At 47.9% G+C, this 69,723-nt stretch overlaps 4 protein-coding genes and 3 long non-coding RNA genes across 10 annotated transcripts in view; 4 read left to right on the top strand and 3 right to left on the bottom strand.

Annotated features, from left to right (window-relative positions):
• Nucleotides 1-175, bottom strand: part of EVX1 (even-skipped homeobox 1) — a 9,687-nt gene extending 9,512 nt beyond the window's left edge. Inside the window, exon 1 of the mRNA XM_065051397.1 lies at nt 1-175. This exon is cut by the window's left edge and continues 2,117 nt beyond it. The gene's annotated coding sequence lies outside the window, so the exon portion shown is untranslated.
• A 17,701-nt stretch (nt 176-17,876) lies between these two features.
• Nucleotides 17,877-22,634, bottom strand: LOC135578461 (uncharacterized). Of its 4 annotated transcripts, none has more exons than XR_010470097.1 (3): nt 22,494-22,634; nt 20,868-20,924; nt 17,877-19,629 (listed from the first exon to the last, which is right to left on the bottom strand). It is a non-coding gene; the product is annotated as an uncharacterized LOC135578461 (long non-coding RNA). The 4 variants fall into 4 exon arrangements; XR_010470098.1 differs by having other exon boundaries at nt 17,877-19,546; XR_010470095.1 differs by lacking the exon at nt 22,494-22,634 and adding an exon at nt 22,116-22,466.
• A 45-nt stretch (nt 22,635-22,679) lies between these two features.
• On the top strand, nt 22,680-23,498 carry LOC135578462 (uncharacterized). Its single transcript, XR_010470099.1, has 2 exons — nt 22,680-22,801; nt 23,214-23,498. It is a non-coding gene; the product is annotated as an uncharacterized LOC135578462 (long non-coding RNA).
• An 8,057-nt stretch (nt 23,499-31,555) lies between these two features.
• Nucleotides 31,556-36,512, top strand: HOXA13 (homeobox A13). The gene is made up of 2 exons (XM_065051395.1): nt 31,556-34,045; nt 34,628-36,512. The coding sequence occupies exons 1-2, from the start codon at nt 33,373-33,375 to the stop codon at nt 34,870-34,872; spliced, it is 918 nt and encodes a 305-aa protein (XP_064907467.1). The 5' UTR covers nt 31,556-33,372; the 3' UTR covers nt 34,873-36,512.
• LOC110355396 (uncharacterized) lies at nt 35,376-41,196 on the bottom strand. Its single transcript, XR_002408042.2, has 3 exons — nt 37,348-41,196; nt 36,521-36,648; nt 35,376-35,511 (listed from the first exon to the last, which is right to left on the bottom strand). It is a non-coding gene; the product is annotated as an uncharacterized LOC110355396 (long non-coding RNA).
• An 8,164-nt stretch (nt 41,197-49,360) lies between these two features.
• HOXA11 (homeobox A11) lies at nt 49,361-54,352 on the top strand. Its single transcript, XM_005513491.4, has 2 exons — nt 49,361-50,409; nt 51,880-54,352. Exons 1-2 carry the CDS (start codon nt 49,746-49,748, stop codon nt 52,110-52,112), a joined length of 897 nt encoding a protein of 298 aa, XP_005513548.3. The 5' UTR covers nt 49,361-49,745; the 3' UTR covers nt 52,113-54,352.
• A 4,169-nt stretch (nt 54,353-58,521) lies between these two features.
• Nucleotides 58,522-65,239, top strand: HOXA10 (homeobox A10). Its single transcript, XM_005513490.3, has 2 exons — nt 58,522-62,372; nt 63,751-65,239. The coding sequence occupies exons 1-2, from the start codon at nt 61,559-61,561 to the stop codon at nt 64,023-64,025; spliced, it is 1,089 nt and encodes a 362-aa protein (XP_005513547.2). The 5' UTR covers nt 58,522-61,558; the 3' UTR covers nt 64,026-65,239.
• The last annotated feature ends 4,484 nt before the right edge of the window (nt 65,240-69,723 follow it).

The raw sequence follows: 69,723 nt of genomic DNA, 5'->3' as shown, positions 1-69,723 counted from the left end.
ACACACATCATGCGCATACCACGCTCCGGACCGCACTGCTTTTCATCACAAGTGTGATGCGTGCGCTGCTCCGAAGCTTGCCTATTTGTTGAAAACTCGTTGCTAAAACCCCTTTCCCTTCTCTCCCTTGCCAGCCTTTAGACCGGTGCGTGCCCTTCCAGCTCAGGATGAGGATCCACCGCCCATCCCTGCCGCAGCCAGGCACTGCTCCGCAGCCTGTGAGAGCGCGGAGCCGGGGCAGCAGAATGAGCTCTGAGTGCTGGAAGAGAAGGAGGTGGGCGGGTGGGTGGGTGGCTGGATGGAAGGATGGATGGATAGATGGATAGATACACAGAAAGATAAAGCAGTCCGTCTCTGACGCCTGCTCCCACTGGGTAGAGGCGGAAGGTCAGCGCTGCGCGGAGAGGTGCGGAGCTCTGCGGTGGAGCGAGGCGAAGTGAGGCGGGGGGGTCTCGGGCAGTGCTGTGCCCGTGTCTCGCTGGTGGCGCTTCCCACGGTTGGCGGCACCGTGCCTGCGCTTTGCTGAGGCGGCTGGTTTCTTGCACCTCCGGGGGGTGTGAAGGCTCGAACTCCCCCGAGGCCCAGGACAACCTCAGCCTTGCGAGGACTCTCACCTCAGCCTCCTTCCTAGCTCAGCCAGGTAGCCGTGTCGGAGAGGGCTGGTTATTGTCTGCGGCGGACAGAGAGGATTTTCCCATTGCTACAAGTTTGAGGGCAACAAGAAGAGGTGTATTCATGTCTCTTTCTAAATAAAGCAGTAACCGAAAGCTGGATTCAGAATACGAAGCAGCGCCCCGAGAGCAGACGATGGAGAGGACTGTGGGGAGATTAACGGGAAATCTTGTGTCTGGCAGACTGGAGTCCTGGGGATGCTTCCCGTGGCTTATGCTGGCCGGTCCCCACATTTTTTACCATTTTCGTTTACGAGACACTACTGCCTCCTTCCTCATCCCATTCTTAATCCGTTCCCACCAGGATGCCACCCATCATGTACCTCGGGTCGGAAGTTTTGTTGAGCCTGAGATGCTGATCATTACCACAGACGCAGCTACACAGGCTGCGGAACACCCACGCACGGACCGACACACAGCCCCGCACACATACACACGCAGTTATTTGCTCAAGGTAAACACAGCGAGTTAAAGGCCCGAGTGGAATCTAAGGAAAAAAAGGAAAAAAAAAAAAAAAAAAAAGATGGACTCGAAGCGTTGGGTCGATTTAGATTGGACTAGTAAAGACTTCTTAAAATGTCTGTTTTTACATCCCCCAGGAAGAATACAGCCGCGCCAGCCCCTCGCACGCCGACAAGCCGGTGTCGCGGCGTGGCAGAGCGAGGAGCCCCTTCCCACTCCCCGCCGCGGCGGCAGAGCTTTGCCTCGCCGGGAATGCGGGGTCCGGCGCTTTGCCTTCTGTCCAGTGTTTCCCACAGATCTGTCAAGCCCGATTTGGAAGGAGACTCCTTCCTGTGGCATTGATTTCCAGGCAGATTGGAAAGTGTATCTCTATAGGGGTTTTCTTTTTTTATTTTTTTTTTCTCATTTTCCCCTAACTGTTCCAGACCGAGTTTTAAAACCTATGAAGTCTCTCTCTCTTGTTTGGTCACAGCCAGGGTGTCATAACTATCTTCAAAACTTTTAAAACTGATTTATTTCTCCGAGTTTACAGTTTTCCTTGCTGATACACGGTCGAAGTGAGATCAGGGCGACCCCGTTCAAAAGGGTAATACACCGATTTCAGCGTTACCTTCGATGAAAGGTGCCCCGTATATAAAAAGCAAACGAAATAACCCCCCTTCCCAGAACAAGGAAATAATACGGGGACTTCAAAACATTGCTAGAGTGATATGCTCAAAAATCAGGTATTTATTTTCCTTTGCCGGTCAACAGTACGTCAATAACTTTTGACCGATACTGTCCAGTTACGACTGGGAACCTATAATGCACCTTCAGTTTCTCTAACAAACCAAATCTTGCCGTCTGTAAAAAAGGAAGAAAGTTTTTAAATGCTGTGGAACAATTTAGTGTCGCAAAAACTTATATACAGTACAAATGTGTGACCAAACCAGAAAGCCTATGGGTAGTGTTAACAATAATGGCGTAATTATCACTGTTTTATTAAGGTTATTTTTTTACGACATGGTAAGAGGTGGGAGCTTTGGAGAGAAGAGAATAATAGGCGCATTATTCTGTGGTGTAAAGACAAGCCGGAACAATGACAGCACATACCACGTAAGTGGCGTTGAGGGGAGAGAACAGAGCCACGAGTGGGATGCGCCTAGGAGAGCATGTAATGGTATTTACAGGAACCGATCCAAGACATGATTCTGCCTCTGTGTAGCTCTGAATGTCGGATCCCGTCATTCCCACGCAAGACATCTGCCTGTTCTTGACTTTTTTTTTTATGTGATGACTGCCGGAAGCAGCGCGTCCCTGCCACCGCAGGAGGCTCGGGAGACTTTTGCCTTGTTATATCAAAACCGGGGGGCAGGGGGGAAGAAGGGCCCGACTCCCGCTCCTAGGACCTTCAGGACAAGTTTGTCCGTGGAAACTAGATCTGCTACTTTACTGGTTGCGCTGAGTAAACCGTGCAGGAATTTGGGCTTTCGATTTCAATTGGTATCGCTTCCAGACTCGTCGAGAGCCATAAAAGTGCGGCAATCTTTTAAAGTTAAAATAAGTAGTAGAAACACGATCTGCGTGGCAAACTCCCTGATTTGAAAGCAGAAGAGTATTTATGGAGTGAATGTAATCCGGTAGAAAGCACAGATAAGTTAAAATCGTCAGCATTTCAGTGGCTGCCGTCACAAGTCTTTTTTAATAATTGTTTTCTATATTTAATTTAACACGAATTGAGCTCTCAGCCTTCCCCGCTATGCATCTTGGCGAAACCTATTCGCGGGTCCCAGCATCCCCTGAGACTTGGTCTGCCCCAGCATCTCTTCCAGAAGTACTGAGGGGTCTGAGGGGGTCTTTGAGTGCCCAAAAGAGAAGCCTTAAGGGAGAATATACCATCACCAAGAGAAAACCGCAGGAATGTCAGAGGCGAACACATAGCCTTTCACCGAATTTAATATTTTGCTCCAGACGTGCAACGGCATTCGGTGTTTTGCTAGTGTTTTCCTCCTGTACCCAAACTCGCCTCTTTTATTCCCATTGTATTCCTACCCTTCGCCTCCAGCAGTCTCAAGACCTGGAGCTAACCTAGAGGGGGAAAAACTCACCCTCCCGAGCTCGTGTTAAGGCTCGGTTTGCTGAAACTCCGTGTCATGCTTTATTAAAACAAACCGGCGGCCCAGGCGGGACTGAGAGAAGCGGTGCTGCCGGCCGGGACCCCCACCCCGCCGGGAGCCCGCACCCATCGCCGGGCCGCCGCACCCCGCCATTCCCCGCGCCGTCGCCCCCGGGCAGGCGGCAGAGCCCCCGCAGAGACCGTCTCTCCCGTCCTTCCTTCCCGGAAGGAAATGGCTGAAACGGGGGGTGTTTGCAACGCACGGTGTCATCTGTGCCTGCTGTAAACAAGCGGCGCATGGTCAGAAGCAGCGGCTGTCTGCGCCCTCTTGCAGCCCTTCACTTTCCAGCCCCGCTGGCAGCTTTAGGCCTGTTTCTGCCCCAGGTAGGCCAAATCCCGGTATTTTCACAGAGCTGAAGATTTTTTTTTTTTTTTACACGGAGCCTTATCCGCAAGTGTGGAGAGGGGTGTAGCTATGGTTGAGAGTATTGGAGACTGACCCTAAGAGATGGAAATTTAATCCCTCTGCCTAGAGAAAATTGGTGTAAAACTCACAGCTCACACATCTTCTGGGTCCTGGGGACTCTTCGGCTCTAGAGAGGAGGTGAGAAATCCCTATGGATTCCTTTGGAGACACAGCTATCCAAGGAGTACAGGATCTGCCAAGAGATCTCTCATAGTCAGAGAAATGCCAGAAGTGGGTATCTCACTCCAGATACCCAACTATGTGCCTCTTGTAATGAAAGCATGATTTCCTCTTTGATCAGAAAAGGACCAGGGTTGACCCTGTGAGAACAAGCTACAGATGCATTTAAAGAGACTCTGTCTAGGACGGCAAGGAATGGAAAGTTATATACAAAACAAACAGATGAAAATAAGGGGAAAAACAAAACAAAACAAAACAAAACAAAACCAGAACAGGCATCTCAATGGAAAATCCCTCACTCTTCTCTGAGGCTGAGTGTCCCAAGACCAATGCAGAAAGCTTGTTCAGTTTTTGTCCATCTCTGCCTCCTTCAAATTATTCCCAAAACAAACACAGTAAAAGCTCAAATATGGACCTGGAAGGCATGTTGAAATAAAACCTTATCTAGTTTTTACTATCAAGAGTCAAATGTTAGCCACATAACCTCCAGCCTCACCTTCTTGAAACTTCATCAGCTAACCAAGCCGAGATGGCATCAGCATTTATCATGGTGCATCCTACCAGTAGGTTTGGCTGCCTGGTTTATTTTTGGCTTGACATCTCTTTGCACAGCCATCAGAGATGAAGATGTATATCCATATGATAGGTCTGTCCCAGAAAAACAAAATGTGGTTCCTGACTCCCTGAACAGTGGCCAAATGCTTCAGCACTACTGTCTGACTCAGAAAAGCTTGGATTTGCATCATGGGTGCTGGCTCCCCAATGCCTGACCACTACCTTTCAATCCCCTGTCTGTGAAACCTGTGGTCCACAGGACAAGGATAGAGGTCACTGATAGCCAAGGTGAGCATGGAGCAGCAGGGAATGTGCAAGGAGCAAAGCTGGTGAATCAGACTAACTGTTCTGATGTGGATCCTTTTCCCATGGTCTGTTCTTGCTCTTTGCACACTCAGAGCTCAGCTCTGAGCACACCATGTACGTCATGTCTCAGATGACCATTTGGCTGATGAGATAGTAATAAGGGCGAAAGTAGAGATGTAGGGAACTTTCATGGCAGGTCATGGGATTCTGACAGAGAGCACTGGGTTCAGCCCAGGAATAAGTAGGAAATTCTGAGAGTTTGTCTACATATATATATGTATATATATAAAATCTATAAAAAAGGGCAAATAAAATACCTGGAAGCAGATAAATTTATGTTTTTTCTCTCTCTTTTTTTTTTTTCTCCTCCTTGTTTGATGCATTTTTATAAAGAACTTAGAGATTTTGCTGGAACTACTGACTGACTTCTAGTCCTATCTACCATTATGTAGTATGAATAGTTTCTGACAGATGCAGTAGCTGAGTTTTTCAGTCACTGAGGGCCAGAAACAGTGAAAGGATGAAGTGGCCAAGGAGCAGAACTTGAGTTACCTACCACTGTAACAGAACTGCATCAACCCCTTGAGGCTCATCTTTCAGGCCTCCTGCTTCCCAGGCTGACCTGAATAAGGAGAGATCTGTCTCCTTACAGATCCCAAGGTGGGTCCAACCTTGATCATACTGCTCCCAGACTCAGAGAGAAAGTTGCAGCCCACATGGGCAACTAGCAATACGGAGTGTCTCACCGGAGCATGGGACATCCAGGTGTTCCCATGGGATGCCTGGGATACAGGGGGCATGATGGCACACGGGGAGAGCCCCTGCAACTGCTGGGAGGCTGATATAGAGATTCTAATGTTCCTGCTGGAAATTGGGAATGTATCGGTATTATGTGGAGAGAAAAATCGGGACATATTTGTTCAATTGCCTGCTGTATTGCCTGAGAATGGGCGTGAGAAAGCATAGCCCAACGAAGCCCACCTGCCTGGCTATTCGCTGTTTCCGAAAGACAAAATGAGCACGTACTGGGAAAGCGCGGCAGAGAAAGGCAAGGACTTATTTCTTAGGCAGGGCAGCAGGGCACAGGGCACGGCTAATTACACGAAAGCTGCAGCCGGTAGCCATGGCACACAGACGGGGTCACCTACTCACATCACGGCTTCCATGACTAGTGTGTCCCATGCCGGACGGCTCTTATTTCTCAGCCGGCTTGGAGCACACGCGTTTAGAGACTCATATCCCAGGAGTTAATCCCGAAGTCCCAGGCAAGTCGCATTGACAAAGGAGACGAGGAGGGAACACGACCCAGCCCCCGGGCGTGTGGGGGTCCGGGAGAGGATGGGGTCCCTGCCTTTCCCGGTTAGTTCAGGCCTGCGCACAGCCTCCCGCCCCGCCCCTCCCCGGCCGCGTCCATCCTCCCCGCAGCGCCAAGCGCGGCATCCCCCCCCGCCTCCCTCCCACCGGCGGTCCCCGGCTGTGATCACCGCCGCCCTACACTAACTGCTGTCTTCTTGCGCCCCCCACTGCTGATGGGCCGCAGAGATGAAAGCCAGACCGCTCGCCCTCGCCGCTCCTTTTTCCTTTTTTTTTTTTTTTTTTTTTTTTTCTGCCAGGAAAGCGTGTGGGTGAAGGAACAAGACGGGCAGGCAGCACCTCCGACGGCTCCTGGGAGCGTCCCCCCGCCTTTCTTCCGCGGGCAGGGAAGAAGCCACCGAGGCAGCGGCCTCCCGAGCGGCCGGGAGGCACCAGCACCGCCCGGCGCCTCCCCCACCCGGGGCCACAGCTCCGGAGCCCTCGGCTAATTCACTGGTGCATTCACAGATGACATCATCCTCACCATCGTCATCCCTCGAGGTCAAGAACATTTTGCCCCGTCCAACTTAAAACTGTTGGAAAACACGCCCAGGGAGATAAATGGCTCTTGCAAGTAAAACCTGTAGGCGATGAACTCAGACAGGTCCGTCTGGGGAGGTATCCGCGGAAAGTCGTGACACATGGCAGCAGGTTGACGGGAACAGCCTGGTCCTCTCTGCCGCCCTGGGAGGGTCAAAAATCAATGTTTTCCACAGGCGGACAAGGGTTTAGATGTGCCGAGCCAGGGTACAATCGAAATAAATATGCTTCTATGCTTTAATCGCCTTCGTCGATTTCTTCTAAGACATAATATGCGGTCCCTGTTTAGATCCGTGGTGTGTGCCATATACCACATCTTATCCCATAGGTATATATGTATATACATACAGGAATACACACGTATTTATGACTGCCTGTATACAGACACGTTCTTCCCGTTCTTGTTCTCCCACTAAAATACAGTTTCAAAAAATTGCTCAAACCCGGAAATACTACATCGATGCGCCAGTACATGCCTCCTACGACGGGTACACGGCAACCTGTAGGAGTTTTTCATTTCCAGTCTATAAAACTCGTTTTGAATGCTTTTACTCTTTCTGCCAACCAGCGGGGGGGGAAGTAAAAAAAAAAAAAAAAATCAAAGCATGTGGAACACATCCCATGCGCTATACTTTTCTTTCAATTCTTCTAGCTAGCCCCGTAGAAAACACGACTGACTTTACAGGGCATCGCTGTAGCAAGACTTCCTTGGGCATCACTGTAGCAAGATGGTTCAGTGGGGAAAATTTTGAAACACCTTCATTTGAGGGTTTCTGCCCCTATAGCTCTTCCACCTAGGAGAGGACCATGTGATCTAGAAAAGGATCGAGAAATTCAGTCCCTGTCAGTGGTTTAGGGAGAGTGGACACCAAGCCGGGAGCCCTAGTGAAGAGGGGTGCTCCAGCGGGAACGGGGGGCGATCCGAGGCCTGGAGGGCGATGGAACCCGCCGCCGCACACTCCACACCCTGTGCGGGAGGCGCAGGCCGGTCCCTTTGCCAGAGCCGGGGTCCAGCAAACGCGAGAGGAGACACTCACGCTTTAAACACGTTTCTACTTTTCTTTTGTGTGGCAGCAGGTTGATGGGCCCTTGAAACGCATGAAGTCCGCCCGCCTGCGCCGGTTTACGGAGAGTCACACTTCTCTAGGGTATCCCGGTCCCTTTCCTAGCTCACAGCTCCCCAATCGCAAATAAGCACCCTGTGATGAAAATAAATAAATAAAAAAAAAAAAGTCTGATCGCATTACTCCTGCTTCGTTTCGTTTTTGTCACTGCAGTTCTTCGACAAAAGCCCAACCTATCTTTTGGAAGCAGTGTGTTTCTCGCGAAAAAGAAAGGGGGCGGGCATTTGGGGTGGGGGGCAAAACCCCTCACAACTCGGAAAGAAGTGCGATAAAACGTTGTGAAGAGGGAGACACTTCCTGGCATCCAGGCTGGGTGCAGGAGAGGCACACTGCAAGTGGCATGAAGCTGAGTGTCCTCCCAAACACTTCCCCAGTGCGGGAAAGGAAAATGCCTGGGAGCTGCAGAGGGGAGATCCTGTCGGTCTCGCGGTTTGTCCCTCACGGGCGGCTGGACACGCGTGGCTTTTGCACTGGAGAAATCAAACCACAAACCCACTCCGACCGAGCAGCAAAGAGCTCCAGGCAGAGTGGTGTGCGCTTGCTGCCCGCCGTGTCCCGCAGAGCACCCTCTCCCGGGGCAGCGGGAGGGAAGCCCCCCGCCTTTGCGGGAGATGGGGTATTTTCAATTGCCTGAAGGTCATTATTTCACGCATTCCTCCAAGCAGAGACAGCGAGGCGGGGGCTCGAAATTGGCGGGCCTGTAGGCAAGAAAGTGCGATTAAGCCCCTGCCGTGCATTTTTTTTCCCACCGGGCGCTGGCACGGAGCGCCCTGGGAAAGGCGCCGTCCCCGGACCCGCCGCGCCGCTGTCCCAGGCCGGGAGGGATCGATCGATCTTGGGACTCCGCAGCAGCTCCTGTGTCCTGTCTCCCCCGGACTCGGGCACAGTGCTGCGGGATGAGCATCCCCCTTCGGAATCGGGGCACTATCGTCTGTAAGAGACCTTCTTGCAAGAGAAGGAAGCAGACCAGCTCTGCAGCAGCCTTAGAATGGAGAAGGGTAGGGAGAAATCTCTGTTCTCAACTCTTGTCATCCTCCACTGGGCTGTTCCTGGAGCTATTCCCCAGACCCCCCCACGCTAGCAGCCACGGGAGGATGTGGCTGGCCCCCCAAGGCCGTATTTTCCCCACTGGGACTCAGAGCACTCCCAATGTAGAAAAGATCATCACTGATGCTGTTAATATAAAGAATCATATGAACATCCCACTCCTCTGAAGCTGCAGAAGTATCCCTGGGTTCAACATCCTTGATATCCCATCAATAGCTCCATGGTCTCCTTGGCCAGTCAGCAGCATCCTCTTGCCCCAGGAGCACTAAGGGTAATGAGCCAGGGCCCAGACTGTGCAGCTGGCCCCAGTGCCAGTCAGCCCAGGGCCTGGCTTCTGTGACAGCCAGCTTTGGGTGAGACAGCAGGAATGACCTGCCTCCCCTGCAAGCCCTCCCTCAAATGCCAAAGACTCCAAACCAGAACTGGTTTGCTTTACACTGCCTAAGAAAAGACTGATTTCCATACCGCTGGTGGGGTTAGAAAACTTTCTGTCCTGTGGCTGGCATCCCCCAGCAGAGCACGGAAGGGAAGTACCAAAACCATGTGTCTGAGGTGGCTGCCACACGCAGCACGGAGCAATAGCCATTCTGACTTTTCCTTTTTTTTTTTCCATTTTAATGACAACATCGCTGTGTGTGCTTGTATAAATCCTTGGTGATTTCACAGCTCCCCATGGTAATATCACCAGGCTGACTCTTATGATTTCCTCCACGCCTGCACAGTTTTAGATTTATAGGTCTCTTACATACTCATTCACAGAAATAAAAAGGGCGGGAGGGGAGAGGACTTGATTTCTGGCTGCTTTCTGAGATTTCCATGCCAGATCCATGCAAGATCGAGGGCTTTGGAAATGTGGGATTGTAAACCAACCCCTTAGCTGATTGCACCCACATTAGGGAGTTAGGCACACACACATGCACACACAGTCATGCCTAAAGAAGGGTTAAAAGTTCTTAAAGTGTGTGCTGTGAAGGGGAAAAACAAAGAAAAAAAGCCCCTCAACCACAGAAAACCCCAAACAGTCTTGAAAGAATCTTTGCATGGCAGATACATTAATCCCGTGTAATAACCACTCTGGTGCCTGCTAGGTCAAAACTCTCCCAGAGCTAAGAAATCTGAACTTTGTGTGGATTAGGATGAAATCAAATGAGTATATCAGCATGAAAATTGGACAGTGGAAGAGCAGCTGCTGGAGAGAGGCAAATAGTCTGTGTTATCCAAAGTTTAGGGCTCAATCCAGCCATCACCTGCTGAAGGGAAACAGATGCAAATGGTGAAGATGACAGAGAGTCAGGAAAGAAGTGTCCTAAACCTGATAGCTCTTTGAGTAGCGGGGAATTCTCTAACTCATCTCTCTCTATAGGGATGTAATTCTGCTCTCTTTACTCCTCCATAGCTGTGTGTTTACTGAGTATTTTCTGGCTGATAGCACATTTTGAGAGAGTCTGTTTCTACATCCCCCACAAGAAATTACTCTGCAGCAGAGCTCCATGGGGTAAATGCTCAAGAAGACAGCAAGTGGATCTTCCTCAGACCTCTGACAAATAAAAGGAGATCTGCATGTTTCCCAGCAAAAGCGGTCTGAAACAGAAGCCAGTTCCTCATTTTCGAGACAGGAGCACATGTATGAGTTAAGGATGTTCCAAATGAAAATATTGTATCTTCCAAGGTGAAAAGCACCAGTGCTACATGAAGGGCAGATGGGCTGCCCACAGGCTGTATTTTCTATGGCAACAAGCCTTCACGCTAGTAAGAGATCCTTCCTGAAGAGCAGAAATGTCCTATCACACCCCAGAACTGGAGTTTCCGATATGCAAGTACTTGCCTTTAGATGCACTTTGCATGCACTAATTAAAGGATTAGGCCTTCCTTCTCTCTTTGCCACCTGTCTGGAAGGCTTTGCACACCTTTTGTACTGTAGAGTTTAATCAAAGAAATTCTCATGGTAAGTATAACTCACAGTCAACATAGCGATGGGCATTTGTATTGAGCTGACACCTTTCAGAGGGTTTGCATACAAAATGACACCAGAATGCTGACCTACCACACAACAGAGAAGGTGGATCTGACCTACACCCAGGCAAGTTCACAGAGTAATTTGTACTTTGTAATCTGTAGATCTTGGGTGATACATCTCAACATACAGACCTATTCTTGATGAAGTCTGTGACTGGAGGGTAAAGACTTGTTCACACATGGAGATGCTTAAGAACATCCACACAAAGGACTTGCTGCTCCACTTCAGATCCACACCCCAGCTCAGCCCAGAATTTCCTGGTTAGACAAACCGAAGTTCCCAACAGAGATGAGGAAGAGCACAGGAACTTGTTCAGAACAAGAATGTTCATGTTTGAAGGTGCTCAGGGAGTGCCATTGTATTTTAAACTCAGATCCTATCTTAATTTGCATCAGCTTTCTAGAGTAGATGCTCATTAACAACAACTTCCTATTTTTCTGAGAGTGACTTCTGTTGGTTAATCTAATATAAATGTAATTAAATGAAACAGCTGAGCTCTTTATAGCTCCCCTAAGTCTCCATGCAGATTTCTAGCTCAAACCACAAGCCAGACCACTTCTACATAGAGGTTATATATAAAGTCTTGAAACTAATTTCTTCTGACATCAAGGAGCTGTCACCTGAGCAGGGAAGACCCAGCCACCTCCAGTGTGCCTAGCAGGCAACTTATCAGTGATGATGTACTCGGCTGCAAGTTACCACCTCACAGCTATGACAGCACAATGGATGGATGTGGCACCGCTTAGTCCATTGCAATGAAATGGAAAACAAGTTTACAGAAACCACTGCTGGAACACATTAATTAGTCTTTCTGATTCCTGACCTCTGACAGTTTTGCTGACAAGGCAGAAGAGATGTCTACCTTCAGCTGCTTCATTCACAGCTACTGTTATTAATTAACCTAACAGGATTTTGGTTTAAATTAACACACCAGACACCATGGTTGAGGAACTGGCACCCCTCATTTTACGGCTGGTGTGAAAACAGCAGTAACCTCTTCATCTACATCAGCTAAATCCAAGACCAATCATCAATCATATCCCTCAGTGAAATGCTGCATTATGTGGATGCTGCTGCTTATGTACTTGTTATGTACATATATATATGCTCCTGCTTATTTACTTTTTCCTGCTTAAGTGGCTCATTTCTATATGAACAGGATTTTAATTATCTGGAGGGGAATCGGTTTGCTGGGTTTGCAATGGCTCAGGAATGGGTATGTCACCTATCGCACAGTTTAACCAACCATTACTTGTGTACTTAGCCTATGCAACTGGATGGTCAATATCTGAGCTGAAGTGGCAGGGTTTTTTGCTATAGTCGAGGCCTGAATCCTCCACAGCAAATCCACTCTGATGTTATACATACTTTTGCAGCTTTGTTCTCTCACTATTTCTGACTTGCATTGGCTCACATTGCAGCTCTCCCTCACAGCCCATTCTGGTTAGTTCAGAAAGCAGGGGCATGTATTTACATGGCATTCATACATTGTGTCTGGTTGTGCAAGGTATTGCAGAGCTGCTTCAAAACACGCTAAATCACATTCCAGCAGTGTCTGATTCCACAACACAGATTTTGGGTAGAACTTCGTTACATATTTTAAACATTTCAAAAAAGGATATTTTTTTTAATCTCAGAAAAAAACCCCACCGTTTAGATGTCACTGGAGTGTGGATGATGAATTTAGAAGGAGAGTGGGAGCCAGGAAATCTGGAGTTTTCTTCCTGCCTGACTGCTGGCTCTGTGGCCTTGGGCAAGCCCTAATCTTTCCGACTCCACTCCCCAGCCTGTAAAATAGGGGTAATATTAGTTACTTCATGGTGATGACTGCAGTAATGATCAGTTAACAGTTTTTCTACAGTAAAAATAAAAATTTTAATAATGTTGCCTGTAGTATTTTAAAGAGGAATAAAGTGGTTGTTATTAATTTTGTCATTTGAGGGTAATAAGATAAGAACAACCCTCCCCCTTACCCTGTTCATCAGGATCATTTTACAGTACTCCTCCAAGAGTCTCTCTTTGGAAATAGGACAATTCCAGTTTGTAATCCAATTCGTCTGCTTAGGGGGTATCCCAAGCATTATACAGCTGCTTTGCACCATCTGAAGGGGAATCAACCCAGTTTTCATTAGAGCAGATTTTGACTGGAAGAAAAACTATTTTTTTTACTGGCAAGCTTCATGTTTTTCTCTCACACTTCTGTTTTGTACTGGTTTATCTTCTTCCCCATGTTAATAATGAGGAAACTTCTTTTTCTGACTCAGGAAGTCAAAATGAAGCTCCCAAAACATTACAGATTTAATGTCTTTGCTTGAGATTTTTCTCATGAAAAAGGCTGTTTGCTGTCAGCTGTTTTCCAAGACACCTGGCTCGTGGCTCCTTGAGCAGATGCTGGTCAGGTAAGCTGCTGTTTCCCAGTTCTCTCCAGTGTTCAGCCACCATCTCTTTTCCTACATGTAGATGGAAAATTCTACAGGGCAGGGAACATCTCAGTGCTTTCCCCACGCTCCACAAACTTAAGTCCTGCTTACAGTGTTAAGAAGCAACGGTAATAATAACAATGGAAAGGCATGATCAAGGGATCATTAGCTCTAATAGTTCCTCGCCACTGGAGCAGTGCCTGGAGGCCTTCTGCTATCAGCCTGTACAAAGCCAGCCTGGGTCTGCCTGACCCATGTGGATCACCAGGCCCATTCCAGAGAAGGGGCAGTGCAGGAATTCCTGGCCACCCTTGTTCCAGTATTTTGTACAGTGGAATAGGAAGCTGAATCAAAGAACCCAGCCATAGTTCCCACTCTTTAGAGGTGGCAAATATTTTCTGTCTGCAATACAACTGCTTGGCTCTGTAAGCACTAAGTAAATCTAAAATATAGCCCAAGCCCTCTATAAAAGTAATGTAAACCTCCGAGATCTATAACCAATGCTTTGCACTCTCTTATGTTCTGTTGTAGATTTTACTGCAAGCCTTCACAGAAAGCCATTTATCTACACCCACATCCTGGGTAGGACAGTGTTGTCTGACAAGTGTCAGTCTGGAGGAAACCACACCAAAGACATCGTAGCCAGTGTTTTGTGGAAAACAGCTTTCTTATTAATTCTGTAGTCTCTGGTTACATCCATTCAATTTCTCTGATTCCAGACCTTCCTTGTCGTTGCTTCTATTGTGCCCGTATGCACTGGTCAGGAGGCTGTAACAGAGCTTGCATCTCTTGTGTAACAAGGAATTGCATGACAAGCAATGATACAGCCAAATTCTTTGTCCAGCTTTCCCACAGAAATCCTAACACCAATTTCACAGTGCCACACACACGAAAGGTCTAACACCGCAACACCCAGACAAAAAAAAATCCCATTTCATGTGAGTGGGTAAGCTGACCATTGCACAGAGACTGGCTTGGAAGACACCAGATAACTTGTTTGGAAAAGCATTGCAATGTTGGGACATGTGCCCACCAGCTGGGATGAGGATGGGTGCAGAAAGGTGTTTAAGCCTTTGACTGTGACCCAATTGGTTTTACAGGGCTGTGGGCAAATGAGTGATTCATCACCTGTGTGGTTGTAGCTGAACAGGTTTGCTGGGTTTGCATTTTTAACGAGACACACTCATGAGTTGAGTAAAAAATTGAGACAGGAGGAGGGAGAAGCAGCTGCTGGGGCAGACGGCCACTGATCCTTTCCATGTGAGGGGGTAACCCTTGGTAACCCTGCCCCCCTGTCATGTCAGGAAATAAACCCTGGGCTCATACCAGCACTCCTGTGTGTTACACCTTTATTGCAGTGATGACAGGTTGATGTCCACACTGAAAGGTTCTTTTCCTTCGGGGAGTCCTGTCCAATGTTCAGTTTTATCCATCCATAAATGCCGTCTAAGTGGTGTAGGGTCGCTGGGAAAGGTTTCCACTCTCCCTCCAACCCCCCCACCTAAAGTCTGTGGCTGGGAAAGGGGCCCCTCACCTGCCTGTCAAAAGCTACTAACTCACTGTCACCAAGCCCAGCTTTCTCCTCCCTGGAAGTCGAGAGAACATACCTCCATGGAAGACTTTCAACAGGATCCCATCCCATCCCACTCCATCTCATTGCAACCTGGAGTGTCAAAATACCAGTCAATCCGTGTGTGCTTTTCTTGGATCTCAGGAGATCACATGGCAAAGATGCTCTCATGTTAGACAACTCCTCTGGCAGGCTGGAGAATACCATAGCAGTTTCTCCAATTTACAGTTCACTTCTCTATTTTCCTTTCTGACAATGACATCATTAAAGGCTCTTAATATGCTGCAGGGTTACTATAAACACAGAGCTGCTGCAGGGGTATAGGAAAAAAAAAATAAATCAGGAGTTAACTGAAGAAATTAACTAGGAAGGATGCTAATCACAATGTGTGAGTTTACTTCTTTTTTTTTTTTTAATGTTATTATTCTTTCTTTTATTCCCCGCCCCCCTCCTCTTGCTCACTTTTAATTACCATTCGTGGGAAAGGTAAGCTGACCGGTTTGATAATTCTCAGCACCACAACAATCAGTAGGAACGAGTTTAAACTGGAGATCCTGAAAGCTTTCCCTTTGCATAAGAGAATTTATAGCTTGGAAACTAAATATTTGTTCAAAGAACTTTTGGAGGTGTTTGAGCACACAGGAGAGATGAAACAGCAGATTAAATATTTCATTTACATGCAATAAGCATGGCATTAAGTTCTATCTTAATTCTTCACCTGTTTTCTGAAATCCTTTGACAAACACAGGATATTTCACCCCGCCATTGTTATTTCGAGTGGCTTTCAGGCTCGTTTAATTATTTTGTGTTCCTTTGTGGAAGTATCCCGGGAAGAAGAACAGACTCCAGTCCCTAAGGGGAGCACAGCGGGCTGCAGGCGGGTTGATTCCTTCTTTAGCAGACATTTCAAACGCTCTGCTGCTGAATAAGGATGGACCTTCGCCCAGGAAATCAGATCTGGCTCCAGCGGGCATGTAGATGTTCCGGGGATGAACTCCACAGGAATGGCTATAAATAGAACAAACAAGCAAACAAACAAGCAAATGGCGCTTCCCATCATAGGAAATGGGTGAAGTTTCTCTGGTAGGAACAGGGTCCGGCGATTTTGGGAGTTCCTGGGTGTTCAAGGCAAGGTTTACTTCTACACGACGAGCCATATGACACGGACTTTGTCAAAGCCATTTCCACGTCTGGGGCTTTTTTCTGGTAACTCGCTGAGCTATCATGAAACCGTGATCTACAGCTTACTCGACCAGACATTTTCGTGCTCTAATTCCTACAAACCCACCCATCTCTCTATGCATAAATCTGAAAGTCTGCACAACTGCATGGCAGAGCTCCCTCCTGTACACACACACACACTTGCACACACACACGCATGAACATGCTCTTCCCTTTCTACTTACTAGCAGAAATATAGAAGAGGAGAGAGCACTTCTGTGCTGACGCTGATTTGATGATTTTTTGCAGGCTGCTTTCGAAAGGAATACACGTATTTATCCATAGGTTCAGAGGACGATTCCAGGCTAGAAAATAGATGTAAACATGCAAATTTGTACTCCATCCATGGTTGATTAGAACAAAAGTTATTCCTTCCTTGTATTTCTAATAGAGAACATTAAAACAATACCAAATGTGAGCATTAATGACTTTGGAAAGATATTTTATTCTTTATGCCCTAAATGCCTAAACTTAGTATTTTGAGGTGGCACACAAGCTGTGATCATAAAACGAGTTTTACTGGGAAGCCATGTTTACTTCTTGTTTATCAGACTTATTTTAATTCATTCTGGGTAGGTTCCAATCGCTGTGCTAGAGATTAAAGGCAACTGCACACTCCAATTAGCAGCCAACCCTTTCTGAGTAAAAATATTTCTGAGGAGTGAGATGAAAGTGGAATAATTTATGTTCATTAACAGTAGAGATCTGAGGCAGGTTATTTTTCACTAAACGGCTATACCTTGATTTTGAGTGTCTCAAGCTTTAAAACAACTGAACATGTAAAAGTGAAACCCAGTGCAAAAATACCCCTCCAGGAATCGCTTTCGATAGAGCACATGAGCTCTGCAGTAAAAAGCATACTGTCTAGTAAAACGTCGGGACTGTGCAGACTCCAGGCTCTCCAGCAGAAAACCTAGCTCTGGGGCATTAATCTCCCCATCTTTCATGCAAAACTTTTCAACTGAAGCCGCGGTGGAGGCCATAAAAATTTTGCTTCCCTTTAAGCAAGGCAACAGAAAATTCACGCTGTTCTAGGGGGACAGTCAGCTGCGGGTCTGAAATGATCGCGTTGAAAAAGGACTTTACCGTCTCTTTCCGTATATGACTGCTCTGTGCGAGTGTAAATCTTGCCTTGTGCACACAGTAAGTGAAACAAGTTTTTCCCTTCGGAGCAATACGGAGTTTATCAACTAAAAATTGAGCAAATAAATCTCGAAACTTTGTTTCAGGAGTGCATTTTATACCTGAAAGCCTTGTTTTAATTTTCACATTTTCACAGAGGCCTATAAATCTTAGTTTGCACCAGTTTAACGTTCGGGGTGTGTGTGGGGGGAAGAAAGCATCGTCGGCTACAGCAAAACAGCCGGGCTAGCAGGGCCCGCCCAGCCTCGGCACAGCGGCGATGGGCCCGGCAGAGCCCCGCGCTGCCGCCGGTGCTCCGAGCCGGAGGGGGCGGCGTGGGCGCTGCCCGGGCGCAGCGCCTTGTCTACGGGCTTCCCCGCCACCCGTAGTCCCGCTTGCCAGACGGCTGTTAGCAAAGGTCTCACAGGTGCTTCGGCCTTGGCAGTCCTGTCCTGTCCTGTCGCTACTCCACCACTCCGGGGTAAATCTCCGGCGCTTCCTATTAACTTTCTAATGAGCAGAGAATCGGGGAAGACCAGTTACCCACCCGGGTGAAATCCCCCCGGAAATCACATCGGGGACTCCGATGGCTGATTTATTTGCTGTCATTGTTTCACTGGACAATGCGCGCTTCCCGAGAAACTTCGGGCGTTTCGGCTGCATATTGTTTGGAAGTATCTTTGAAAAAACCCCATCTGCCCCTCGTTTCGGCCAATCGTAACACATCTTTGATTTGAAGGGGAGAAAGCTTAGATCCTGCCTTTTATTGAAAGCAGCGAAGAACGTTGGGAGGATGGGGCGGGAGGGGAGGAGAAAAGGGGAGGGGGAGTAGGACTTGGGGGGGCGTGGGTCGGCATTAATCAGATATCCACTTTATCAAAAAGAGATAGTGCCGATGTGTGCAGGGTACACATTTTGGTGGCCGCGGTCCCCACGGCTGCGGGGCTGGGAACCCGCCGGGAGCGCGCCGCGTTCCCCGCATCACCTGCCCTGAGCGGGGAGTCGCGGAGAGCGGGGCATGGCAGCCGAGCCTTGCGCGGGGAGCCGCGGAGAGCAGGGCGGCCGGGCCCTGCGCAGCAGCGGAACTGCCGGCAACTGCGCGGTCCCGCGTCCCGCCCGCCGCCGCGTAACACGCAAGATTACAGACTAAGACGAGCCTATAGATGCAGGTTTTTCTCCGTCTCGCCGGGGCGGTTCTTTGCTCTGACAGCCGAGGGAAAGGAAAGGGATGCGGAGTGACTTCTGGGCGGAAAGTCTTGCTTGTAGAGTTGAAACTGGAGCACTGCCCTGGAAACGCTTCTTCATTAAAAATCTTTTCAAACACGCACACTCCCCGTCATCTACAAACACAGCTGTGAGTGTATAAGCATATTGGCTAGTACACCTGAGTGCGAGAATATGCATGTATCTCACTCCTATAAGTGACCCTTCCTGCTACTACGATTTCCCTTCTTCAGTTTGCCCTTCTAGATGTGTCAGTCTCTGCCTTTAAACATGAGTTGGGAAAGAGAGTTTTTTTTGGGCGATCTCTGCAGAAGACGAATTTAGTCATCTGAAGTAGCCCCTGCGCTCTGCTCTGAAAATAACATAACATAATATAATAATTGCAGAACTGTGTCTTCAGCACAAATTCGAGAGTAGAGCACAGCCCACATCCTGGTCCTTATTCCAGCTGCCCCGTGAATCGGGCGTTTGTATTACCCTATGTGAGTGCTAGTTATTCCGGGTTGAACAAAAGTCTCCATCAGCTCGTGAAGGTGTGACACTGGTGGGAGTAATGAAAACGGCTCCTTGTGGGTTCACTGACTACTCACATGAAGGGCAAACTGTCTGCAGGAGCAAGTCGCCTTCGCCGGGAAAGGGACATTAGAGAGCGGCGGGGAGGATGGACAGGGAACACGGAGGGTAAGGATCGTGCGTGGGACGCCGCAGAGCCGCGGTCCCGCTGGTACTCGTGGGTACGCAGCCACGCAGACACACACAAACACACACACGCACGCAGATGCTCCGCGCTGCCCTGCCCACTCCAAGGACCCACAACGGGGTTATTCCCGTGATCGACCGGCGGGACTGCTCATTGCCACCGGTGCTCGGAGAGATGGGTGCATTTCGCTCCTCCCTCCAGCTTTGCCCTGCCCGGCTGCCCCAGCTCAAGGATGCAGCTGAAGAAGCTCCACAAGTCACTTTCATTCTTATTCTTCTTTGGAAGGGGCGGAGGGGTGCAAGAGGTCCCACCACCCGAGACATTTAGCATCAAAACTAGCCGGTACACATACATACATTTCTGCTTGGGATGTTGGGACGGAGGAGAAATATTTTTGCTCTGTTAAAGGTGATTTTCCCAGCTATGTTCTTTTCCAATACTCTGTCCGTGGTGATATGATCCGTCTCACCCTGCTGTAGAGAAAATAATACTAAATATATTCTCTTTTCGTAGCTTTTCGAGTATCTGTCCTTCTTGTAGATTAAACGACCAGCTTCTGAAAAAAAAAAAAATCAGAAGACTGTGAAAGAAATAAAACTGTAAGTCTATAAAGATGAAATGTAACGAGTATGTTGAATACATAACGCTGCTATATAACAGTTTCAATTAGTTGAGTAAGTCCTCTGTAACGTCTTGTAAAGGTGTAAGGACACGTTTACAGTATAAGTAACATAATGTTCTCAACTGTACGAGTTAATTATTTCCAGATTTTTTTTTTTTAGAAGTGAGTTTCACAAGTAAAGGCTCTGTCCGGGTATAAAACAACTGACGTATTTTTCCAACTTTAAATATATTGAGTTCATAATTAGAAGCGTAGGAGAGAGTGGACAGTTAAATAATTAGACTCGGGGATTTTAGAGGAAAAAAAAAAAGAACAGCCTTTGTCTTTCGGGAAGGCGCGATTATGTCGACCGTGTCTCCTTCGCTAGGCTTTATCTCCACTCAATAGCAACAGTACACAAGGCAATAACGCCGCCTGGCACAGCCCAGCCATGTAAGGCCGTTGCGTGTAACCAGCGGCCGGGAGGAAGAGGCGAGCAGAGCTTTCCTCCCCTACAATTTATTAAATCCCTAGAAATTTTGCGAAGATGCCTATTTCTCATTCTATGCCTCCAAACTTCCGGAAACAAGCAGAGTAAAGTCTCATGCGTGTCTCAAGGTCCGTGCACGACCCCAGCTCTCTGTTCCACATCGCTACTCCTCTCCTCTCCCCACGGTGATCTCCGCTCTGCCCGTCCTCCCACACAGAACCGTGGGGAGCGCGGCACTTTCCACTGTCGGTGGCTTTGGGGCAGAGCTGAAGAGGAAGCTGTCGATGTTTTTTTCGGTTCCCTCCTGCCGTGCCTCCAAGGCTGACTGTCCGTTCGCTCTCCGGTTTTGTGCTGTAAAAGTCGCCAGTATTTTGTTCCCGAGGATTTGAACTTGCAACCGCTCCCGACTGAAGCCGAAATTTCATCCCTTCTCCTGTGAGACTGCTACTCACCTGGACCCGTCTGTTTTTAACCAGACTCCCAAAATGAGCTGCCCGAGCCGGTCTCCCTCCTGCTCGTTTCCCTTACGATTTCGCTAACACTCAATCATATATTAATTTTCTTTGGAGAGCTGTAAAGCTTCAGTGGGTCAAAGAATATATTTAAATGAATAAAAAAAAAGAAGAATGGTATTTTCTATGCTTAGGCCTTTCCTATAACCGAATCTGGGACCTAAAACTCTATACAAAAGGTTTGGCTTTACCTCCCTGCGCTCCACAGCTTCCAAGACAAGCATGAGCCGAGGCCGAGTAGGGATCCACTGGCAAAAAACAACGCAAATATTAGTTGTCACTAATTTTGATTGGCAATAAAAAGATCCACAAATCCCCCTCTCTCATACGTGTTAACCCAAAGTTGTCTGATTTAAAACCAGATGCTAGCAGCTGAGCAAATAAAGACTTCCAGCGTTCCTTAAACATAGTTATATTATTTGTTAGGCTTTTTGGTTTGTGAGGAACCAAGCTCACTTTGGGTTCGCAGTGGGTCTTCACATCGGGACCCGAGAGAAAGTCTGCAGAGGATTTTTTTATTCTTAAAGCAATCAACTGCAGCATAACTTTCCGCAGGAAAGGAGTCCTCGTGAAGAAAGATTCAAACGTCCAGAAGCGTTAGCCGAGCTCAAAGGAGAACCTTGGAAATTTTAATTTTCTTTAAATTTTGTACGCCCGTATAGATATATGCACACAGACATATAAGAAAACTTGTCCAGATTCCTGAATGAATCATTATACACTAATGTATCCCAAGAGAGTCAGAACGGTGCTTAACAGCGAGGAACGTTTTCCTAGTCCTGTGGGAAGTCTGTAGGTATCTGATAGAATTAGAATCCCGGAAGCTTTGATTTTTGGGTTTGTTTTTCTCTTTTTTGATTTTTTTTTTTTTTAATAAGGTAACAGGAGCGACGAGTTTCTAATCTCTGTAGGTAAAAGCATATTTGCGCTTCTAAAGGTGAGAACACTGGGAACGTCCCTCTGACCTGCGACTGGGATCATATATTGTTCTAAAGTAGAAATGTCAGAGTAAAGTCATTCACCACCTGGACGTCCTTGACTTGGGATGATTAAAGTTTAATCCGAGGTGTGTGCTCAGCTTTACCGTGTTATTTAAACACATCAAAGGTCATAAAAGGATTCCAGTTGCGTGAGTCGTACACCGGAGAGCTTTCTCTGTAGAGAAATCCGTATTTTATCCTAGCCTAAACTCCAGAACGTTTTTAAAGGGGAAAAAAAAAAATAAATATATATATATATATGACTGGGATGATAGGGGTGGGGAAGGGATTTAATTTAATTTCTAAAAGGGGTAGAAGATTTCAAAGAGACTGGAGGGTCGGGTTCTAGGGGATACACCCGGGGAAGGACAGAGCCTCAATTATCACTAGCTGTGCAGACATCTAGTGGGAAACCCTCGCAATTGCACCTCGGCCTCCGCCCCGCAGGAAAGCTCTTACCCTGTTTTTTCGGACGCGTCGCTCCCCTCCTCTCTTCTGCTGGGGCCGCCGCGAAGCGCTTGTCGCCGCCGCCCCCGCTGAGCCGCCCGCCGAGGAGAGCGGAGCGGGGATGGCGGCCCCCTCTGCGGCGCGGCCCCCGCTGGCCCCCACTGGAGGCACCCGGTGCCCGTCCGGCCCGGCCCAACCCGGCCCCGCCCGGGCCCTGGCACGGCGAGACCGGCCCCCGGCCACCGTCAGCCCCACAACGGCGACCCCGCAACCCGCCGTGCTGCTCCGCCCGGTGCCTCACTCCGTTTGCCACGGGCGGTGCTCGAAATCCAGGCAAGGATATCCCCCTCCCCCCGCAGCCTCCCGGGTTCTGTTTACCGTCGCAAATACCTGATGGTTATCGCTGGCAGGGGATGGGAGCCGGCCCCGGCGCCCGTCGGAGACACCCGAGCAAGCCGGGACACGCGGGGCGCTGCGACCCGCCGCTCCCGGCGGGATGGCGGGCATCCGAGCTTTCCCGAAACGCTTTCTGCTCCTCGCTGTGTTACAGATCTCGGCGGGGCAGTAAGAAAAAGAGGCGGGGGAGGCTCGCTAACCCACACGGGAGAGCTCGGCTCCAGGCTTCCCCAGTGCCACGACAGATATGCGTCTTTATTTACCCCATGAGTTTTGGAGAGCGGACGGAGTATCCAGAGGAGGTGGGACAGGAGAGTGGGAGGTGTTGACCTTGGGTTTTGAAACATGTGTTGGCACCTGAGCGATCTACCATCCCGTAACGGGGGGGTCCCAGGCTGTCCCCGTATAACAGGTGGCTTCTCCTTGGGCACAAAAGGCGTTTCCAAGCTGCAGTGGGACCCATTCCCAGGGTTGCTCCTGTTTTGTGGAGAGTTGGGGGAGATGAGTAGATATTTTCTAAATTGGGTAGTCCCCTCCCGTCCCACCTTTCTTCGTTTTCCAAGGAGTCCAAATTGCTTCCAGCTTCGTATCTGGTACCTACTGCTCTTCCAAACCACACGTTTTTCTCCGGGTTTCTTTTTACCAGTCAGGTTTTCCTTGTCGTTTTGTTCCTTCAGTGATTTCTACAGAGGCCACATTTGATTTCCACCCTAGGTATCAGAAATCTCATTGGATCCTAAAGACCCATCATCCAGGTTTCTTTCCTTTTCCTCTCCATTTTCCCTCAAGTCGCCGGTCACCTGCCGTTCCCAGAGACTTCCCTGGCTTGCAGGGATGCTCTTCACCTCGGAAAGCAAAACCACGGCTTTGGGTACTCAAAAAGAGGAAGAGACATCTTGCCATGAGCACACAAGTTTGAATTATTAGGCTGTAAATTTCGTACCGTGATAAAAGCTTCAGCTGTGTTGTTCAATATTAAAGTTTTTGGCAAAAGCTTTATTTTTTTTTTTTACTTCCTTTAACCCCCCACCTCAGACCTACATTCCCCTCTCCCAGATTTCTGAGAAAATCTTTCATGTTTTGTTTTAATATCACATATATACGTTTCAGGTTTCTTAGCTGGTATACAAATAAGAACCGACATATGGCAGGAACATTTGATGTTTGCAAACGGGCAGAAGATACTTGCTAACTGATTTCCGCTGCGGAGTTATATGGGATTCTCTCTTTATACATAGGAAACGTTTATGTCAGCTGGGATATTCTTGCTCACAGATTTTAAGTTATTTCAAAAGTAGTACAATCCATCACACACACAAACCCCCGATAAATGCAATTCGATCTTAGTTCTCTGACTGTGATAGTTGTATACATGATGTCGTCTTCCCTGCTAAAGTGTTTTTTTTTCTTTCACCATGGTCTTGTCATCCTACCGAAGATGAGAACTTGATCGAAAGCTAATTATGAAATGACGATTACTTGATTAGCTAGGTAGTGTCCAAACTTCCTAGGAACCTCAGCACAAACTTCTGACCTCTCATTTAGTGACCCCCAGGGTAGTCACAGACCCGGAACCCCCCTCCCTCCAGCCTCCCGCTAAGCTTAATAGGTCAGACAAGCTCCCTCTCCTTTATTTGCCAAATATTTACATCACCCAAAGTGGTGATGACGTGTCTGTTCGTGCCTTCATCGCCTCATGGTGGAATTATTCCTTGTGGGTAAAACTTCCTGAGGGGTTATGGGAGCGGGAGCGGAGCGTTGCCTCAGCAGCAGGTGGGCTCCCGGGCCGAGGCTGCAGGACGTGCCGCAGCTCCCCCGGGGGGTCTCCCCAGCCCCTCTGAGGCAGCCGCCTTGTCCCGACACCTCTGGCCTGACCCGATCAACCTGGCCGGCTCCTCAGGGATGTGCACACAGGTTTCAGACTGGATCCGTGTTCACACGGCGTACTGGTCTTCTCCAGGTAGAGTCCCTGGGCTGAGAACTTGTTGACCTGAAAACAGCGAGAGCTGGCGTCCGGTGGATATGGACACTTCTGCTGAGCGAAGGCACACCAGCCTTTATGTTTCCTTTGCAACACGACTTACGAGATGTAGCTTTATGCTACATCCAGTTGTTTTTTTTTTTTTTCCTTCTTCTTTTCTTTGTTTCTTTTTAGGGAGGCGGGGTGGCAGCAGGCTACGCCGGGAGATGACAGATGATTTGACATAGTCCCCACACTCGGCAAGAGAAATTGCAAAGAAATATGGTCTTGTGAAAGTGGATGACAATTGGTAATTACTGGCAGGCAGCGAGTATCTTCCCCACAATGGGAAGGAAGCGGCTCCGAGTGAAGATACTCGCTCGCTGGCACCAGGGCAGCTGCATCTGCAGGAAAGCGGCCTCGGGTTGCGTGCAAGGGGACGGGGGAATTTCTTCCTTTAGGTATCTTAGCTAGAAGACCAGGGGGCATGCTTGACTAGAGACTAACCTTTATTGTTTAGCCACTCATTATTTTGCATGTCACAGGGGTTGCTATGAAACCACTCCCTTTTCTCTGTGCCATTACTGGGACTAAATATACTTTGTCTCCCGGGACTTCGCGAATTGTCTTCCGAGCGTGGGAACCTTGGCATGTGCCCTCAGCTCCGCTTCAGCCCCTTGGCACCAGCCTGGCTCCTTCTCCCCGGGTATCTTTCAGAAGACTCGCAGGGCTGTTTTTGCTGGTCTGAGGACTTCCCTGCTTGTCCCTCGTCCCTCTGGCCCTGGAGAGGATGGAAGAATCTGTGCTCCCACATCCACCCCCCGAGTGTGGCAGCGCAGGGTGGCAATGCCATGTGGTGCCCGTGATCTGAACGAGCACCATCCTCAAGTACCCCAATCCGATGCACTCAGGCAGATGAAGTCCATATTCCAGAGGACAAGATCCAAGTCCAGGCATGGGCAGATGGGAACTACTGGAGGGCTCTGTGTCGGGGTTAATCAGGCACCCGCTCTGCTCCCGCCTTTCCTGATGAATCACGGGTCTCAAAGGCAGCGCTTCAAGTTGATCTCAGAGTAAAAAACATCTTGGAAGTGCAGTCAGCTGTCGCATATGTAAGAATGGGATTTAGCCTTCAACAGGGCCACATATGTAACTGCTTATCTAAAGAAGACATAAAATACAATAAGCTTTGGAAATATTCATGATTCAGCAAAAATAAAGTTATCAGCTAGCCTGCATTTGGCTGGTGTTATGTTTAAAGGAAAATACTGTATAATTCCTATTTAGAGAATGTGTTCACGGTATGGATAGAAAGACATTAGTTCCATCTAACATGAAGAGCAGCAAATGCCTCTTGTTATTAAAGACAGCACGTATTATATGTACCTGAGAAATGTACTCTAGGCGCAAGAAAACATTTTCTAGACTCCGGCTCTACTTTTAATTTTTTTGTTTAACCAAATAAACTTTTAACAGAAATGCGTGTGTTTGGTGAAATGTAAAGCTAATTGGAGAACACGGGATCACATCACGGTATCACTATCTGCTGGGAGGTGGCTGGTGCTGAAAGCACCCACGACGTGTTCGAGGGGGCGTTTAAGCAGTGCTGAGGACTCAGCCGAAGCCAGCTGGCTCTTTCTGCCCGAAACTGATCACGGATCCGTGCAGATGGTGGGTTTCTTCTCGTGAAGCGTGTCCCTAGGGCTGTCCCTGTGGGGTTCCACCCACGCGAGAAGAAGGCTCTCGCCAAGCCAGAGGTGGGATGCGCTTGGGGGTGGAGAAGGACTCATGAGAATCCCATTCTGTGGCCAAGGAGGGGCGGCACACCTCTCCTCGCTCCAGCAGGACCCTCAGCGGAGGAATGAACATAGCATGTCGCAAGGCGGGAGGCACGTGTGTGGTCACACACACACCAGGTGGGGCGAGGGGACACAGAACTCATTTCAGGTGTGCGCTCCTGCTGCCTGCGTGGGTGCGCGCTTCCCCACGACGCCCGCGGCCACGAGTCTCCTTTCTCACCTGCTCCTGGCAAAAAACCCTCTCCGCGCCAGCGGAGCAGAGCGCTCCAGCAAGGCAGATGAAATGGGCCAAGGAAGGGAAAAACAAAAACAAACAAACCCACCCAAAAGCGAGCTCGGGGGCTGGAAGGAGCCGTGGGAAGGTCCCTGCAGCGGGACCCGCGGGCACCGAGCCGGCAGCCCGGCCTGGTGGCCCAGCACAGGTGTGCCCCGGGGCGGCTGCCGAGCCGCGGCCCAGCGCCGGGCGGGTGTGGAAGGCCCAGCCCGGGCCTGGGGGCCGGCAGCCCGGCGGCGGGCGGGCAGGGCGGGCCCGCGGGCACCGCGCCGGCGGGGCGGGAGCGCCGCTAGTCCCACAGCCACGCAGCCTGCGGGAGGAGCCAGCGAGGCACGGGAGGGCACTCACGGGGCATCTCCAGCAGCCACTCCTGCCCCCCTCTCCATCAGCTCTCGTAGACTTGCAGGGGTTTGCCAGATGTAGCGTGTTTGGGTCTTCCCCCTCCCCCCTTTTTGTTTTCTCCTCTCCACAGGGAGGATCTCCACTCGTGGCTCAGGTAACTTCTAGCTAGAGACACCCTCCCCTCCCATCAGTGCGGTGAGTCCTCTTAAGATATTTCTTAAGACAGCCGCGATTAGAGCCCCGGTTATGTACAGTCTCATGTAAGCAAAGGGCTAGAAAAATGAGGAAAAAGAGCTGTTACACAGACATTAAAGATAAACTGCCTCCATCGAAACCACTTCTGAAAGGGAACCCAAAAACCCTCTTGGAGAATGTACTCAAACAGCTGTCTTCCAGTAAAGGCAAACATGTCCAATGTTTCCTGTATTTTTTTTCTCCTTTTTTTTTTTTTTTTTTTCTCTAGATACTGCACACAGGCGTCTTTAGCACTGAGAGCCCTATTGTTTCCCTAGGTGAAGATACAGCTTTGGATTTAAGAAAGAAAAAGACCCTACAACTTGTTGCAGAAAGCAGCCGCGTCCACTCCTGCCCCTGAGCCCTCCTGGTCGGGCGCTGTGTAAATGTCACGCTATTGCAGGAAGGTTATGGTGAGAAGGGCTTTATGGAAGCGCTTTCTCTCGCGTTGTAAAGAAAAGAGCAACTTCGCCTTCTTTCCTCCCACAGCTTTTCAAAGAGAAATAAAACAGCACAAAGTGGGCCTGAAGCTCAGGAAGAACTTTTTTTTTCTTCCCCTAATGAAAAAGGTGGAGGGATAAGTTTAATTGTAATCAGGCTGCAACAATACACCATGTGATCATGTGGTAGCAATTATTACAAGCTCCCAGCAGAAATTGAAGGGATATGCCATTGAAGCTCGCTGTACCCTGCCTTTATATTTTTTTGTCCCCCAAAACTGGAACCTACTGGTAGATAAGGTGAGAAATTAATTTAACCTCAAAACGCTAAATCCGGAAAATCGGAGGATAAACCCAACAAAATCAAGGACGATGAACCTGAGTACCATTTTGTTATCTGTTGCTGCTAAACACGCGTGCGTTCATGCTTGAACATTTTTAACTGGAAGATGTAACCAACCTGATAAACTACTGCAGTGTACTACAGTGCCTGGCCTCCTCACTTATCAGAATTTACTAAGAGTAAAATAAAAACTTTATCAGCTCCCTTTGTATAAGTAAGCAGGACTGATTGTGAAGAAATTCGTCTCACTTCGCATGGCAAAATTAATTGAAATTGTAGGGGGGACTTTATCACTGTGTTCAAGCAGCCTGTGGCTGACGAGAGCCTACAAGGGCTTCTCTTCATCGCTGCATTTACACGGCAGTTTAAGTAAAATATTTTCTGCTGACTACCAACAAGCAACGACAGACTTCTGCTGCCTTCACCCGCCAAATACAAACAGAAAGCTACCGCACCCCTCCTGGAAATAAGCTTGAGAAAATATTACAGAGAAAAAAAAATGAAAGAAAGAAAGAAAGAAAGAACCAAACAACAAAAAAAATCAGAAAAGAGACCTTGTCCAGGAGACAGAGATCAGGATCATTCCCATTTTCACTCTAATCACATTAAATACCCCAGCGTCTTTTCTAGAGCTGAAAAGAAGAAAACAAACAAATAAACAAACAAACAGGAAAACAAACAAACAAAACAAAACAGAGTGTAGCGATCTTCTGAGAATTCTCTCCATAAAGTCTAGTCCATGTCACACATTTCGGGTGAAAGCAATTACATTATTTTCGAGCACACCTTATTTATAGGAGGTGGCCGTTTGAAAGTTTGGGTAGACTGAAATAGATAGGTCCGTACATAGTGTGCAACGGAGGATTTTCAGATCGCCTTTTATACCTGAGAGAAATATTCTCGGACTTTTCCCCTTCTGCATTTGCTTTTTCGAATTCTTATTCTGTAATTATTTTAGCCCCCCCAGCACGCAGTGGGAGGGAGAGAGTTAAGATGTCCTGCGAACCCTGCTCGTAAAGCTGCTTACTTCCATTAGAAACACATGAATATCCTGAAATACAAAGTGTCTTTAAAACGAACTCAGAAATGTTTATCTCAATCCTTGATGTTTTAGAAATTGTGGAAGAAAACAGCGGTGACAGTGCTGCTCCAAATTAACCTTCTGGCAGGTAAATTTCATTTGCTCATGAAAATCAAATTCGATTAAGGCTCTTGCCCCTGCTATCACTTTACTCCCGCGTCTTCCAAGACTCTTGGGCTGTGCAAGATGGAGATTATTATTAATAACTGAGATGACCCTCTAGCCCCTCCATTATCAGCTAAGATATTTTAGCGGGTTTAGAGCGATTTAACTCTGTGGCAAACATATATGTACAACACTCAGCCACGGATTTGTGTTTTTTTCGTGTTCATTAATTAGCTCGAAGCAGTGGATGAAAAAGTAAGAGTGGATTACCCTGGGCGACGGGTTTTTTTTCTGTATTTGTATGACTGTGATTATCCTACAAGGAATCCGAATTCCTCTCGGTCAGGCATTCCCGTGCAGGGCTCCGGAGAGTGCCTCTTTGTGTTATCACACAAAGTCTGGCTTGGGAAAAAAGCCTTCTAGGTACTCTGCCGACAAACTCCATATTTGCAAAACCTGACATTCAGCTGAAAGGACTTTTGGTTTCCCTAAGAAAATATAAATTTTAAGGCCTCTTCAGTAAAATAAGTGGCCGTATTCCTATCACATGGGGACATTTACAAATAATTTACACTTTCTCGTTTAAGGCCAAAATCCTACAGTCCTCACTGCGGCAAGACTACCTTTGGTTTCCTGGTGTCAGGAGCACACAGTTGCTTGGTTCAAAGCACTTGTAAGGGCCAAATTCTGCCCTTGCTTACACCTGCGGAGTGGGCTAAATGCATCTGATCGCTCTCAGTGCAGCCAAGAGAAGCAAATGCCACTAAAAGATTTTGTAATACCTGAAATAGGCATGGCCGTGCATTGCGAGGGGTGACTGCCCCCGAACAGGAAAACCAGATAGAAATTGCCTAGCTCTGAAAGGCTTCAACACGTTTTAAAATCCTCCTACTGAACATGGTTGTTCATCCTCTTGCTCCCCAAGGAATTAATACTCGTTTTAGGGGAAACGATTTTATAGATGTGTTTCTCTCAAAAATATTTTACATGCTATATAAATGCAAAGCAGTTTGGAGGTTTGCATCAAATCTCTTAGAAAATGTTGTGGCTTTACTATACGTTTGGATTTGCTGTATCCTATGTTTATTTCCCATGAAAGAGACAAAAATCTTGGAAGAAGCATCGACTGGTCTGTCGGTCGCGTGCATGGAAGCATTCAATTAGCAAGTTAGTTTTCCAAAAAGAAGCTTTTATAGAGCTTGCCCAAGCGAATCAGTGGCGCTGAGTAAACTCTTTCTTAGTTTTGCTTAATTTATCTACCGCATCCCAAGCCTTAAACTGTAAAAAATAAAAGCTCCTCCACAATTGGTAAGGAGCAGTATATGTTCAAGGCTGAGGGGTAAGTTCGGGCATATTTTTATCCCTGGTGTTCATTACAGGGTCCATGATTTTCGAAGAACATCTGTTCTGCTCGATGCTTTCAGCCCTCACGGTTCCGTTATAATATCTAATCGGAGATACCTATTAAGGCAGGAAGCTGGGGAATGAAAACTGGGTATTGGGGCGGAGGGAGAGAAAATAGTTGACGAGGTTTTCCTCCTCTCTCGATGTCGATAGTTCGTTAAATTCAGTCAAACTCGGAAAGCAAAACAAAGGCGTAAATTCGCGTGTCCGGTAATAACCATTTTTCTGCTGCTGCATACGCACCCTGCAGATGCCATTTTGCCTATTTTGAGGAAACGGTCCCATTCTCTGATTCCCACCCACATCATGGCAAACAGGGGAAGGGGATAGTTGTATCACTGCTCCTATCAGCAGTGAAAAGCACGGCCCTCTTCCCTCATGATTAAACAGAGCTCTAGAGCGAGAGAGAGATGGAGAGAAGGGAGAAAAGAGAGCTCTTTAATCTGATCTCCCTTTCGCACACAGGGCTGGAACAGCCCCAAGCGGGTAAACAAAACAAAAAAACAACCAGCAAAAACTCAGCCGACCGGATACACGCCCCCCCTCCTCCCCTCTTTTGCTCCCCTCCCAACCTTCCACCACTTGTATAGTTTGTACTGGGGCTGAAATCTATAGTTTCACATGGCTTCTCCCTCCTTATGGAAAGGGGTTTGAAAAGTAGATGCATGGCAGCGAGAAACGCTCCACGGCTGAGGGAGAGTTTGGAGAGGGGAGCGGACTGGGGAGGGGGGGAGAGGTGAGTGGGGAGATTAGTGGTCTCATGGCTACCCGCTTTTTAGCAAATCAGACAGATCTTCGGACTGTGAATGACAGTTCTCACATTGGCTAGACTGCAACTTTCAACTTGACCTTGGCCTCTAGCCGTTTCTAACCCGTATGTAAAACAGAGCTGCCCCATAGAGCTGCTTTCCCTTCCCCCCTCTCCCCCCCACCCCGCCCCGCTGCAATGCGATTTTCAGAAGCAGCCACGAGAAACTAGAGGGAAACAAATCGACCCAATTCATGCCAGTAGAGCAATGTTTGGCCGGGGGAATCTACAGGTTTCAAAACTGGAGCTTGAAAGAAAAGGAAAAATATGCGGGGAATAAATATTTGCTTTTGGGCATGAGGAAGAATGCGGAAAAGAGTATGCGAAGTCAAAATGGGAACTCTTTATTGGCTACAACGAAGGAAAAAAGCGGGTAAAATGTTGCCAAATTATCAGGGGAATGACAGCGACTTCAGGTATCCCAACCCATCGCACGGCAAAAAGCACCTTGAAAAAAATCCATGGGCGCCAAAAGGCTGTTTCTCATGGTTGGCAGCTCTGCGCTAGGCAAGGAAAAGCCTGCTCGGTAACAATGTACGTCCCGGGACTGCTCTGCGCTTGTAGCCATGCGGGCAAAACAATGCTACAACGTCAATAGGAAGCACAATAGGATAATAAATACGCCGAGCTGTCAGGCGCAAAACAAAGCAACATGCAATTGCAAAAAAAAAAAAAAAAAAAAAAAAATACAAAACACCAAAAAATTAGTTTTCAGGATGGAAGTATTTGGGGCTGTTTTGTCCACAGGCGTGAGGACTGAGCGCTGCTAACGATGAGACGAACGCTGCTTTAGGTCAAGTTTATTGATAGAGCGTTTTGAGCTCAAGGTTGTGCGCGAATAGCTTCAAGGTTGTGTGCGAATAGCTGAATGCTGGAGGGAAACGCATCCGCGCCGCTGAGAGGTGCGTGGAATATTAAAAATGTAAATTATTTTGCCCAGTGAAAAATTATAACATTTATCATTAAAAGGGAATACGATTGTTTTTCCTAGCTTTCACTTGCAGAGAAGTAAAACCTAAAAAAAACCAAAACCAAAAACAAAAACAAAAACAAACAACAAAACCAGCCAAAATACATTTCTCAGCACAAAAAAGCACCGTGGGTCCATATGCACACTGTACAAGCCAACGTGATATTTTACAGCCAAAGAAGATTCAAGACGAATTGTAGGCCCCGGGGTTTACTATTATAGCAACAAATAATACAGCGGAATCGCGATGGAGATCCGATTAACCGTCCCTCTCCCCGAGCCTATCCTGAAAGGTAATAACAAATAAAATCGGGATTTCCTGATCTTTTCCTCTTATCTGACTCCTGAGGCTTTGTGGCGAGAGGAGCGAGATGGGTCCTGGGCTTTCAACGGGCAGGAAGGAAGGAGGAAAACACCCAGAAAGGACCCCGTGAGACTCCTCTTCGAGACCTTTATCAGGCCCGGCAGTTTGCGGCGGGCTCCCCGCGCCACCCGGCCGGGGCCCCGCCAGCGCTCCCCGGGGAGAGGCGGCGGTTCAAACCGGGGGAGGAAGAGGGTCAAGGGGGTGCGGCTTATCTCTCCCCGGAGATGAGGGGAGGCCTCCGAGACTTCCGTGGCGCTCGGGGCCCGAGGAAAGCAGCGCAGGGGAGAAATCAGGCGGGGTGCCGGGGGGGAGCCCCGCACCTCGGGGAACGCGCCGCGGCAACAACGGGACCAAAATGCTCACGTCTCGGTGGCGAGGGGAGGGAGGGCCGGAGGGACGAAGGAGGGAGGAGGGAGGAGAGAGGGAGAGAGGGCGGACGGGCGGCCCCCCCGCAGCGCCCTCGCCCCGCGCGGCGGCGGCAGGACTGCGCCGTGCCCGCGCCCGTGCCCGCGCCCCCGGGCCGGGACCCGGCCCCGCGCGGTTATTGCATTATTTAATTATCTCCACTTTATTCCTTCAGATGTTTATCAGCTGCTTTGCATATCACGTGGGGGCGGGCGGCCCAATGAGGGCCGGCCTGGCGCGACACTGGCGCGTCAGCCTTGGTCAAGTCCCGGAGGTTGAGTATCTCTTTTTTCAGTCTTTGGGGCTTTTAAAAAAGAGCCACTAGTCTCAATGCGGAGCGGGCTATGACAGCCTCCGTGCTCCTCCACCCCCGCTGGATCGAGCCCGTCATGTTCCTCTACGACAACAGCCTGGATGAGATCAATAAGAACATGGACGGGTTTCACGCCGGCAGCAACTTCGCGGCGGCGGCGGCGGCCAACCCCTGCCGCAACCTGATGGCTCACCCCGCTCCCCTGGCCGCCCCCAGCGCCGCCGCCTACACCTCCAGCGAAGCCCCCGCGGCCGGCATGGCCGAGCCTGCTGTCAAGCAGTGCAGCCCCTGCTCCGCCGCCGTGCAGAGCTCCTCCGGCGCCGCTCTGCCCTACGGCTACTTCAGCAGCGGCTACTACCCTTGCCGTATGACCCACCACAACGCCATCAAGTCCTGCGCCCAGCCCGCCTCCACCTTCGCCGACAAATATATGGACACCTCAGTCTCCGGCGAGGAGTTCACGTCGCGGGCCAAGGAATTCGCCTTCTACCAGGGCTACGCCGCCGGCCCCTACCAGCCGGTGCCTGGCTATCTGGATATGCCCGTGGTGCCCGCCATCGGCGGCCCCGGCGAGCCGCGCCACGACCCCCTGCTCCCTATGGACAGCTACCAGCCTTGGACCATCACCAATGGGTGGAACGGGCAAGTGTACTGCCCCAAGGAGCAGAGCCAGCCGCCTCACCTCTGGAAATCCACCCTCCCGGGTAATACACCTGTATGGCTTCCCCTGCCACCCCCCGCCCCTCCCCCGCCCGCCCCTCCCGAGTATCCCGCCGGCAAATCTCCGAGATCACCCCCGGCCTGACCCTTCCCTGCCCCTCCTTGGCTCCTCAGCCTCATTCCGCTCCGGCCCGCACATGCCCCGGTGCCGCCCCCTGCCCCCCGCCGGCTCACGGCGCATCCCGTCTCGTCCGCCCGACACTGGGGCAGAAAACAGTTGAAAAGGGCCGGGGGAAGGTCTGCGGTATTATTTTCCATAAACCCCGCAGCACGCAGTTTGAGTAAATCTCTGCAGCCCAGCGCGATCCTTCCGGGGGTCCCTCGCCGGGCTCGGTGTGGTTTGTTATTATTTGTCTGTCTGACAGAGGCGAGCCTTTCCCCGTCTAAAAGCTGTCTGCCTCGGCCAGGAAAGGACGAATCCTAAATGCTGAGCCGGGCTTTAGTAGCTAAGCTGGAGAGGGGTAGGCGGAGGAGTGCGCTGTAACTCTAACCCCTGTACACTTGAAGATGTCCTAAGCGGTTCGAGCGATTTTCTAATGTTTGCCTGCATGTTTTTTCTGTTCCAGACGTCGTTTCACACCCCTCCGATGCGAACTCGTACAGACGTGGGAGAAAGAAAAGGGTGCCTTACACAAAGGTCCAGTTAAAAGAACTCGAAAGGGAATATGCTACAAATAAATTCATAACCAAAGACAAACGGAGGAGGATATCGGCAACTACAAATCTGTCAGAGAGACAGGTCACAATCTGGTTCCAAAACAGAAGGGTCAAAGAGAAAAAAGTGATCAACAAATTGAAGACTACCAGTTAATGGATTAAAAATGGAGAAGCATCAACTCAAAAGTTTCAGAACTTTTTTCATGTTCAGATTAAAATAATTATTAATAATAATTAAAAAGAGAAAAGACAATGAACCTCTTCCTTCAGAACAAGAGATCTGTATCTTTGGAATTATAGCTTCTTTTTTTCTTTTTTTTTTTTCTTTCTTATTTTTTAATATTGCTGTAGCAAAATGGTTAAAACTGACAGTTCTTCTGAAATCCCGAGTAGCCAGTCAGTATCACTGACAGACTGTAAAGCCCGCATGCCCAGCCCCAAGAGACAAAATTTCAATTAAGACACACGATTTTCTGATAAACTTGTGTTTCTACGACCTCACTATTTGAGAAGACTCTTCGTGGCCACGATGCAAGAGCTGATTAAAGTGAGAAGGTCGATGTGGACACATAAGCTGTTTTTCTTCCATTGCAATCCAAACTGTATGTTGAATGACTGCTCAGGTAAACCATAGTGAAAAAAAGTACAATTACTGTATGTGTTTAAGCAATGCATTTAATGTCAGAAAGTAATAATAGACCTCGAAGGTACTGAATAAGGATTTCAGAGACATCAGTAATGAAGGAAGCTCTGTGGAGGATCTATCTTGATAGCAAATTTAAAACATCGCAAACTAGGGGGAATAGAAAGGAAAATATTAGGTCGGAGATGGCTTTCGATTTTAGTTTTTATTTGCAAAATATTATTTCTTGTCATCTGAACTGAGGGTTTTTGTTGTTTATTTTTTCTCCTGCAGACCCTAAAATAGATACTTTTCAAAGGACTTTGTCTATCTTAAATCTCAAATAATCTTCAAGAATTAATATTCTGAGTCCCTGGAAATTTTAAAGTATTTGACTATGGGTGGATACAAAACCACGAACATTGGCATTTCTTTACAGTTAAAAGAAAAAAAGAAAGGGGGGTGGAAAGGAAAAAATATAAAACTCCCACACCTTCCTGGAAAAAATATCCAAGAACTTTGAACTGAAACACATTCTTCCCCAGAAGTATTTTGATTTATATAATCTATATTTTGATCTATAAGTAATTAGTCGTTTTTCCTTGTTTATTGTCTGTTATGAGGCCGCAGTAGAACCTTTAGGGATTCTTCTTACAGCACCTTTTAATCCAATCAGTTATTTCAACCAGCACATTATTTTGTTTTTATTCACTATAAGAAGCTATCTTGTAAATAATAATAATAAAAAAAAAAAAATCAGCGCACTGTGAAAATGTACTTGTGCACCCTCCTTTTTTTTTTTTTATATTTCTACTGAAAAAATGAAAAACCAAGACGTGTAGATAGGTATAGTAGTATTAGTACTGTTAATAAAATAGTCACTGTAATAAAATCTGAAAGAAATACTCTTTATTTTTCCACACCTACGTGCATCTCATAAGAAAAATATAATGCCTCTGTCTTGTAATACTGTTGTCTTCCGTTATGTAGCGCTTATATATATATATATCTATGGTGGGTTTTTTTTTCTGGATGGTGTTTGTCTATGGGCAGGCATGCCTGATAACCAGCATTCCTAAACTATAAATGTTTTGGTAATGTTAAACAGTGTTTTTGCAACGGGCTGGGGGCCACGGGGAGGAAGAGCAGGATGATACCAGTGCAGCGCTGCAGCCCTCACCAGCAAATGGAGCCCAGCAGCCGGCCTCCGGGATGGGGGGACGCTGCCCAGCCTGGCGATGCCTCGGCGGGAAGGTGGGGGGTGGGCTGCGTGGCGATGACAGGACGGGGAAGGCCTGAAACCTTGACCTTGAGGGGGAAAAAAAAAAAAAGAGCCGATTTGTGACCTTGACTTTTGACAGCTCCCCGCGCTGGCGGCATCCACGGGCTGATAGCGCCACCTCGTGGTCGACGCCGCGCCTGCACCTAACCGCACGCACATCCTCCCCGCGGGTGGGAGCGCACACGCGTGGGATCCTCGCCACCGCGCGCGGACGTGCCGCTCCACGGGGCCTCATATCCTTATCTATCTATCTATCTATATATAGTATATCTGAGCTTGCAAGGCAGAACGCGCAGCAGGTTGTGCTCCAACTGTCGCTCTGGAGATGGCTGAAAGCCGGGAGAGACGAGTATAGGCTGCGAGTGAAAATTGCTGTTCAGCCGGTGCTCGGCTGCGGGATGCCGGTGTCCGGCTAGGGGATGGAAGTGCGGTGCGAGGAGCCGCCGGCCGACCGGTGTTGTGAGTGGCGGGCGAGTTTAGTCAGGCACAAAGAGAGGTTTGCTTTTGCCGCCTGTCTTCTGCGGTGGTCTGCAGCTCTAATTAGAGCTATTGGGGGACCTTTACGGTAAATTTAGAGGGTATCATATACCGCGCTAACTGTGCGCTTCTAGCCTCACATTTCTGAAATTCAAAAGGACCCACCCTTGCAGGGATCAGCGCACAGCGCTTTCCGACCCTCAGATCTGACTGTAATGCATTCGTGCAATAACTTACATGAAAAGTACCTGCAAGAGAGGGATCTGTTTTCCAGGAGGCTGTTGTGTCGGGGGCTTTGGGCTCCGTGCGGGCTTTTAGCCTTCCCGCGGTGTGCGGGCACTTTATCTTCCAGCCTCTCGAAGCTTTCGAGGCCGCGGAGCGCTGTGGTTTCTCAGGCGGAGCGTGGGAATACGGGCCTCGTCCCTTCGGAGGCCGGTCAGAGACTTTATGAACGAGATTTTCCTCGTCCCGTCGCGAAAATAGCCAGGGAGAGGTACATAAGTGGCAGTCGGTTTCCAGGCCGTGAGGTCGTTGTTATGCTTTGGTGTCCCTGTGAGGTGACCGGGGGCAGCCGCTGTGACAAGGACCTGGCCTGCCCGAGGCCTGCGGTACCGTGCAAAGGACCAAGGGGAAAGACCCACGGGCGCAACACCGCCCGAGAGGACAATAACCATCCCCGGCGAGCAGGGACTTGGTCTATCTACGGTCGAGGGGAGCTGGCTGGGACTCCCCTCACCTCTGAGGAGCCAGCAGCCTCCACGACTCCCGCAGCATCCCCGCGACCTGGGATTTTCAGCGGAGATGGAACAGGCAGCAAACCCCCGCGGTGGGGCTGCCGGAGGCGCGGGCAGCTGTTACTCCCTGTTGCACCCTGCGCGGAGGCTGAGGACTGGCTACGGGGGCCGTTTCTAACTGACGGTACCTGCCGTCCGCGGGCAGATAACCACCGGTTTGCCTCGGCTGCGGGCACCGGACAGCCATCTCATTGCCACGCTTTCTCCGGAATGAGCTGCGTTGCCTGAAAAAAGGCACTTGTGAATTACACTTGTTCTCGCTCCGAGTTAGTAACTGTATTTATTCCGTTATATTTCTCAACTTGTATCATTATTCCGCAAATTACACGTGCTGCAGGTCGGAGATTAGTGTCATAGGAAGGATTCGAGTTCTCTGTATTTTAGACAGGATCTTCTATTTTCACACCATGGCCAAGAGCGCTATATAATTCAAGGGGCACCTTGGAAGAAATCCATAACGAGAACATGGCCGACATTAGTAAAATAACAAATTTTTTTTTTTTTAAGAGTAACTTTTAATCGGAGCTAGCGTTTCAAGATTATGTTTTCACACTGTACTACCTACCGTTCAAATCTGTTAAGCATTTCTGGACTGACTGTGGATTAGCGAATTTAAATTCCCACTACTGTTCAAATAGCTCTGCCGCATATATATTTCACAGAGTAAAAAGGGGAGCACTTGACTGGCGATCGCTGGCAGGAGTAAGGTGACATTTTGGATCGGACCCCTGCTACCATGTAAATCAGTGTCGAGGATCTCGCAGGCTTCAGCAGGAGGAGCAAGGTCGTGTTTCCCGGCCCTGAAGCGGAGAGCCTCATCGGAGGAGCAGGAGCTCCCACACTCCGATGGGGTGACTCCCCCGGACACCCAGGCCTGCAGCGGGCGCGGTTGCGGCTCCGCGCCCGGTCCCGCGGGGCCGGCGGCTCCTCTCGGACCCGCTGCCATCTCCTCGGGCCCGCCTCGAGGCTCCATTCGCGAAACGTATCTCGGGGGCGAGTCAGGTGAGTAAAGGCCGGGAGCTCCGTGACTCCCTCACCGGGGCACCCCTAGGGAGTGGGCTGCTGGGAGCGGCGGTGCCCGGTGGAGCCCTCTGGGCCGCGGTCGTGCGGCGACTCTGCATCAGGACCGGCGTGTCTGTGGCTTTCCGAGTCGCGAAAGAATCCCTGTCCACGGGGCCTGCGTCCCCACCCGCCTCGGTCTTCCCGCGTCTCTGTCTACCCACGGCTACAGCCACGCAGCCCCCCGCGCCCCAGTCCCCCCGTCCCGCCGCCGGGTAGTTGTGGCTTCGGAGCGTGGGGGAGAGCGGCTGCGTAGGTGTGCGTATTCATGTTATTTATTACCTTCATTTACCGTCCAAAAGCTGTTGGCACATACATTTTCAAGTACAAATTGCTGTTGTATTACATATTCCCCTCTCACCAATCTGCCGCCAACGTCCTAAAATACACCCCTAATATCTTTTACAAGTAAATATATCACCAAGGAAAATAATTAAGCAACGTGATACATTACTTCACGACGTCCGTCCCTGCGCGCGGTTCGGAGAGAATTATTATTTATATTCCCCGCGTTACTGAGGATGTTTTAAAATGCTGGTGGTGAACTTATTGTGCCTGGATTGCTGGGTAGAGTTATATGTGTGAGGAGTTTTATTTGCAGGAGCTTAAAAAAATAGGAAGCATTTGAAAATAAAACAATTTTTTTTTGTAATACATAAACAAAGTAGGGTCTCTATTTTCTCACGTCCCCTAGAAATTAAAATGTTAGGTATAACGTTTTAACGGATGTGCAGAGGGACGCAGGGAACAGAAGGAGCAAGTTATTATGTATATTTAGCGTATTTATTGAAACATTAATGTCAGAGCAATATTTCATTCCCAGCGTAAAACGCAAAACGCAATTAAAGACAAAAAATATTAGTTCAGTTTCACTCGAAATAATTATTGTGCGATTTGGCACGTATCCTTTAATTCCCAGTGTCTGGACATGTTGGTTTATAATCACCGAATTCCTGGTGTCCTTCGTCCCTCAAATTTGAAATTCACATGGACAGAAAGTGGCCTTACGTCTTTGATGCGGACGAACGGGTAGAGCGAATGTTTTGTATTTTTTCCCACACATAGAATAATCCAGTATTTAATTTACCCCCGCCTCTAGCACTTGGCAGTAGCAGAGGTGGTATGCTATGGGAAATAAACCTTGACAGGACCATATTTTCGAAAAAGAATGATAAGTAGGACTGCAAAGCTTTATCTTTTCCCAACGTCTTCTGCTCAGAAAGACCCCCACTTAAAAACGCTCGTTGTCTAAGACAGCCTCTGAAGCAAATGGAAAAAATGTGGGGCTCTAGATAGAAATGTTCAGAAAATAAAAGCTCCCTGTGTTTCCAGAGCACTGACTTTATTCTGTACTCTTCTGAACGAACGGGTAAGGATCTCGTCCTTTAGCCTATAAATTAAAGGGTTTTTTTAATGGCTATGGCTTAAATAAAACCTCATTCCTAGTCCATTTCAGCATTCTCCGTGGGCAGCGTTAGCAATAAAAGCAAGACAGCATTTAATACAAAAAATATATATATATATATTGGCAGGCGCTAAAAGGCCGTTAGTTGCCATTCATAACTTTTAGATGCGTTTTAACGCACTTTAATGATGATTTGAAGAGATGGCCTTGCGCTTTCTCGGCCGGTAAAGAAGCCCAAAAAGAAGAGGGGCAGACCAGATGGTGGCTTTTCCGCGTGGGCTGGCGGGGACGTGGAGCGGTGGGTTCCGGGCCCATGCGCCTCTGCCGCGGCCACAGGGTCCGCGGGTGTTTTAACCACGCCATGAGCCCTTCCCTTTCCCCCGGGCGCCCTCCTCCTTGAATGCAGTTGATTCATGAACTAGGGTACGAAATGCGAATGTTCATTAAGTCTTTCTTCCCCCTCTCCTCCCTCCCTCCGGCCTCACTCCCGCCTCCGCACCCCCCTTAAAATAAAAAAAAAAAAAAAAAAAAGACAAAAAATTCTTGCTCCACTGAATAGCTTCAACATGGCGTGCTGAAAGGCAGAAGCTTTGCCCGTTCCTAGATCTGAACTGTGATTAAACATCCCCAAAGAGAGCATCTCTCTTCCTCCCGCCGCTCCCCCCTCCCTCCCCTCCCCGTAGCGTGGAGGAAAGCGCCCTCTTCTACGTAGGAAAGGTCAAGTCCTACAACGCACAACCCACGGTCATTACTGTACTGTGACCCGGGGTGTACTGGGGAGGAACGGCCGGTTGTCCCGTCGTCAAAAACACTGGGACTTTTTTTTTTTTTCCTCGTGCGACGGGAATCTATGGAATTAGACAGCATTTTAGCCTCCTGCAATCACCTTGTGTGCACATCGCCATCGGAAATCCAAGGGGACAAGGAAAGACAGAGAGAGAGGAAAAATAAATAGCAATAGTAATAATAACAGCAATAATCGTCATTAGACTGTGATATTGCTGCATTTTGCCTGAAGCTGGCAGGAAGGACGATGTGCCCTAGTGGCTAGGTTTCTCTCCGGCTAAAGGCAGACCAACAACAACTAGAGCAAAAACAAAACAAAACAATTTTAAACCCCCAAACAGCCCAAGTCACTGAGAGATCGAGAAGGAATATTTTGTGGATCGTGTATATTTTATCTGTAAGGGAGGAAACAAAAAAACGTGCAATCCCTCCTCATTGATTCAGAGGTCTACAGCCCAACGCGGGATCCTGGCTGTCAGTCTCCATGGGGATATATTTTTGCAGTGGCGAGAGACTTCTGGATGCTGGGGTAAGATTTTCATGCTCTTCTTGCAAGCGGCTGAATGTTTCTCCTCTCCCCGCTCGGTGGTGAATTAAGCAAACAAGCCAACAGCGAACACCCAACCGGTTCCCCGGCAAAACCCTGTGCATGACTGGAGCAAAGTCATTTGGAAGGCCTTTGTAGAGGTTTTCCCAGGTCCCCGTTCTCTCCCGAGCTCACCCACCCACCCCATTCCCTTTCTCCCACGGTGTATGAGGCTAAAGTGCCACTTCTGCTGTGGGGACCTGGGTGGAGAAGGCTGTCTGGGCTGCTGCTAACAGAGCCGAAGAGCCCGTTGAGAAAAGTAAGACTGCTTCTCCTAGCTTGGGTGCTGACTCCACCTTTCCCAGAGATGCTGCTTCGCGTTCTAGCATAGGTGGAAAGCAAAGAAGGCTCTTGGCAGGAAAGTGGGCCAGAAGACGCTGGGGTCAGCGCCCAGGACGCGGGCAGACTTGCAGATAGAGCTGCTGGTTGCTTGGCTTTGTGCTGCGATGGGTTGTTTTGCAAAATTGGGTCAGGCTGCGTGGAAAAGTGGCTTCTGGGTTTTACTCACGGTTGTTTTATTCCCTTGTGTTTGCCTCGGATTTATTTTAATCGTTCAAGAGCCGGGAAGGAGGGTGGGCGGCTCTGTGTGGTAGAAAGCAGGAGAAGGATGTTTAACCTGTCTGCTTTTCGCCATCGCCTGTGTGTGTGTCTAGAGAGAAAAATGCCAGCCGGGTGTCGTAACCTGCCACTTCAAATTCATTTGGACTTCGTCTTAATAGCCTTGATTTGAACGCAGCAAGGAAAGTGCTTTAATTTATTCCTGGTAGTATAAATCGGCCTCTCTAGTAGTCTTGGGCTAGGAGTAATAGAAAAGCAGGGTATTTAAAGTCTGGTTTCAGCCTTCGACGTGCCCTCGGGTAGGCATAGAAAATGATAGATTTTAATACAAAATAATATTGGTTGGGTTTCTTCTTCAGCTAGTGGTTGGTTTCTATTTAAATATGAGAGAGTTTGTAAAATGAAAATACCGTGCTGTATTGACATTTGATGGGAAAATAAAACCGAAAGAGAAAGTATGAGCAACCCGCAGACACCGCTGGTCTGATTCGGGGGATTTTGCCCAAATTCCCCCGGCATGGACCTGTCATATTGATGAACCCCGACTTTTGTAATAAATGATTTTCGTATCGACGTTTGCTGAAAAGTTGGGAAAAGGAAATAAGCGGGACGGTGAGTGGGTTTCCAGCCCGGCATAGGCAGGAGCAGCCATATTGGGCTTAAAGAGCGAGCTATATTTATGGGGATCTTTGCATGACATACGAAAGAATAGACAAGAAGTGGTCATTACAGTGCTGAGTGAGCTGTATGCGGGCATACAATTGCATCCTCGACTGCAGCACGTATTTTAAGCTGATTGTAGACAAATAGCTTCCTATAAAGGTTACACAAGTAGAGGTATCTTCATTATAATGCAGTTCTGATAGACCATCAAAATATGAAGTAGGTGCTTTGAAGTCGTTGATTTGACAGCCCCAGTGTAGAGATACTTCCTGTACCCGCCCCTAAGACAATCCTTGATGAAGAAATGTCTTTACTTTGGTGAGTTTCACGATAGGTGAATAAGGATCTCCTATAAAGTTAGCGGTGTGGTACAGTAAAATCGGATGTGTTTCTTGGCGTGTTGGGCAAAATAAAATAAAACACTAAAATCCTCCCCAACACCAACCTTTATAAATCACTGTTAAAATTCAATGTGCATTAGAGAGAACCTTATATCCTATAAAATTCAATTTAGCTGAGAATCCCAGTCGATTACCTTGACTTGAATTTCTGTGGGAAAGTGTGGATCTTGGCATCATAGGCACAGTCTAGCTCGATGACGAGCTTGTCTCAGCGTTGAGGCAATTCGTTTTCTGTAGCTTTCTGCTCTTAATCTAGAGGGCACTTTAGTATCTCATCATTCTGGTGTGGTTTTTGCATCCTGAATTGATAGACAGAAAAATGCTCGTTTGTCAGAGGCTACGCAGTAGGAATTTTTTCCTCTCACTGAATATATTTCCTGGATTAACAAATCTAAGGTCAAGTTCAAGGCATCGGTTGTAGCAATACTTTAAAATGTAAGTCGACATGGGAATGTTTTGGCTGATTTTTTTTTTTTCAATGTGTATGATAAAGCGCCATTCTAAGCTGCGGGTGAATTTCGCATGGGAATATCGCCCGAAATGTGGCCGTCCGTAGGGATAACCGAGTCGTTTAATAGCACCGCACTTTGAAGGAGTCGCTGGGGATGTTCCCTACACCACTCTGATTAATTCCACATAACATACATCGGCATGAAATGGGACTGATGCCTGCTTGCTACAACCGACGCTAACGACCCGTTTTTTTGTGGGTCTGGGTGGAAGTCGGTGGAAAGGGACCGAGTTTCTGAAGCAGCGGATTATGACCAGGGAAATTTGATTTAGCACTCGTTTTAGAGCTCGCGGCTTGGTCTAGACACTGCTCACCACCAGCCTGGTTTTGTCAGGAACCTCTTGCACCTATATAGACAAGGTTAAAAATGAATGACTGGATGTGCGTTTTCTTGTGTCGGGAAAGTCTAGCAGAGCGTTGAAGGCGAGAAAAAGAGACATTTATGGTGGCATCATCAGTCAATCAATTTCTGATATACTTGGCCGTCTGAGAAAATATTTCCTTGCGTCCCCTTGCCAAACCTGCCTCCATTCTCTTTCAGTAGTAAGCTACGAGCAGTAAATATAACCACTATTTTAGAGGGTTTCAGTGCCCCGGAGCCTGGTGGAGCAGAGCTGGAGAGTCCAGGGGTGGGGTGACACGGCGGTATGAGAAACTCCCCGTGCTTGTGACGGCACCGGGAATCTGTCACAACAACTCGTTTGACTGCAAAAGGGCAAGAAAATAGCTGTAGAAAAATATAAATTATCCGTCTGGAATAAGCTTCCTCTTTGGTGAAAAAAAAAAAAAAAACAAAAAAAAACAAAAGCAAAAACAAAAAGAACACCCACAAACACGAAATTTGGGCTTGTTGCAGCTATCGGAGTCGGGGTCTGACTTCAGATAGAGCTCTCGGGATTTCATCAGAGCGAAGGGACTCAAAATATCATGTTTGGTCGTCAACGACGGGTAGATCTCTGTAGGTCCGTATCCGCTCAATCCGAACGGTGAAACTAAACTGAAGGGTTGGGACGAGGCAAAACAACAACCACCCCCTGTATCTTTTCCATCTCAACGACTTAAAAACACACAGAGGATGACGGACAAAAGAATTTCGGCAAATGGTATTAAAAATCAATCTAAAATATTGTACGGCCAGATAGGCGCAGCCTTTTGAGATTTGCAAGCCCCCGAAATAATGTAATGCGATTAAATACAACAACAACAAAGTCAGAACAACCTTGGCTTGAATCCGGGTTCCATCTGCCCTTTCTCTTTACAAGCATTCTGCAGTTTCCTAGCAAAATAACAGCCGTACCACTTCAGTTTTTGGACAATAAATAGTCTATCCCATATCACAGCACGGGGCTTCCATCTCGACGAGATTAAAAATCACCCGTTATTTAAATTATTTGAAAAATCTTAGCTGACTATTGTAACACTTCCTCCTATTGCAGTGTTAAGGGAACATATTTAGTTAAAAAAAAAAAAATAAAAATAAAAAAGGGCTATGTATAGCTCCTTTCCATAACGGACAAAACGGCAAACAGCAAAAAGAAACGCCAGTTGAGAACCTCTGAGCCCGAAACATTTTAAATCCAAACAATAAGTATGTGCATTCCTGGCAAATTTTGCGAAGAATTTTCGCCTGCTGGCCTTATTTTCATTGGAAAAGGTGGGAAGGAATTGCGCTTTTCGTTGGCAACAACGTTGCAAATTCCCTAACATTACGTTTTCTAACAAGACTCTGTAGGCTGAAATCAACCAGCAAGTTTACAAAACACTGTCCTAATTCCGGAGATATTTTCTCTTGCTCGAGGCGTAACATCCCTCACCCTTCCCATGCGAGAGGAGCAGGAGCGATTGAAGACAGCAATCGTGTAATATTTTAATTAGCTCCTCTTGGCGCATAGTCCTTTTAACACACGTTTCTCCGGTTAATTAAAGGCACCCACCCTACTGGCAAGGTAAATGAACGGCTTCATTTTATTTTTTCTTTTTTCCTAGCAAAACGGGATAGAAAAAGACAACAATTTAGATACTATAGAACTTGACCTTTCTCAGGCGACCGATAGTAAGTTAAACAGTTCCCCTTGCACGCCATCTGTATATATAAAAGCTAGGCAATCGAGACGTCCTAGCTCTGTTTATATTCCTCCAAAGGAGAGATGTAGCTCTTTCCCCCTCGTTTTGTTTAGCTTAGCTATGGGTAAATGTGCTCACAGTCTCCCCACGTCTTGGCCACGCTTGTCCCTTGCAAAAACGTCCTGCTGCAGAGCTCCCAAATTCAGAGCGGTTTTACCCTCTCTAATCCGGCCGAAATACATGGGAAGGCGTAACGAATGCATTTTGCTTCTCCAAACGAAATGCCTGCCTTTGTTTATGTTGTTTTCAGTGAGGTTAGCGAGGGGAAGGCTCGGTTTTCCCACTTCCTCAACGCGGAAGTCCCAATTACTGTATTAAAAGAGCAATTCAACATTAGACCAAATAATCAACATTGATAATTGTGCTGAACACAGCAACTTAACAGCAGGCTCCCTGCAATTACCCACACATTCCGGGGCTTTAAGCGTACATTATCTCTGTTTCACTTCACAGCAAATAAAGCAGAGAACAGCCTGTGCCTTGGGTGTCTACTCACTCCCAGACGAGCTGTGCCCGTCGCAACTTTCCCCATCACCCTCCCCACTGGTTGTCCAGAAGGAACCGGGAGACATTTCGGGGTCACCTTGCGTTGCAAACCCGCTTCAAGAAATAGGATACTTGGTTTGTGAAGGAGGGGGGACGACACATCTCGAACGATTCAAAAGTAGGCATCGGGGCTGCACGTGTGCACGCTGTGCAAGCACACATATGCCCAGACACACGCACACCCACGCACAGGCACACACACGCCTATTTCCAGTTGCCTTCTCGCCCTTCTTGCCTTAATTTCCCTTTGTTTCCCAGAGGCAGCCCCGACCTCTGGCACGGCAGAATCTCGCACGGCGTCACGGCCCCGGCTGCAGAGAGAGGAGCGGGAAAGAGCCCCATACAAACCTGTGCCAGCTCTGTCCCCCATTGCTAGCCCCAAAGGTTTTAAGTTTATTGAAAGGCAAGAGGGGGGCTGCAGTGAGTCCGTGGAGGTGGCGTCCCACGATTAAGCGTTGGGCAGCTCTATCATGTCTGGCCTGACACAAGCTGAAGTTGACTGCCAAAGTGCTATAAAACCGCAGGTCAGTCTAGAACTGTTTTCGGTTCTCCTAGACGCGCCGTGTTCAATTATAGCCTTAAAAGCCCTAATACAAGTGCAAGAATTTGTTTGCCATCACACAGAGGCGGGGCGAGGCTCTGCAATGGTGGCGCCTTTGTTATCTCAAAGTCACTGAAATCCTTATACATTCCTTTTTGCTTGAAGGGAGGGGTGTCTGCGTGTGTGCGGGGTGTGGGGAGAGGTTTTTCATGGACGGAATCGAAGGGTGGGGGGACACAGGGAAAATAAAAAGTGCTCAGATACCAAAAAGGGCTTCCCACCCTCCAACCCCGCCCTAGCTCCCCCCGCAAAGAAAAAAAAAAAAAAAAAAAGAGAAAGAAAAAGCAGGAGGGAGGAAGTAAATGCGAGCAAAAGTTTAACGTTAAAGAAAAAGCCAAAGAGAGCTTTTGAGCTTTTGCACCCCCCAAGCCAAGTTAAAGAAAAAAAAAAAAAAAAAAAGAGGGAGAGAGGGAATACCCCCAAACCCTTTTACAATCCCTAAACGACTCTGCACTCTTTTGCTAGCGTTTTGGACGACATGCAATCTCTTTCCGTCCACTTTCTAGCAAATATGTCAAGCTGCAAGATTAATTCATTGATTTCAAGTTCAGCTCGCAGACATGCAGTAAGCAGAAGAAGTTGTTGCAGCAAACCAAAATAAAGGGTTCATTACAGGGATACGTCCAGATCATTTGATTTGTGAATGGCAACCCTTGTAAAATAAGAAAAAGGCATATAAACATTAATGCTAATAAATTAGTTTACTCCACTACAAAGTAATTACTTGATAATATTGAATTTACAGCTTGAATTCAAACGCAATAGTTAACTATAATGTAGGGAAAATACATAATGAGAATATTTTCTCTGTGCACAACATGATTAGATTTGTTATTGAGTCAGTTACGATAAGCTAAGCAATAAATAAACAAATCGATGTTGACATTTAAATACCGAAGATCTCCAGAATTTACTGGAGAACTTTCTCCGGATATATAAATACTTCTGCAGCACTGCAGAGGAAGAGGGGGAAAAAAACAAATATTCTTTCCCTAACATTTTCGTTTCCCTTACATTAGCCTCCAAAGTCCACGGGGGCAGGGATCTTGAACTACGTTTAATTTCCTAAGAGCACCGACTTCACAATAGCCTTTTGCCTTTCTGTATTTCTGTTTTGATGAAATCCATCCGGAACCCAAATATTTCTTTTCCGAAATAGAGCATCAGAATAGCTTGCTTTTTTATTTTATTTTTTTTATTTTTTTCCCCGAGAGCCAAGGGATGTCCATGCCTCAAAAGGTGCTGTATTCTTTGGCGTATTTCTCTATTTTCTTTGGCTCTGCTCATTCGGTGGTGTGTGCATTTTTATTGGCAGAGAAGCACTTTTCAGTTTCTGCCCTGTACAATCCGTTTTCTATGTCATCCCTTTCATGCAACAATAGTAAAATTTTAACCACGTTTTTAAAATAGGTCTCCCTGGGTCTCAGTCTTCAGCGACGGTACGAAGCAAAAAGGAAAGTATCTCGGTACGGCAAGTTTGTTCCTAGGGGTTAATAGTATGTCAAATGATTTTAACTAGGCTTCTGGCAATTAAACTCGGAGTATTTGTCAAGCCGGGGTAGCCCAATATCCACTGGCTTTCAAGTATTTAGCGGCAGCGTTGAGACGGAGAGATCAGCAAACAGTATTTAGCTCCGCGGACTGCAATTTAAAGGGTTTTGTGGCGTTGCGAATAAGGCAAGGGACGGTTTGGAGGGGGATGAGGAGAGAGAACCTGTTTCGCGGGAACTCGACATTGTGAGCTACCTCCAGTGAAGCTTGGCTGAAGCTGCGCAGGGTATTTGAGGTTAATATTTAAGTAAGGGAAGGAAGACACTAAGCGCTTCGGAAGTGAACATGAATGCAAGCATGTAATCTATTCACCATGAAAATCAGTACAGACTTGACCCTGGCACATTCTTCCTAGTACCGTTTCCAGCAAAACTCTGCGGGGCGGGGGCTCTTTTGCCTTTTTTTTTTTTTTTTTTTCAAGGAGGAGGGGGAAAGCCTAAACCGAACCAAAACAAAGTAATATATATACATATATATATAAATTAAAAAAAACCACAACAATAAATAAAAATGTAAAAAACAGCACGGCCGATTTCTTCAGGAGCACTTCCTGTTCGGAAGCAGCTTTCCAGAAGAAACCGTGCCTGCATCTCTCCTGTGCCCTCCTTCTCGGAGCCTGCCAGCGAGCTGCCGAACGCCCCAGCAAGTACACAAACAAACAGAAAAGTCTCACCTAACCCTGGGGAGATTGCTAAGCCTCTCTACTCCAGAGCCAGTGGGTGCCATGGGCCGCGCGGCTAAGTCTGGGGCAGTGGCAAGGCGGCTTTATGTCCTCTAAGACTCCCCCCCCGGCCAACCTGAGCTGGCTCGCCCTTAGGCGCTGCTGGCGAGGAGCTGTTGCTTCCCCCCGCGATGGCCACAAAGGGAGCGGGGCCCGGACCCGCCGCTCGTCAATGTCAACGTCGGGCCACGTGACCGCACCTCCCTGCCGCCGCCGGGGAGAGCTTTCCACGTCAGCTTACGTCTCCCCATCTCTTACTTCACGGATCTGCTTCAAAGAGGCAGCTGCGTTAGAGAATCATGTTAAGCTCAGCTAATGCGGAGAAGCCGAGGTAGCCCTAATGATGGATTTTGATGAGCGTGTTCCTTGTTCCTCTAACATGTATTTGCCAAGTTGTACTTACTACGTCTCGGGTCCTGATTTTTCCAGCCTCCCTTCTTTTTTGCCCCAGACCCCGTCTTCTCGCCCTATGACATACTCCTACTCCTCCAACCTACCCCAGGTCCAACCTGTGAGAGAAGTTACCTTCAGGGAATATGCCATTGATCCCTCCAGTAAATGGCACCCCAGGAACAATCTGCCCCACTGCTACTCCGCAGAGGAGATCATGCACAGAGACTGCTTGCCTGCCACCAACACTGCTAGCATGGGCGAGATGTTCGGCAAAAACACAGCGAATGTCTACCACCCCAGCACCAACGTCTCCTCCAATTTCTATAGCACGGTGGGCAGGAACGGGGTCCTACCCCAGGCTTTCGACCAGTTTTTCGAGACGGCTTATGGTACGGCGGAAAACCTGGCCTCGGCGGACTACCCGGTAGACAAGAATGGCGAGAAGGCGCCCGCGCCCGCCGGGGCGGCGGCGGCGGCAACTTCAAGTTCGGAGGGAGGCTGCGGCAGGGCGGCGGCAGCGGCGGCGGAGAAGGAGAGGCGGAGGCGGCCGGAGAGCAGCAGCAGCCCCGAGTCATCTTCCGGCAACAATGAGGAGAAATCCGGCAGCTCCAGTACGTATAAAGGCAGCGCCCGAGCGCTTTTAGGAAAGGCAGCTTGAAATCTAGCGCACCGCCGCTGTTAAATTTTTATATGCTGTTTTATAAGCATATAAGGTTTATGAAGGGCCTTTAGATTTCCCCCAACAAAACTTTGTTATAAAAGGCGAGATCACGTGTTTAGTGCTGAAATTGGCCGTGAAATACCCACCGGGCAATGGATGCCTTAAAAATTTTTCTTTCTCCTTCCTTTTTTTTTTTTTTTTAACATAATAATAAAAAGAGCTCTGTGGTCAACTCTCGAAAATATAATAACGTACGTTCAGTGCCTGTAAATTCGGCAAAAAAAAGGAGATTCAGACTCCTTTGATATCGATGTAATCCAGTGATTTTATAAAAGCCATGTGTTTCACCAGAGGTCTAGTTAGGAGCTGAATTCAAAGCCTTCGCCGTTTTAACGATTGCACTAGAATAGCGCTTAACAGATAAAGTAGCCGCCTGAACTGTAGCAATATATTGAAAGAAACAAATTAACCTAAAGCTGGCCTTTTTGTCTAAAGGAAGCCATTTTACTAAGGCACTGTGGCAATTACGTGTTGCCTTCTGTCCAACAGTTTGTTACTTACAATTGTTATTCAATCTGTCAAAGTCTGATTTTTTTATGTGGGCTTTTTAAAAGGCAAAGCTAGTATACGTCTCGGGGAAAAAATACCTCGACAATGAACTGTATCAGAAAAGGAAGTTTTTAAAGGGATAGCAGCTACGTTTAGTGTAAAGAGCTCCTGAACCTTGAAACCTTTTGTATTCTGCTTAATGAACTTTAAAAATGTAATGGCTAATCGAGAGGAGAATACTTCGATGCGGTGGAGAGCGTGCTTGAAACTAGCCGGCGGGGGGGTGGAATGAGAATGAGGCGCCTTAGCCCTGGGCTCACTGGCTTTTCCTCTCTTGGGGACGAAGAGCCGGGGTTAGTCCAGGGAACGAGGGCGAGATCCGAGCGGATGCGGGCTCGGGGAAGGCTGGGCGCTCGGTTCCCCTGCCCGGTGCCACGCTGCTTGCTGCAGGCAGCCAGGTGATGGCTGCTCCCAGGGCAGCTCTCTGTGCGTGGAGCCTGGCGGAGCAGCCTACAAAGGCTTTCTTCCAGCTTGTGAAATCCGCAGGAACCCCCCGCTATCACCCCTTCCTCCAGACGCCCTCCCAGCCGAGGCAGCGAGGCCTGATCCCGGCGTCTCGGCGGGGGTTTCGCCCTGCCCGCTGCCCGGGGCTGAGCCGGGTCCCGCCGGGTCCCGGTCCCAGGCTGCCCGCACCCGGTAAGGCGGAGGGCTGGGGCTCAGCCTCCAACCTGCCAACGCCAGCCCTGGAGAGGGTAAAACGTGTCTTTTCCATATTAATGTGTTTTGCCCGAGTGTCCCCCCCACCCTTCCTCAGCCCCAGCTGCCGGCCACCGCTGGGTCTCAAACGCTTCTGCCTTTTTTCACTCCACAGGTGGACAACGTACTCGTAAAAAGAGATGCCCATACACCAAATATCAGATTAGAGAGTTAGAAAGGGAATTCTTCTTTAGTGTCTACATAAACAAAGAAAAACGCCTCCAGCTCTCCCGAATGCTCAATCTGACCGACCGCCAAGTGAAAATATGGTTTCAGAACAGAAGAATGAAAGAAAAAAAAATTAACAGGGACCGATTACAGTATTACTCAGCTAATCCACTACTTTAAAACTCATAGCGTTTTTCAAGACGAGATTAAATTCAGATTTCGCCCTTGACAAGGTCAAGCCACGGGGTTACATGGAGGAAGGAGGTGTGTATCTGATGGGACTAGAAGAATCCAAGGGTTTACATACATGTAAATCTACCCTGGACCTTCAATGTTGGTTTTCTATATATATATATTTACATACCAAACTGGAATCGATTTGATTTTGACACACATGGCATCCATTTCTAAGAGTGCACGTCACCTCTGAGTGCAAAATCCATACCTCTTACCTTGCCAGGCACTGTGGCTCACCCTGCTCCCGCTTTCGGCAGGCACAGGCGGGGATGGCACCGCTCCGTCCCCGGCCTCGCCCACCCTCGGCCCACCCTCTCCCCTGTGCTGCTGCGGAACAGCTGGCTGGAGATGGCCAGGTCCAGCTCACCCAACCAGGACCACTGCAGAATATAAAACTCTGAGAGAGAACCTTTTGTCCTTCTTTAGCGGAAAACGTCTGGGTTAGAGGCAGTGCTCCATTGCCCATGGGTTTGAAAAGAGAATTTGGTGGGGGACGACATACAGAATTAAAGGGAGGGAGGATGACATGGCTACACCTTCACGAAGCCAACCGCGAGCAGTTGTAATATGGATGTACTGATGCGTATACTAGCATTTCCTTCGGGGGTGTGGGTAGGGAGGGGGTATAGGGAAGAAAGAGAAGTAAATTAAAGACTTCTTTACTTAAAAATATCAGGTATAAATTCGCCATATATCGTAAAGAAACAATCACTGAAAAAAAAATAGTAAATTTTAATTAGCTCTCATTTTATTTATGACAACCGAGTATGCGTTGCCATATTTTCAGAGACAAATCATATTTAAATACTAAAAATAGACGGGCAAAAGAGTGTGAATTTCAGCGTTTTAAAAGAAGCAACTCCATAAAGGAAACTAACCTTCTGGCTTCTGTCTCACAAACTTTCTTCAGGAAATACCTGTGGAGAACGACAGTTTAGCAAATACCACACAACACTTAATTGAAACTTGGAGTTGTGCAATGCACTAACATTGGATCATTAAAATAACTCGATCGCATGTTCGTTTAAAGGTGACCGGTGAGGAGTTTAAACAGAAGTAAAACACTGTAAATATGGTAATTTTGTTGTTGTCTACTTTAAACGTCACAAGCTCTACTTTGTCGCCCAGGCGACATATGCAAAGAATGGAGAGTTGTTCGGAGTTATTTTAAATATCTATAAATATATATATTTCCCTGCAGGAACCAAAGCGTGAAAAAAATACAATTTAAAAAATAAAAGAGAAAAAAAAGGAAAATATTTAAAAATCTATATCAGTTTACAAAGGACACGGCATTCTATCGTGAAGGTGATTTGCTGTTGAGAGTATCTGAATGTATATTTCATAAAAGAACGGTGTTTTACGAGACCTGTAAATAATTTTCTAAAAAGCGCCCATGACCTATTTTGTTCGAATGCCTTTTTTCCTTTTTTTTCCCGCCCCCCTCTCCCCCCCTTCTTTTTTCCTTTGGAGCTAAAGGGTGTGGGATTTCTTTAGGTGTGCAACGAAGTGGTGATAAAAATGGTTTTTGATTAATAAATTTAACAAGTGGATGTAATTTCTTTGACACGTTCACAAAATGCAATATCTTTATATGGCATCACTGTTTTCAATAAGTATCATCTATATGTATATACAGTTTTGTTTTAATATGCGAAAGTATTTGGTTGCATGTATACAGTGGAACAGCGCACAAGGAAAATAAAAAAATGGAAACTTTATATTTTACTCTGGTGTTACGTTACTGCATGTTCTTTTATCCAATGTATCTCTGGGACCCGAAATTCCTCGTGACCTTGTTCAGTCATTTGGGGTGAATTACACTTCTTTTGTGAACTTCGCCGTTAAATCTTCTACTCTGGAGTTAACAAGTGAACCTAGGGTTGTTTAAGCATCGTTTCAGTGGGTCACAGGAAAATGGAGTGTGTTCATAGCTCACTACGTGTTAGGCCTTTTTCTTCTCCTGCCAACACAGGCAGGGTCAGGTCCTGTGCTGGAGGGTTTGATGTGACATTGCTATTTTCTCCTTGCCACATGTGTCCAGGAGAACTGCTCAGGAAATGTTGGTGGTGTCAGTAGCGTTTGGGGCAGATTTTACAAGCCCGGCACCAAAGGGAAGGTCCAAGCCAGCCGACGGATGTGGCCAGAAGGGTGAGAGCCAAAAGAAAATTGTTGTATTTGAAAAAAAAAAAAAAAAAAAAAAAAGAAGAAGAAAAAGATTTTTAAAAAATCCTATGGTAGTGTGGTGGAAATGGACTGTTTGAAATTGTCCTTGATCTCCAAGGCGGCGGGGGGGGGGGTGTGGACTGAGGTGGCCGGGGGTGAGGGGGAGGAGGACTGGAGGGAGAAAGTTAGGAGTTGGGGGAAAAGAAAACCCCAAACCCCAAACTGAGATAGGAATGTGTTTGGGGAACAATGTTCGAATCTTTCATGTGGATCCTAATCCTTATCAGGGAAAGAAAGTACATTCTGTTTTCGCATTGTTTACTGGCTTTGAACTTCTGTATTGCTTGGACATCACCCATAACCTTGAGGTGAAGGACTTACTGACTTTGGGCCTTTGTTGACAAGCACCACCCAGTCAGATTGCAATTACCCAAAATAAATGTTTTAAAGTGTGTGCGGGGGAAAGAGACTTTGTTTGTTTGTTTGTTTGTTTGTTTGTTTGTCTAGCATGCGAGAGGGAGTGCCTGATAAAAGGAGATGGACAGATGGACAGGCGGTGGAAGGGGGACAGAGGCACGGATGGAGAGCTGAATGGCAATGAAAATTAAGCCAGCAAGCTTCCTTTCCTGGTTAAAAATTAACTGGCATTCATAGCCAATCCCAGAGACAGTTAAACCATGGAGTTTCTCTGGTGGGGGTTTGATTTCCTAGCCCAATAAAATCGCATCCTCTGTGTCGCTGAGACAATGTGGCCATAAAAAGTGTCCATGACTTGTCCGCTCGTCTGTACGAAATGCAACCCTATAAAGGCAGCGGAGGTTCCTGCACCGGGAGGTGAGCGACTACTGCCCTCCACTGCCGTCTGTCCGTCCGTTCGCTCGCCCACTGTTCTTCCGCGGGGCCCCGCAGCAGGACGGCGGGCGAGCAGACAGACGGACGGCAGCGGCGGTTTAAAGGCTTCTTTGCCACAAGATGGCGATCTTCAGATCAATGTCAAAGCCGCCCGGGGCGAGGGGAGCAGCCCTGGGAACAAAAAAAAAAATCTTGGCCTTTGTTCATTTTGCATCCCTGGAGCCGCACTGCTAATTATTGCACTTACCGGGCTCCGCGTTACGAAAAACCTCCCGGGATGGCGAGGGGGGAGCCGCTGGGGTTTCTCGATGGAGTTAAAGTTTCGTAAAAATTAGGAAATGCATGAAGGTAAGTGTTTTATACGTCTACCCTGCGTGCAGAAGGGCGAGGAGTGTGCGGGGATCGGAGTGGTACCTCGTGAGCTGGGGTGGCCCCTGCCCCGACCCCTGAGCACCGCGGAACAGAACCGTAGGAAGGGGAAGCAATGCAAAAAGTTGGTGATTACGATGTGAAATAATATAGCAGGGACTTTCTAAGTTGCAGTTGACCTTTTATTTTCTCTTCGTAAAGCTTTGGCCAGCAGCGTGGAAAATCCACGTTATCTGGAAATATTTTTTTCAGAGTAACTTGTAGCTTTCTTCCAGTTATAAAAATACTGTAGCACTGGAAATATTATGAAACTTGACATTTATGTATGGAACAGTAGGTGTCTTCAATCAAATAGATCTATGGCAACACAGACTGCAAATGACAGACAATTCTGACGATCTTATTGGACTTGAACTGTAGTTTAGTTAGGGCGGTTTGGTAACTTTGAAGGGTAGTCTGCTTCCTCGCAGCTGGATACAGATTGTGGTAAACAGGTTTTGACACACTTGTGCTAAAAAATACTCGTGATTGCATATTAAGCCAATGTTCATGCAAGGCCAGATTTTACTTTCTTGATCTCTCTCTATCTGTCTAACTAATCTATCGAAACTAGCATATGTGCTGTAAACAAACAACAGTCACATATTCTCATGTGCTCAAGTCTGCTCTGGGTTGTAGCTTTGAAACTCTATCCTCGCTACGAGTATCCCTAGCTCCAGGTTACTTTTCTCTCCCATAAAAGTTTCACATGTTTTTGTTATGTCTCCATTTGAGAAGGGCGGGAGGGAAGGTGGTATTGTATGGAGGAGATACTGCTTTGGTTTCATATTTTAATCCACGTGTTTCATATGAGAGCATATACAATTTTTACATATCTGTCCAGAAAAAAAAAAATTGTCCTTGCTTTTGTATGTAAAATAATGCAACTTGCCTGCAGTATTTTTTAAGAAAGTACCCTTTAAAAATATGCTTCCAGGGAACTGTTGCAAGTGTAGTTAAAAACACATGCTCAGCCGTCAGAGAGCAGTTTTTAGATGATTATCGGAACCTATCGATTTCATAAGAGATGCTCCATTAAAAGCTCGGGGACGTTGATCTCTTCTGACCTCCCCTTGGCAATGCCAGGACGTGAGAAGCCACGTCTCGGGAAGGAGCGGGGCGACTTGAGGGTCCCTTTGCAACATTTCATTTTACACCAGTCAAGTTAAACTCAGCATATTTGATCAAATATTTATTTTTCCCCTTGTTGTTTCCCTGCCCCATTCAATACTTGGCTGAATAAATCAAAGGGACCCCAGCAGCAGCTAAAGCGCCCTCTGGTTACGAATTGTTTACTGACGGCCGCGGTCATAGGATAATATTTAAAAAAAACAAGCTTATTTCTTACAATAACTGTTTATTATTTCACATGACTTGGGTTTGCCTGTTTTGGAGGGAAGAGGCGAATCCAACTCAGTGTCTACACTGTGTTTAATTAATCGTGTGCTCAACTTCAGTTCACATACCACATCCAAACCCCTGGGAGGCTTTTTCATAAGCTTTTTGGGTTTGTGTTTTGTTTACTTTTTTTTTTTTTTCCTTTTCTGTCACAATCTTTTCATTAAATGCTCTGAAACCGAAACTTTAGGCCAACGTGTGTGTCTGAGAGCCAAGCTAGACCACAACCAAAAAAGATATTTGTATATGCATCCGGACCTTATTCAAAGGAAAGACAGCTACCAAAAAAAAAAAAAAAAAAAAAAAGAGAGAGAAGGGATACAGTTTCAAATGCTTCATAAGGCTGTAAGGCTGTGTGGCACATCTCTTGCAATATAAGGGGTACACTTAAAAGACGGACTTGGGTATGTAATTTTCTCGACACATATATAACCCGATATCGTTGTTGCTTCTGCACGGTTTGGAGCTCTCCGAACAATAGAAAGCCCCGTTGTTCTCGCCAGTGCTGGAGGAATGGCGAGGAGATAAAGCCCTAATGAATTGGTTTGGGTGTATTTTGTCCTGCCGCACACTAGAATTCGGAGCTCGTCAGAATAACTTGCAAAATATGTTCCTAATCCAAATGAGTAAAACGATACACATATACTATAAAACATCGTTAAGAGAACAAGCCTCCGGATGCCTGGAATAAAATTAAATCTCAGCCTAGATTTTAACAGGATAATCCGCCAAAACAAGCCAAGCTCCCCCCTACCCCGCCAAGAGTGTGAAAGAATTTCTAGTAAAGATAAAATTAGTGGAGCCGTCATTTGTCACCTAACTTGGCACAGGCGCTGTTCTTAAACCTCCTGTTTGAAATCCGCCTTCTTTGGAGCAAATCCAGGAAAAAGGGAAGGAAAAAAAAAAAAAGAGAAGAAGGGAAAAAAAAAGGAGGAATTTGGCACACACGCAAGTCCCTGACAACTGTCAGTTCAAATATTAAATAACTATACCTTGATTGCATTAATTTTTGGAGCTGTAGAAAATGTAATCCACGGCTATATTCTCAGATAGACGGCGCAGGCACTCCTGCAACAGACGGCAAGGCCATTTACGTTTTCAACAAATTGCGGTTTGCCCATGTCTACGAATAAAAGCATATTTTAATTAGCTCGCAAAATGCGTCTGTGGATTAACAGTGCTGATCTTTTGGGTTATACGGGCCAATAATAAAAAGATAAATCACGGTTTAACTCGATACATTTTGAGATTTCCAGTCAGAGTTTGCTCAGGCTGAGCTGTCGGGTTTTATTTATTCCCTTTTTGTTTTTAATTTTAGTCCAACCAATAAAACGCCTTAACGACGCTATTAATGCATCTATTATATTTTTCCTAGATCAATAAAGTTTTATTTTGATAGTGTTGTCTATATGCGCCGTGAATATAGATTCTCCGCGAAAGCACCTTCTCACCGGTTTTTATATTTATCAGAATTTTATGTGCTCGGGTTTATAGACCCTCAGATAGCTTTACTTACAGAAGCAGAATTAAAAAGAAAGTATTTCTCGTCCCCTGGCGTCCACAATATTCTTTAAAATTTCTTTTAAATATGGGTTAAGCTCCAAGGGACACATTGTTAAGCGCTGGAAATGCAGTAGCTGCAACCCAGCGCATGCCAAATTAGCTCAGTTTAGTCAGAATTGACCATTATCTTTTATAGTTACGAATCAAGTGAACATTATTAGTTTTACTTCACTGGGTTTGATGATGCTGGTTACTATTTGCCTTGGCCTTGTAAGCGATTAAAGAAAGCGCAGATAATGCAACGCCGAGCTGAGTTCATGATCTAGACGGAGTCGGTGCCTTGACCATCAAACTGGCTCTGTTCGCTGCCATGAAAACAGCAACACCCGGCCTTGCCGGCTGGACCAGACACGGGACGGTAGAAACCCCAGCCCTCTGCTACAAAACCTGGGAGGGAAAGATAAAGAGAACCTTCTAAATTGTCCCTGGCCTCAGTCCCTTTTGTCTGATTTCCCTGCACTAGCTCGCAGAGAGGGAGAAGAAGCCAACCCGTGTTTCTTCCGATGCATTTCGAGTCGTTTTATGCCATCTGACGAGGATTGCAACGCACTTTTATAAGCCTTTCCCCCCCTTTAATCAATTTTTGTAAAGGGTGCTGCTTATTGAAAAAACATCTTTGGAAGGATTTCAAGTGTTGGTCTTCGGTTCCGTATGTTTTTTAGGTTTGCAAGCCATTTCTATTTAATTTGGCAAATGCAAAATAAACATACCGCAAGAGTGGACTTCCCCGGAGTAATTTTTCTACCTGACTTGCATAGAGAAATATATTTGGAAGGCGACGTTGGGGCTCACGTTTCATTTTATTTAGATCTGTATTTATAACGCTAAGCCTATTGATAATAGCCTTCCGTACACCAGCCAATAAACCGGTGCCTTATATGGTATTAATTTTGTAAGCAGTGATATGGCCCTCATAGGAATCTGATAAGGGTTTGTCCATCGCACATTAACACATCGCGAGGTTAGTCGGGTTGGGGAAATACAAACAATATAACAGGAGGAAATGTAGAGGGGGGGGAAGTCTAAGGGTTCCTATAGGCTGTGGGACCTATCCCTGTCACCGCATCCCATGGGCCGATCAGAAGGAAGCCGCATTGTGATGCTCGCCCCATGTCACTGGAAAAATCAGGCGCCTTTCCATAAAGCTTTCAAGGGTATTGCAAAGTTGTAGAAGCCTCTGCCTGCCCTGACGCTTCCCGTGGGCGCGGAAGGAGGCTGGGGAAGGCCCCGCCGGCTCGGCTCAGCTCCCCCGCGAGAAGGGGCACTCGCCTCCCGCCGCAAGGAGGGACTTCTCCGAGGGAATGTCACGCTGTGGAAAAAGCATTTCCTCGTGGCAGGCAAGCACTGTGGGACGAGACCACGTGGAGCTTGACAGATCCGTGGGGCGGGAGGGAAAGGGCCGCCCCTGCCCCTGCCCCGCGGCTCTTCTCGGGGCGGTTTGAAAGCCAAGGGTAAGCGCCAGGGGATGCGGGGCGCCGCACCCGCCCCGCCGTCACCCCGCCCGGCAGGCAGCGGCCCCACCACAGGCGCCCTGCTGGGCACGGCAGCAAGGTGCCAGTCAGCGGCTCCGGCCGGGAACGGCGCTGACGCCCGGCCAGCAGCCACTCTCCCCCGCCCGCCCTACTGGAAGCGGAGCCCGGTGGGCCGCTGCTTCCCCGGGCAACGTGCGTGAGAGAGGAGCGAGCCCTCCTCCTCAGGGGTGGGCAGCAAGTACCGGGCAGCCGCAGACTCTCCTTGTACTAAAGAGCCCTTAGTTCCGCCGACCGGGCAGTGAGGCGACTTCAAAATCGCTTAAGCGAGAGATGTTGGAAGTGAAAGCAAGCCACCATTAAGCGATTCATTAGAAAATCTATCTGTCTCTTTGCGTCCCTGTCTGTCTGCTATCTGTCTGCTACCTCCGCCACAATTACATATTGACTGAACAGGGCTGTCTAGTATCTCAGGATTCATCTACTTACTATTCTTTTCATTATTTAGTACATTGCTTGTAAAAGAGACGGTGCTTTTGAAGAGTCGAAAAGTGAATGACCCAAATGGAGCGGGAGCGGGGGGAGATATAATAATGATCGCCCAAATATAAACACATCAATAAACAGGGTGCGCAGCATCCTGCGATGATCCATTTGAACTGCTCGCGCCTGGATTCTTTCTGTGGCATATGTCTGGCTTAAATTTTAAATGGTAATCAGACCTCGGGAAGAATCTAGCGTTAAATAAAGCATTAGGAGCTGCGACCGCCCAGTCAATCCTCCTAGAGTGGCATTGCTCCCTAAGAGATTTTTCAGCGCAGCAGCGAGCATTTTATCTCCAGGAAATTTAAGCCCAGCTTGGCGTCGTGACGGTGATGTTAGGTTGGAAGCAGCCCCTTTCCTCGGTAGTTTAACGCGAGAGGCACCAGGCCCCTTTACGGTTTCCAGTGATCCGTGATAAACAATAACACGTCTTTTATTTCTTAAAAAACGAGACAATGAAATAGAATGAGCAGAGCCTGAGCATAAAGCACCGGGCGAGCAGTGGCTTTATGAATTTCATGAGACACATAGGCTGTGCAGGGAGGTGAGCGGGCATTGCTGCCAGAAAGCCCAACCGCGGGGAGAGAGGAGTAACAGTAAAAGCTTCATCTGGACACTGCTTCAGCCTAGGTATAATAAACTTCAAGACCGCCGGGTTATTTTATAGCGGTGCATGTGATAAGAGGGGAGCAAAACTTGGAGCCAGTACCAGCTAAGCCCGCTCCTTCCCCTTCCCGGGAGAGTGGCTCCCTCCCAGGCGCAGGCACTCGCCCATGTGGGCGAAGCGTGCGCGCCCGTGTGTATGGAAATCCATATTACACATTAATATACATCTATCTCCCAAATTCAGAGGTCGACCTGAGAGCAGCTCGGTGCATACGAAACCAGACGGGGAGGGGTTGCTGGGGAGGCCCGGGCTTCCATTGGCTGCAAGCGTCTGCCGTGGTGTGGGGGTATCTCTAATCATATTCAGCATGTTTTGCACAAGAAATGTCAGCCAGAAAGGGCTATCTGCTCCCTTCGCCAAATTATTCCACAACAATGTCATGCTCCGAGAGTCCGGCTGCAAACTCTTTTTTGGTAGACTCCTTGATCAGTTCGGGCAGAGGGGAAGCGGCGGGAGCAGGAGGCGGAGGCGGCTATTATCCCAACAGTGGTATCTACCTGCCACAAGCGTCCGATCTATCCTACGGGCTGCAAAGCTGCGGACTTTTCCCCGTTTTGAGCAAACGCAATGAAGGTACTTCTCAAAGCATGGTCCCCAGCTCGCACCCCTACGTGTCAGGGATGGAAGTGTGGCTAGACACCCCCCGGTCCTGTCGCATGGAAGAGCCGGAGAGCCAGCAGGCCACCTCGTGCTCCTTCGCTCCAAGCATTAAGGAGGAGAGCTCCTACTGCCTCTATGACTCAGAGAAATGCCCCAAGGGCTCGGCCGCCACCGACCTCGCTCCCTTCCCCCGGCTGAACGCCGAGGTCAGCCCGGCCAGCGGCGGCGGCGGGGTCCCCGTCCCGGGCTACTTCCGCCTCTCCCAGGCTTACGGCACCTCCAAGAACTACAGCGCGGGGCCGGCCGGGGCCGGGGCTGCCTCCTTCCCTCCGCAGCCCCCCGGCCGCTTCCAGACGCCTCCATCTTTGCCTCCCGTCCCGGACGCGGGGAGGAAGGAGGACGAGGAGCGCTCCCCCAGCCCCTTGGCGTGCATCTCCCAGAGGGAGGACGAGACTCAGACTTCATCTTCCACCGCAGAGGAGCTCTCTCCAGCTCCGTCAGAGAACAGCAAAGCATCTCCCGAGAAAGAGCCCGTAGGTAAGCGAATGATGATTGTGTCGGTGGTGGTGATGATAAAAAAAAAAGCAGTCGAGGGTCATAGTGGCATCGCGATGCGAAAGGAGGATCCCAGCTGCCCCGCGGGGCTGCCAAGAAGCGCTGCTCAAACTGACCTTCTGAACTTTGTAATATTCGGGCATGGGGTTGCCGTAAAAATTAATGTCCTTCCTATAGTTTAAAACCCTCAGAGTCTCCGCTCTGGGCAACTTTAGCCTGCATGCTGCTTAAACATATAGAAAAACAAGATCAATCTTTCCCCTGTGATGTGAAGGTGCCTACCAGATAACAGAGATGTTTGTAAAGCATCCAAAACAAGCAATAGGCACTGCCAATAAATAAACCTATTAACGCGGTAAGTTATATTTTACGATCCAGAATGCTTTTCGGAATAACAGCCGCGCTGAAATGTGCCATCTATGAACTGCTATCAAATTAGACTGATGAATGCACCGCGGATATCCTTCAGCGTCTACACTAGATAACAGGGTTGTTATTTATTCATTTGCTTATTTATTTCCCTTTCGAGTCCCCATAGCAAAAAAATAACTCCCCTTCCCTGGGCGGCAGACTTTTCAGACGCTTCTCTCCGGCTGCATTTCAGAAGCCCTGTTATTCCTTCAGGCGCCTTGTTGGAAAATAATAAGATCAAAACAAGAAAGCGGAAAACTACTAGAGAGCCAATCCCCAATCACGAGCCACTCCGAGCCATCGAGGAATCGGTGTTACCTCTCTTCTCAGTCGGTTCCACTGATAGGGACAAACACCCAACAACAAGGGATTTTTAATATATATATATATTTGTACCCCGAAGTAGTTGGAAGAGAGAGGGCCAGGGTGAAGCTCCCCGGGAAGGCAAGGGCTGGAGGCGGGGAGGCTCCGGCTCCCCAGCTCACCTTGTTTTCCACCTCAAGAGCACATTTACAAAGTCCAGACCCGCTGGCTTTGTTTTGTTTTTTTTTTTTTTTTGGAAGCAGGTGCTTGGTGGGGCTAAATAAGACCCCAGACCTTTCATCAAGCCACCCCGAGTAACAGTGAGCTCGGAGCGGCCGAATGGGGAACGGGCAAAAGCCTGTTTGGGGAGGTCGGAGATGAACTACGCAGCGGGGCACACTGCCCTGCCGGAGACTGCGTGGAGATTTTTCAGCAGAGGCAGATTTTCTCGGCCGGCTCTAGGGCCTTGGGGAAACAGTATTGAAGATCTCGGTTCCCACAAGGACACCCCACATTCCAGCTCCCCTCAGCTGGAGGTGCAAACCGCCGCACACACACACAAATACAAGCTCCTTCCATCCTTTCCCCCCCAGTTCTTTGCCTCCTACCCACTGGTAACGTCCCTTTTCTACTTTCTCAAAACTAGGCAATTCAAAAGGAGAAAATGCAGCAAACTGGCTCACGGCAAAAAGTGGCAGAAAGAAACGGTGCCCCTATACCAAGCATCAAACTCTCGAGCTGGAAAAGGAGTTTCTGTTCAATATGTACCTGACTCGTGAGCGTCGCCTAGAGATCAGCCGCACAGTCCACCTCACAGACAGACAAGTTAAAATCTGGTTTCAGAACCGCAGAATGAAACTGAAGAAAATGAACAGAGAGAATAGGATTCGGGAGCTCACAGCCAACTTTAATTTCTCTTGATGAACCTATAAACACATCTTTATGGTTTAAAGAGCCAGTATCATTTTCCTAGGCTGTAGTCATCCGCACCTGTATGGATTAACGATTTTCAGACATTCTCAATATGCCCTTAACCTCTTAAGAGCTACTTTGGGGTGGGGGGGTGGACTAAAGCCTCGCTAATGCACAAAATGCCGTGCGTGAACCTCCCCGCTTCCTTCAGCTTTCTCGGGACCCGATTTGTTCTTTTAAGCTTTGAAAGACAGGAATACCATTTCAGGAGCTGCAAATATCTTTCCCCTCATATCTCTCTCTGAAAAGTAAACAAACTCGATTAAAGGCGCATTCTTTCAATTATAAGCGGTGTAACTTGGACTATACCTAGCTGCAGAATGAAGAATTTAAGCCTTGCCATATTTCTATATATTGGGAGTTTCCCATCCTCTGTTTTCCTTTTCTTCCCCCTCCCCCATTTTTCCTTCGAAAAGCAGGACTTAAAATAATGAAATGCAGGCATCCTTTAAAAGAGCTTAATGGGAACGGGTGTTAAGAGCGATTCTTTTTTTTGCTTTACCTTAAAAGTCAATATTACAGCTTTAAAATTGGCCAGGAAAATGAAATCTCTTCTCTTTAAAGGTATAAAAGAGCTCGTGTTGCTCATGGACTAAATTATGACACTTACCTCTGAATTTCTCTCGCTCTTTCTGGTTGTAGATATTTACTTAATGTAGTTTTGCTTAAGTATGTGGAATTAGCGATTTTTTTGGTCTATAAATAACGTTACCGTTGGTAACGCATGACAAGCACAGAGAAATCGTCCCTTGAGAAGAAAGTAGTCACTTTTTCCCCACTAATTTCACTGAAAAATATATATCCTGAACATCAGAAGGACATTCTGAGCCAGAGTCTGAGATTGCGAGGGAGAATATGTTCGTCTTCCTTTATACTGTGAAGTTACATGCATTAAAGGGTCAAACATATAGATGAAAAAAAATAAAAAGAGAAAAAAAAAGAAAGAAGCGGAAAAGTTATAAATACAGATATGTATAAATGTCTATTATTATTAAAATGCCGATACTGTTTTAAGCAAATGCATTCTATCGTTATTATAAATGTTAGTTCTAGCTATATCTAGTTCTTACCTTAAATCGGAATAAATTAATATTGTAATGCTGCTGTGCGTGAAAAAGACGATGTTTATGTTCTCATAGAAGAATAAAAAAACGTGGAATGAATCCTTTTAATTTTACCTCTTTTGTGACTGTTTATCCTCAGGTTCTACTTTATGTCTTCGAGAACTTTTACAACAGGAATAGTTGCCTAAACCCCCTGCAATTACTTTAGGAATCTATTTAAATATTACCTAGACGGTCGTAATTTGTCTGGGCCATATAGCGATGGTGCTCTAAGGTTTGTCGGCTTTTGTTCAGTTTTATGACTTGCTAGTATATCTGGATTGTTGCTGTCTTGAACGAGTGGTTTCAGTTGACTGAGGAGCTGCATAGACTGAGGAAGCAAATTACTATTTCTTGAGGGTAGGGAAACGATTTTTTTTTTTTAATCGAACACCTAGAAGTGTGCAGAGACCTTTAAGTCCACAGGACGGTGACAAAATTCTAGCTTTATCTCAGGGCTAAGAAGAAATCGTAAAGGTGAGCACATGGGGAGGGGGGACCCCAGCTTCTCGTCCCTGCCAGCGGTCCCCTCCAGACAAAGCTATTCCCTACCTGGCTGCATGTGGAAGAGCTAATTTCACCCAAGCTGCTTTTTTGCATCTTCCCTCCCTTGCTGCGTGTTTAGCTAATAGAGTCTTGCAAAAAGGAGACGCAAGAGGAGGGCTGGGAGAAGAGCGACAGCTAATGCTTCTTCTCAGGGTATGTGTATATCGGGATGAGGGGGGACAGGCTCTGAACCCGGGGTTCTTGGGAGCCGTTAGCTTTTCATAGTATGACGTTGTCGTGCACGGCCTTTTTCTTCCCGGTTGCATCTGCATGGAGAGGGAGAAGCTGCCCGTGAGGGGGGATTGTTATTATATTTCTCTCTTGTTTTCATTAACCCACCCGAGGCTGGCCGGGGGGGCGCGAAGGGGCGCCGGCGGGGCGGGTGGGCGAGAGGGATGTTTTAGTCACGTTTTTGGTTTTATTTTCGTAGCGGGATCCTTGCGTTAAGGACCACGGCAATGGGGAAAATAATAATTAGAGTCTGAGAACTGCTCTGTGGTTTAGGTAGTTTCATGTTGTTGGGGCTCCACCTTTCTCTCTACAGCACGAAACTGCCTTAATTACTTCAGTTGATATCATCACCAGGTATGCTTGGTGCGAGGGTCCTTTCTGCCCGAAGAAATCTTAGCGCTGAAGTGATCTGTAGGCGTCAAGTCCCAATGCCATTGTTCCCCATCTGCAACGGAGCCTCCTTTGATTCCTCAGATAAACACGGCAGCCGAGGGGGGAAGCTTGACAAGTTCTTCAAGGTTAGCTAGCTCCTAAGCGAGTCCCTGCCTGCTTGCGGGATTTTTAATATATCTCGCAGGCTGCATTCAAGGTCAGGTGCGTTTTGGCATTCTGCTCGGTGTGGGTCGAGCTCGAAGGGTGTGTGTGTGCTGGTTTTACTTTTCTGTCTGGATTTATTAAAAAACAGACACCGAAAAGTCTGCCCGAGGGAGGGGGTGGGGAGAGATCAAGTCTGCCGGCCCCGCTCCGCGCACCATCACAGACAAGTCTCCGGAGCGCAGGACCCGCGGCCGGGCGGACGCCACTCGCCACGGGGGTGCTCGGCCCTACTGGTGGCACTCGCCCCCGTGGCGGGTGGCTGGTGCCCGCCGGGGCCTGTCACAGGGATCCGTCGGACTCGCTCTCCAGCGGCTGCCCGGGGGCACCGGCTGCCCTGGCTCCCGCAAGGCCTCGGTTATGATCACGATTGCGGTGCGGGCGCGGCCGCTCTACGCGGTGGCGGAACGGGCAACAGCGACCTCTCCGGGCCCGCTGCCGCCGCCGCCGCCTTTTGTGTCCGCAGAGCGACTGCGGGCAGGGGCCGCCTCCCGTCGGGCTCTCCGTCCGGCAGCCAGCGCCTGCACGGCAGCGCAGCGGGGCACCCTAAGCAAAGGAAAGACAGGCAAGGGAAAGGGCACAAAACTCACTCGTTGGAGGTTTATTTCTGTTTGCTTTTTGGTGATCTTGATTATTTTTGCCTTAAAAAATAATAATAATTTTAAAAGTATGAACTTTTTCGAAAGCCCAGGCTGGGCTGCAGGACATCAGAGGAGTTCGGCTAGCGGCTTGGAGCTAGACCCACCCTAGCCGGTTCCTTAGAGAAGGAGACGACCTCGGCTGGGGCAGGAGCAGAGCTCCACACTGCAGTCAAATTTAAGTGCTTGTGGCTGTCTCTACACACACTGTGCGCCTTACGGGGTATCTGCTGGGTCTCTGTACATACGGGGAGTGTATTTGCAGGGCATAAGTCTGTGCGTGCCTGTACGGCGTTTATATACAGGTTTGCCTCTGTCCTTTATTTCCCATGTGAATCGCATCATCTGATTTTGGACTCCTTCCCCTAAATTCTGAATCATTTTTTCTCTCCGCTGTGCCAAAACACCTCCGTGTGTTCGCAGCACCGGCGATTCCGTGAGAGAGGTTTGCAGTGGCAGGAAACCACGGGAAAAGACGATCCTGAACTTCCCGTTCAGGAGAGATTGCCAACGCCCGCGGATTCGTGCCCCGCGCCTCTGCGGTGCGTGGCTGATGAAGCAGCCCTTGCATATGGCCCTCGCTTAAAAACCCTCAGGGTCCTTCCTGTTGCAGCCGGGGGTAAAAGGTAGCGGAATGGAAGCTCTGCTAATTTGATTATGCCGGAATGGATGGCAGGGAGTATTTTTATTCAGGCACGATCGCTCCAGCGGTGCTTCATTCCTGGGAATTCCGATTACATACTGCAATTTGATGTGAACGCCTATTTCTACCCTGTTTGGGGTCTTTTGCCTCCGAAGGTGTAAGCCACCAAAATCAGCAACGCAAATTGTGCGAAGCCCACGCTGCCTTCAGTAGCCTTCGTGGCTTGTATGTAAAATGTACTTGTGGGACAAATAGATCTAAAAGGGCGGAAAGAGAGGCGAATGCTACAGTGTTATTATAAGCAACGTGACCGCGTGAAAAATGTCTGTAATTACTTGCTATATTTTATATCTTGCTTTCTGTACACCCTCTCCTGCCGCTTGGATGCCGGCAGTGAACAAATGCGGAATTTTACAGGGAAATAAAAATGCAGGCGCGTTCTTTTAAACGTTATTGTTATTGTTATTCATTTGCTATTATTTTTGGTGAGTAACCAAAAAAATGAAACGCGCTGCAAGTTGAGAACCCAAATTCGAATATAAACATCCAGGACTCCCGCAGCTAAGATTATTTTTTCTGAATGGAGAAAGGAAGTTCTACAATCACATTTCACCACAGCTGACTCTTAATAATAAATACAAATGACGTCGAGTTCCGTCGTTCCAGGAAAGAAATACAATTATTTTTTTCTATTACGGCGTGTCTATACAATGGCCACAAAAAAATAGGAGAGGAGAGCTTTATTTGCATTTTTTAAATTGTTAGAAAATAATCGGCTTCTTGTTTGTGGAGATCTTGCAACTGTTCCGTAATTTTTGAACTCTAATGGGGGATAATAGCTTCATTATGGGCCTTCGTAATCCTGAATGGAGGAGAGAGCGTTGTTAAAATAGGATCTCTGTAAGATTTCGGATTAAACTGTTGGGAAGACATGAAAAGAAAAAGAAAGAGAGAAGGAAAGAGGGGGAGAGAGCGAGAGAGACAGCCCACATAGCGATGTAAAACTAATTAAAACCACACTTTCGCATGAACACTATTTACACATGATTTTAATTATTACTCGGCAGTCCTGGGCTCTATTTTCAATAAAAGATATTTCGAGTAAATTGAGCCTGTCGCGTAGGTTTTTTTTTGTGCCCCCTGCATCCCATTGACCGCGCTCCTTCGCCTGCCACAGGGATAAACAGCTTGAGTGTCCGCCGAAGAAAAATCAGGCAGTCACAAGCGTGTTTGCAAAGCGCTCAGGCACGACTTTAATTCCTAACACTGGACTTGGATCTGGCCGCCTCTCACTCTCCCCCCGCGCACCCTCCCCTCCTTCTGCGGCGCACTGTAACCCTCCGCTCGGTTTCCGACGCCGCTAGCGTGGGTCCTGCAGCCAAAGGAGGTGCCACCAACAAATAACTATATTTGCACATAAATTTGATTCACCAGAATGCCGGACGGCCGACTGCGAGCGCCCCTTTGATAGCCGCCCTGAGAAGCAGGGTGTCTTTCGGCAGCGGGGAGACGGGGCTTTTTCTCCCCTTTTCCCCCGCTGCTTCTCTGCATAGTTAAAGAATTAATCGTAGTGATAAATACCGCCTCGCGGCTCTGCCCGTTCTCCCTCCCGGCCAGGACGGCGGCTCCGCTCCGGCCGCGGCCTCGCCGGCCAGCCCAGGCTCCTCTCCCCGGCCTAGTGAGGGGGTCCCCGGCCGCTGCGGCCCCGTCCAAGGGCAGGGCCGGGCGAGCGGGCGCGGCAGTGCGGCAGGGAGGACGAGAAGGGTGTTTCGGTCACTGCCGCTCTCTGTCCAGCGGGGTGGGGTGGGGAAGTGCAGTTTGGTGCCGGCCAGCCTAAATACCGAGCCAGCGCCTGCCCCGGTTCTTCTCCGGCCGGAGACTCGGCTTCGGAG

Source organism: Columba livia, chromosome 2, assembly GCF_036013475.1.
Source record: "Columba livia isolate bColLiv1 breed racing homer chromosome 2, bColLiv1.pat.W.v2, whole genome shotgun sequence".
NCBI lineage: Eukaryota > Metazoa > Chordata > Aves > Columbiformes > Columbidae > Columba > Columba livia.
The sequence above is the reverse complement of the archived record's forward strand: the minus strand, read 5'-3'. Positions and strand labels throughout refer to the sequence as shown.

Coding starts and splice junctions, on each gene's coding strand:
- HOXA13 (XM_065051395.1), top strand. CDS start 33,373: ATGACAGCCTCCGTGCTCCTCCACCCCCGCTGGATCGAGCCCGTCATG. Junction 34,046..34,627: donor CTGGAAATCCACCCTCCCGG/GTAATACACCTG, acceptor TTTCTGTTCCAG/ACGTCGTTTCACACCCCTCC.
- HOXA11 (XM_005513491.4), top strand. CDS start 49,746: ATGATGGATTTTGATGAGCGTGTTCCTTGTTCCTCTAACATGTATTTG. Junction 50,410..51,879: donor GGAGAAATCCGGCAGCTCCA/GTACGTATAAAG, acceptor TTCACTCCACAG/GTGGACAACGTACTCGTAAA.
- HOXA10 (XM_005513490.3), top strand. CDS start 61,559: ATGTCAGCCAGAAAGGGCTATCTGCTCCCTTCGCCAAATTATTCCACA. Junction 62,373..63,750: donor TCCCGAGAAAGAGCCCGTAG/GTAAGCGAATGA, acceptor TCTCAAAACTAG/GCAATTCAAAAGGAGAAAAT.